A 72,089-nucleotide genomic window follows, 5' to 3' on the forward strand; every position below is an offset into this window, starting at 1 on the left:
CCCCTGGATAGGAGTATAGAATGTTGTAGGGGTTTAACCGGTATGCTGAGTTCTTGTACAAGGGCTTCAGAGATGAAATTCCCTGCCGTGGCGAAATCCACTAATGCCCGGAGATCTTTCATTTGTGAGACTACTTGAAGAGTAACTGGTAATAATGGATCAATTGAATAAGAGGACTTAGATAAAACCCCCAGCCAGAGCCCTCCCTGCATGGTTAGGGTTTCTCATTTCCCAAAAGCTGGGGACAAGAACTCAGGAACTATCCAGATTCTGCGCAGTAAAGGCAGAGTTGATTACGCAGACAACGACTTCTTTCAGCTGGAGTCAGGTGAGACCTAATAACTTGCATGGGCTCCTCTTGAGATGAAGACGAAGGGCTGCTGACAGGACGAGTAGAAGGAGGACGGGCCCACGGGTGGTCTTTTTCAGCCACCAGCTCACTTGCCTTTCACTATGCCGTAAGTTGATTCTAATACACAGTGAGATCAGATCGACTAAAGTCTCTGGTAGATCACTAGAAGCCAATTCGTCTTTGATTTTATCTGACAGACCATGTAAGAAGGCGGCTCTGAGGGCTGCATCATCCCACTGGATCTCGGAAGCAGTGGTCTGAATCTGTACAATGTACTGACCCACGGAATGGGAACCTTGACGGAGTTGCAAAATGTCAGAAGACGCTGAAATAGACCTGCCTGGCTCGTCGAATATCCTTTTGAAAGTTTTAATGAATTCCTAATAATTAGACATCAGGGGATCTGCCTGCTCCCACAAGGGTGATACCCTATCTAGAGCTGACCCAGGGGCTGATTCAGACCCGCACGCAAGCGCTATGCGCTCACAAGCGGGTCGATGTTTGCCCCCTGTTTGCCCCCCGTCGCTTCGGGTCTCGCACCAAAACGGGGTGGCCGTCAATTGTGATTGACAGCTTGCCCCGTTTTGGAGGCGGGCAGGGGGGGTGGCTACACAAATGGAGGTGTTCCCGAAGGAATGCCTGCCGTTTGTGGGAGGCACCACTGACATCACCAGTGAGGTCAGTGGTGAGCTTCCTGCTCTATTTAGAGCAGGAAGCTCACTGGGGCTTGCGGGAACGAGACCCTACCACAAGGGTCTCGTCGCAAGCCCTGATGGTCACGATGGTCACGACCATCACCTGGCCACTCGCAAAAGCTGTGGGTGGCCACCCATAGCTTAGCGAGTAGCCAGGAGGCCGGCTGCATTTAAAAAAAACCTCCCTGATTCAGAGCGAGCGCTCTGAAAGAGCGTCCGGCTCTGAATCAGGGCCCCAGTGAGCAGAAAAATAATGTATGCGATCTTTGGGAAGGGAAATTATGAGGAAGGCACTTGTACTGAATTTCACAAAGATTAATAAACCCTCGGTAGTTTTTAGGGTTGCCATCAAAACGGTTTGGATGAACTAACTGGAGACGAGACTGATGTAGAGCATAAGCTCCCAAAGGAGGTACAGGAGGTACTTGTGATGTTGCTTGAGCCATTGTTGAAAGAACTGAATGAATAGAACTTAACTGGCCAGTGAGTTCCAGAAGATGTTGCCCCATGAGTTCTTGAATGGCTTCTAGGGATTCCATACGAGAAAGCAGATTATGTAAAACTCCATCACCCTGAGACCCAGCGGCCTCTATTTGGCCTGTGCAAACTGTCAGGCCCTGGTGTTGATTGACCTCGTTTGTGGGTGTAGTGGCCGGTGGGCTTGGGTGAGTTTATGGTAATAGACAAGGAGGCAATATGTAAGTCTTCCTCATAGGCTACTCTCAGATGTTGAAAAGAACTTACTCTGAGGCACGGAGTCTAACCCACTTGATGGTATTCACCAGCGACCCCTCCAAGCGGGATATGGGTTTCGCTGCACCAAGTGAACAGGTCGCGGCCCCCAAAGTAGGTATCTGAGAGAAGTGAGAAGACAAGGGACAGAACTAGGAATGTACTGGAGAATATCTGCTATGATGAATCAGACACTGATTAGCGATGGGGATAACCCTGAAGATCCAGATTCTGTTTGTCACTAGTAGCTGTACTGGGAGTCTAGATGCTGAATAGCGATGGGTAACAGCTCCAGTGATCCTGACGCTGTATAGCAAAGGATAGGTAACTAGGTATCCAGATGCTGAATAGCAATGGGTATCAGCTCCGGTGATCCTTATGCTGTATAGCAAAAGATAGGTAACTAGGTATCCAGATGCAGAATAGCGATGGGTAAGCTCTGATGATCCTGACGCTGTATAGCTAAGGATAAGTAGCTGGAATATCCAGATGCTGAAAAGCGATGGGTAACACAAGGAATGATTTCTGATAGAGAACACTAAAGAATATTGTGGAGCCTAGGACGCAGTCTCAGCAAATAGTCACTAGAGAAGCAAAGTTGCAATTTCTTGTTCAGGAAGCCAGAATTAAATACCCTTAGGTAGCTGATCATTAGATGCAGAGATCAGCTGAGTGACCTCAAGACTTCCATTGGAGGGGCCTGATCAGATGACACAGACCAACATGGCTGCGCCATTGAACGTGATAGCTACACGGAGATGCAGAATAAAAAACGTACTGTTCCTGCTCAACGTTGGGGTCTCAGTCTGTCCGGCAGCCGGGGTCTCAGCCGGTGTCCCTGCGATGCTTCTACTTGCCTCGACCACATCCTCAATAGTCTCAGCGACACGATCCTCAATGACAGGCTGCGAATCTGTGTCGCTGATTTCAGTGATTTCATCAAAAAGCATTGGTGGCGTCAGTCGGCTGGACTGGCTGTCTTCTGGTGTCAAACTCCATGATGACACACAGCTGGATGATGAGATGGTAATCAGATTAACCAGTGCAGAATTGCCAAATACCTCACTACACTCCATTCTTGCAGTTCCACTCTTTCAGCAGTTGTGGTCGTGAACCTTGTTATAGGTCTTTATTAGAGCCTTCAGTTTGTTGACAACCTGTAGTTGCATCCGCGTTATGCCTTTGGATGCCAGTATCTTGGCAATGTTGGTATACATTGTGGCATCCTTAACTGTCCCAGTAATTTGCCTGCAGATCTCCTCCTCCCCTCTAACTGCTAGAAGCTCTCTAATTTCTGAGCGGGTCTGAATGAGGGCCCGTGTCTGATCTAGGAAAAACCAGGTTGACCCTTTCAGACAGAAAATCAACTCAGCTCGTGTCAGAAAATGATTGGATCGTTTTGTCTGTATGAAAGGGGTATAAGTAAAATATATGGCAATATATCACAGCCTCTAATTATACCATACCTCTTATTGACCGCTACTGTACATTACTTTCCTACGCACTTAACAGCTTTGTGAAATTAGCACCTTTGCTGCCGGTTGCTTACATAAGAACACAATTGATAATTGTGGAGGAATCCAAGTGAAAAAAATTAGACCAAAATGTTTATTCTTGTTAGTAAGTAATATAGGGGCTATAACTGAGAGTGTATTTGTAACAATTTCTTATTAGTGCTACAGTATTCCCCGGTAGGCCAAAATAGATTTTGGAGTACGCTAATATAGTATTATTTTTATACAATTTGTTTGCTCTAACACGAGCAGACATATCAGCTTCACTTACAGATCATTTTTATATTTTTAAAACTAGAGTTTTCTTTATTTTTTTAAACACGGTGCTAATTTGGGACACCTTAGACAAGGTTTGCAGGAGGATGTGGTGATCATCCTGTATGTGCTGCACAGACTTCAGTTATACAATGTGCTGCTGTGATCATGTCCCAAAGAAACAGTTTCATGGTGTCTCTCTGGAGTACTAGGCTGCCAACAGGGTTGGACCGGCCCACAGGGGTACAGGGGAAATCCCTGGTGGGCCCCACTGCCTGAAGGCCCCACCACTTGCTCTAATGTCAGGTTCCAGACTGTTCACTTGAATTATACATTGTTACTCTATTAGAGGGTCTGTGTAAACTTCTGTGGGGGCTGGCCTCATCCCCTGTGGTAATTGACCACACCCCAAAGCATGGGCCCCTAACTGCTCTTCATGCTCCAGTCTGACACTGGCTGCCAATGACAACCCATCTTGATGCTTTATATCTGTAGCATATGCCCACGGTTTATGTCATATTGATGTATTTGTATGTTAAAATCCCCTGTTCCCTCTCCTGTCCCATCTCTCCACTTGCAGACTTGCTTAGGTGTTAGAATCATGCCTGCTTAAGTGCATATGTGTGCAGGTCCATAGCTACGGTAGTGCGGCTGGTGCCATCGCACAGGGCACCACAGGTCAGGGGGTGCTGTTTGGGCCTGTCAAATTTCTGATTATTATCATTCTTGCTTGTAGCTTCCTCTTATTTTATCCCCAGCATCTCCTGGCCTCTCCTATCTCTTCCCTGGCCCTTCCCCATGAGACCATGGCCCTTTTTTGGGTGCCTTATGGTCCTCATTCAGACCCGGACGCAAGTGGCCGTTCGTACGTTCGGCGTACGTACCGAAATATGTTAATTTAAGCGCTCGCTCGTAATTTCGAACGCAGCTAAACTTCCTCCCCAAAGTCTACCGACCCCTCCTCTAGCTAACGAGCGTGCCAAATAGCGAGCGTACATCCCCAATGTGGCTTGCAGGGAACGCACGCACAAGTACAAACCGGAAGTGGGCCTGTCAGATTCCGATTGCCTGCTCGTTTGTTCTGCCTACCTCCCTCAATCGTATCATGGCAATCAATATATCAATGAGCTTAATTGCTCATCACAAGTTTTTTTTAATTTTATTTTGACATTCAATAAACTTTACTCTTGTCCGTGTTTGTGTTTACCCGCAGAATATGTACGGCTTAAACATTTGCTTTTATTTGTCAAAATACATGTTTGAGGCAATTATCCATTTGTTTTCTGTGTTTTTACCCACGCATATTTTACTGGGTTCATTTCTTTATTTAAATTAGCTTACGCATGTCACTGCATCAAGCCTATCATAACTCTCAATAGATTTGTGGCCCTGTCGAACACATGACTCATACACTAACCAATAGAATTGGTCCTGTTAATTACCCAAATACATTAGCCAATCAAAATTATTTTCTGGTCTTTATTAAAATTGTTTTATTAAAAATACACCATTGCCATCATGAGAGCCTCGGCATTCACCAAGCGCGAGCTCATGGTATTAACCGAGGTGATGGACAGGTGGATCACCAGCCAGCCTCCCCCCATCACCAATCGGGAAAAGCGTTCCGCATATGCGGAGGTACGTGGCCGCCTGCGTTCCTTCGGCTCACGCCGCCAGATCGGCCAGCTGGAGCGCAGGTGGTCCGACCTGCAACGGCGGACGCCCCGCTTGCTGGCATGCTTTCGCATGTAGATAGCGGAAAGTAAGTTTATTTGACTTTGCTTTTCATGTTTATCTTTGTGGCCCTAACTGCATGTGCATGTTTTCTTGTATGGCCTGTTTATTCTTTGTACTCATATCTGCATGTGCATGTTTTCATGTATGGCCTGTTTATTCTTTGTACTCATATCTGCATGTGCATGTTTTCATGTATGGCCTGTTTATTCTTTGTACTCATATCTGCATGTGCATGTTTTCATGTATGGCCTGTTTATTCTTTGTACTCATATCTGCATGTGCATGTTTTCATGTATGGCCTGTTTATTCTTTGTACTCATATCTGCATGTGCATGTTTTCATTTTTTGGGGTTCAACAATTAGCGTTTAACAAGGTGATGTTCTAAACTAACCTCAATTTGTTTTCCATCATTTAGGGGCAGAGTGAAGACTACGGCGTCATCGCCGTCAAAGGCGGTGCTCTCGGCCCCTCTCCCCAACCCCCAGCCAAACATCCTCTCCCCAAAATACCCTAAATTCCCCCTCCTCCCCAGCCTGCCCAAACCCTGTTGCACATCCCTCTGTGCTACTTCCCCTCCATCCCAATTCCCCCTCCCCTCCAACCACCCCTCTCGTGACTACCCCCTCGCCGGAATCGGTCATCACCCCTCCCACCTCGTTGGGGAATTTGCCCATTTGCCCACCTCCGAGGAGGACGAGGGAGTTGGTTCTGGGCCAGCCATCATTCTGAACGGTATGTTTCCCTTTTATCCTTTTTTGTGGTTTAAAATGTTTTGATCTAATCCTGTGTCTGTGCCTTTTCCTTTTTTTGGTTTGTCAAAAGTTTTGTTATAGCTCTGTTTGTCTTTACCTTTTACTGCTGATTTCCCCATACACATATCCCACACGGCAAAACAGTCAAACTTGTCTGTCTTTTTTTTTTTTTTTTTTGGTGTCCATTTTTGGGGCCTTTGGTTTTTTTGGTTAAATGTGCTTTTGGTCACACTATTGTCATTTTTGGATAGCTCTGTTTTGCTTGTTTTTTCTGGGTGATTCTTAAATTATGTATTAAGCCCCACAATTTTCTAACCCACAGAGGACCAGAGGCGTTTGGCGGACCTAGCCGGGTGCGTCCAAGTGATGCGGGGCCACGTGATCGGCCTGCTGGTGGTCCTTGATCGTATGGCAGGGATCCTGCGTCCATAATTATTTAATTTTATAGCCAAATTATTTTTCGTAATTAAAAAGTTAAATTTTGAGTTCAGTCTCATTCCTTGTCTCCAAATCTTAGATTGTTTACACTTACATAAGTAGACTCTTGCAGCAAGTATTTGCAACTAATGTCACTAAGATTGTGTGTTGTTGATTTTTAGAAAACAGGCACATGAAACAGCTAACAGTAACAATCGGCTTGGGGCATTTTTTGGTTTTACATTTTTTCAATTAGTACATTTTACATGTTCCAATTTTGGGGGCAACCTGCTTAGACCGAGATTCCAAAGCATACTGATTCTACATAATACCTTTTGGTGTTGGTTTTGACCCAGAAAGCATATTTAAATATTGTGCAAATTGCGACATTACAGGATTAACCCTTAAGCAATTTTAACGTGGGTGAACCTGGTTACACTTGCTTGTAATGTTCAAGAAAATTTTCGAAATTACAAACTCAAAAAATGTATTCACCACATAACTAAAAAAACAAAGTGTTGGCTCACAAACAATACACACAGTGATAACAAAATGTACAAACCATCAAACACCATATGAAAAAAGTAAAGAAAAATCAAGAACTGGTTGACGAATGAGCATGCCAACAAGATTCCACAAATGTGGTGTTGCAATATTGGGTCCAGAATATATATCCAATGTGTCCCCGTGAAGGTTTGTTTTGGGTAGCAGGAAGTAGTCATCGTTTCAGTCCAAAAGATTATGAAATCAAACAGAAGATGGGAAATAATAAACAAATTAATTAGATGGTCTCCAAAAATCCTTACCACATTGTGTCAAAGAACTTCTTTTGAGCCAATAATTACTTAAAATATCTGGCCACCACATCATCGCGTATGGCCCCCCCACATACTGACCTCCGACCAACCTCGGGGGGGCCATCCTCAGGCAAGGCATCCTCTGGCTGCATTGGGACACCACTCCTTATGGCGATGTTGTGAAATATCCCACACAGGACCACAATTTTCGAAACCATATCCGGCAAATACATGAGCTCGCCACCAGAGTGGTGGAGGCATCTGAATCGGCCTTTTAAAAGGCCGATAGAGCGCTCCACCACTTGCCTGGTGGCTGTAAGTGCAGAATTAAAATCACTTTGTGGCCCTGGTGTGGGAGCCAAATAAGGAGTGAGCAGCCAGGGCATGCAAGGGTAGCCACTGTTTCCTGTGAAAAAGAAGTGACAACATCAGGATCACTGTGTATCAAGCTTAACATTGTTATGTACTAAAGGTCTCCACTTACCCAGAAGCCACGCATCACCAGCTTGTAGGTTGTCTAATTTTTGCCATATCCCTGATTGCCGGATGACGAATGAGTCATGTGCACTCCCGGGTAATTTTGCATTCAGGGACAGGATCTGGAGGGAGGCATCACATACCACCATAACATTCAGGGAGTGATCGTGTTTGCGGTTCCTAAAAATGGCAGTGGTATGTGAGTACCATCCACAACCCCTATGATGTGTGGGAAGCCAGCTATTTGGTAAAAATTGGCCTTGGCCACACTAAGGGCACCCATTTCCAAAGGCATTTGAATAAAATGATGGAGGTGCTTGAAAAGGGCCTCCATCACTGCCCACAGGATCCTGGAAAAGGAGGATTGGGAGATTCCCGCAACTATTCCCACCGTGGTTTGAAATGATCCTGAGGCACAGAAATGTAACACCGCCATAAATTGCGTAAGTGGTGGTATTGCTGTAGGACTGTCAATTTGCCGCTCAAGATCACTCTCTATTAATGAGAGAGTGTCTATGATGATTTGGGGCGGAAGACGGTAGCGTCTTAACACCTCATCATCGGGCATTCCAAAAAGGGTGACACGTGTTCGATATATCTGGGGCCTTGCACGCCTACGATGCCTATGCCTGGGACGAGATTGAGGTTGGTCGGCTTCCGGGAGCATGGCCACAACAATCCGACCAAGATCAACCTGAAATGGCAAGAATTGAATGTAAGGTTTTTTGGCCCCCCAAAAATTGAAAAAATACTTATCTTTACGATACAATCCAATGATGCTTACATGCCAGGGTATTGTCATGATTTAACAAAGCCTAAAAAAAAAAAAAGAACAATGCAAAAATTTAGGGTGGCCATTTAGGATTCTAAATTGGGTACAATACAAAACATAAAAGGGGATAAACACACATTTCGCCAAAGAGCAAAACGACAGTGCGCAAACTACCACAATTTGGGCCCCAAATTTTAAAAAAATTGCTAACGGTAAATCTCAACCAATTTAACTACAGAAAATAACCAGCCAAAAATGCGCTAATTAGTTCGCAATTACAATACAGAAAATAACCAGCCAAAAATGCGCTAATTAGTTCAGACATTTAGGAATCACAAAACCAAAGGTAAAAATTGTAAGGTGAAACAAAGTTGCGTTAAAAATTACATGAACATTTAATAAACAAGTGAAAATCCAAACTTACCAATACAGGATATATAAGTCACCGGATAAAAAGGTCGTTGGGGCAGAGCCAAAAGAAACCTACCAAAGGATAATTGTTAAAAAATTAGAGAACAAAATTTTACAAAAACAAGGATACACAAATTGAACAAAAGGAAGACGGACAAAAACTTACCAAAAAAAGACACGACAAATAAAAGAACCACACCAAAAAAAGCGAACGGAAAGATAAACTCCCAAAAAAACCACAGAAAAAAACGCCAAACACTGCCAAATACAATTCCCGCCAACAATCCACTCCGACCAACGTAACCTCCAACAACCAACACCCGCCACCTCGACTCGAGATGGCCGAAGCCATAAATAGTGTTTATTTTAAATTAAGGAGGGATCATAGGAACGCAGAATCAATGATGCGGACGAAAAATAAGGACGCATGTATAAATACGTCACGACCCAAAAAAAACGGTCTGGTGTATTTCTTGTTTTGCTCAAAGAAATGGCTACAGACCAGGCAAACAATGGCAAAGAGGCGGCCGGTAAGTTTTTCAGGCATTTCCAAACAAGGATTATTTTGAAACATAATATAGTGAAAGTTTGCAAGATAAAATTTCTCAACGTTTAAAAAAATAGGTGAGGAGGATGACATGGAAGAGGCTGCTGGGCCCAGTATTCCGGGCAAAGCAGGGAAAAAGAAAAGGCAGCCACAATTCACAAGAAAGGAGATGGAGGTTTTGGTTCAGAAGTGTGTGGACATCCTGCCACAGGCAGACAGGAATATGGGCGTAAGCCAGAAGTGGAAAATGTGGGAGGAGATAGCCAGTGCTGTCAATAGGGTGGGTGATTATGTCCGTCTAGCCCGGGATGTCAAACGGCGGTAAGTAAAAACTTGACCCACCTAAAACCAAAAAAATACAAAATGCAGGAATAATGGTTACTTTTTCACCCACAGATGGCAAGACTTCAAATATCGCCTGAAACAAAAAATGGCGGACAGGGCTAGGCATGCAAGGGGGACAGGTGGGGGTCCCACCCCTGTGTCATTGGAGTTGAATGATTTGGAAGTGCTGGCACAGGGGTGTGTGCAGGCTGTGGAGGTGTTTGGCGTGTCCAACATGGATACGGACATGCCAGACTTTGCGGCTCCTCATGTTGTCCCAGGTAAATGTTGTGATGTAACCAACTCTGAAATGTTATTGTGACAATATGTAGATGGTAATGTTCCTCTTTTCTCTTTTTTCTCACAGAGACACAGGCGGATGAGTCTGCTCCAGAGGGGAGCCTTGGCCGGCGAATTTCTGCTGGCTCTGCAGGGGAGGAACCAGTACATCCGGCTGAGGACCCTGCAGAAGCCAGTCCTGGGCAATCCCCCTCGCAGGCAGTGGCACTCCTCACAGAACTCAATTTTAAATTGGATTCCCATACGGAGATTCTGCAGAGGATGGACGCCAGTCTGCTACGGGTGGCTGAGGCCCTGGAGCAAAATGCGGCGGCCAACGTGACCATTGGTCAGGCCCTGGCTGAAAATTCCAGGGCCAACATCCGAATCGCCAATGGCCTGGAGCAGCTCGTTTGTCAGCACATGGTGGAGCCGACCTCCCTTCCTGCCGGAACATCTGGATCCTCCACCTCTGGCACAACAACAGCCATTCCTCCAAATGTGCCTAGCCCTGTGCCTAGTCCAGAGGCCACAACATCTGCCTCTGGACAGGCCAGCCAGAGGACATCCCGGAGCCGGTCTGGCGCCCACCCTACCCCAGCCAAACGGGGAAAGAAACGATGACAGCACTGGCTACTTTGCCCACACACCTTCTGTGATTGCCCCATATTCCTTTCTGGCCAAAACTTCCCTCTTTTTTCTTGTGAATTGTTTTTTTTTTTTTATTCGATTGTGTGCCAAAAATATCATTTCTTTCGAAAAAATGTGTCCAATATTAGTGGGTAACAAGGACCCCAAAAATGTACATGACAATGCACATGATTTGTGTAAAAATGTGTTTGGCAAATAAAACATACAAATTGTTCACAACTGTATTGTGACATTAATTGACAATTGTTTTATAGTTAATTCTGGCACACAAGGTAAAAATGAATTCGGAGTTTGGGACTTGCAAAAAATCAAGGGTTAAAACAAACTGTTACTTTAAAAAACACTTTGGAATAAATGTATTTAAAAAAAACAAAAAAAGGCAAAAGGTTACAATACACACAAAGATGAATACAATCTTGTTACAAAATGCAAAAATACTAACCAAATTGTAAAATACATTACTACCAAAAAACGCTAATTGATTGTGTAATCCAGAAATTAGCAGCCGAGATTTTCAGCTGCGTACGGTTTTGTGCTATTACACAGTGAAACCCCCCCCAAAAAACAAGCTGGTTTTCAATCCAAAGTTGATTGTTTATCTGATAAGCCATGATAAATCGATGAAACATCGTGGAGGCCCGGGCAAAAGGACAAGGCCATCGCCATTGTGGTCGAGTAATCCAGACCCTAAGCTGTGCGAGCAGTTTGAACGGAAAGAGGATCAGCCAGTGACGTATGAGTTGGTACGAACACATTGGACGTTCGCATGAGCTAATTTATGTACGCCCCAAAAACGCCTCGCCACGCCTGCGTTTTTCCATCTCCACCCCATCACCGCCCAAAAACGGCCTGTTCTGTCAATCACATTTGACATGTCACTTCCTGTTCGCAATTTGCCGAACGAGTGAAAAAAAGCTCGGAATCTGCCGTACGCACATGCGCAGTGTTACACCGACGCATGCGCGGTTTCTCAACATCGGAACGCAACGAGCGTACTGCTGTTAACGAGCGGCTCTGAATGAGGGCCTATGTCCCTTTTAAAAATGAGAGGGGCGCCAATGCTCTTTCTGGCACAGGGCATCAAAAAGTCTAGTTACGGCTCTGTGTACGTGCATCCATTTTCAGAGCTTTCACGCATGAAACACTACGCAAACTGGCACAGTGCTCACATTGCATCAACTCATTTTATTTAAGATTGTAAGAGCATTTCATGTGTTTATTTATATCTGTGTGCTAGACCAATTTTTGCTTTCAAGATCAATTAATCAAAGTCTATTTTACCTCATTTACATGCTAACTTGACAGAATATTTACAAGTAGGTGCTGTACCGGCTTCTTGTATAATATCTTGACAGGTCAATTCAGGCCACTGCACATTATAGCAGCTGTAATGTTATACAGAATTTAGAAATCTATTTATAAATATGATTGCAAATAAGGCCAATTAACCTATTTTATCTGCGAAATACCAAATATATATGTATTTTATACATAAGTATACTCCGATAATGCAGAATTTTAGTAATGCAGAATTGGAATTGATATATAACATGGAAACAAACACAGATGTATTGTCAGGTTATCAAAAATATAAGAAACACTATTCTAAAGAGCTTATAGTCGGAGAAGGAGATTTATCAAAGCTTGGAGAGAGATAAAGTGGAGTAAAGTACTAACCAATCAGTTTCTAACTGTCATTTGATAGGCTGTGTTTGAAAAATGACAGGAGCTAATTGGTTGGTACTCTCTCCACTTTGTCTCTCACCAAGCTTTAATAAATCTCCCTCTAAATCTGGAAAAACAGATTTCACAGAAATGAGGTGAGAATTTATTGCATACATTAACCTGGACCATGACGTTCAAATTGCAGGAGGGAGAATGAAATGTGGATATTGAAAGGTAATGGCCTTACGGTACAGCATAAGTATGGGGTTTTAGGTGTGGTAAAGCTGTGTTAGTATACGTGTATAATGCCGCGTATCCACTACACGATTCGCTCCAAGAGTGATATCATGTGGTGTGTCCCCGGGTGAGCACACAAACTGAACGATATATCATTCAGTGCTTGGCACCCTCCCTCATCCCAGAACAATATCGTCAGGTTGGACAGCAGGTTCGGACGATGAGCGACGTTGTCAACGACCAGTGGGAGCAGGCATCGCTGGTCGTTGACGGCATATCCACTGGACGATATAATGAATGATTGGAAGATAACGATATCGTTATCGTTCATTCGTTCATTATATCGTTTAGTGGATACGCGGCTTAAAGCAAGCCAGGCACAGAAGAGTGTATAGGCTGTTAGGCAAACCAAAGCATAAGACATAAATGAATGAGACACAATGACACCCATCCAGTGTTTTTAAATGCCTCTTGTGGTGGCTCCAACTGGATCGCTGGTTACTGACATGTAGGAGAAGCAGTTAGCAGCTGCTCCTTCATGTCAGTATTACATCAGGAGTGTGGCCATGGATTGAGATCTGGACTTTGACCTGGCAATTGTAGCACATTAACCTTTCTGTAGATAAACCATTGTCCTGCTGAAAGGGGAATTTTTGCCCAAGGTAAGCGGGATGCCGACGGTCGAAATACCAGCGCCGAAATCCTGACATGTTGGGATCCCGGCTCCAGAACCCCAACCATCAGCATCCTGAAAGTAATTATTGGTTGTTAGAGGTTAGGTTTAGGGGTTAGGCACTAGTGGGAGGGTTAGGCACTAAGGGGGGGGAGGGTTAGGTTTAAAGTGCGGGGAGGGGGAGGTTAGGTTTAGGCACTAGGGGGGGAGGTTAGGCTTCACATTGGATGGAGGGTTAAGGTTAGGATAGGGACAGGGGGAGGACTAGGGTACTTACCTTAAGGGAGTCGGGATTCTCACTTTCGGGATGCCATTGTCGGTATTCTGACTGGTGGCATCCCGACCACCGGGATCCCATACCCAACCAGTCTTGTAGTATCTCCCTGTAATTTGCACCCTCTATTGGTCCATCAATTTTAACAAGATGCCCACTGTATGAATGGCGTTTGATGAGGAATGTGCAGTGGTACATTTGTGCCTCACATAGCATTTGGGGCCAAAAAGCTACATTTTTGACTTATCTGACCACAAAACCTCTACATTTTAGCTGGGACACATGCTTTGGTTTTCCATCAGTAACGGCTTCCTTTTAGTCCCCCCCCACAACCCCATACAGGCCAGTTTCATGCAGAGTAGCTCCTTCGAAGTGATAGTTGGCTACCCTCACAAGTCTTCTTCTTGGTCTGATGCTGAGTTTTTAGTGACTGCATTGTTTAGGCAGTGCCCGGTGAGCTTCCATTTCCACACAATCTGATATTATTTTGTAGCCTTTTCATATCTTGGGCAGGTCTATAACTTTGTCTTTAATTTTCTGAATGCTGTTTGGTTTTCATTTTCACAGCTTTCCTTCAGATGACCAATGTAACTTTTTTTTTTTTTAAACTGGAGACAAATTATAAATGAGTTAGAACATTTACTCTAAGAGCCTACTACTTTGCAAATCTATCTGGAACAATTTGTGTAAGTATCATTTATAATACAGGCAAATGTGTCGCCGTTTTATGGGATTGAAAACTTTTGCAAGCCACTGTATTTACAGTATCTATGTATGTGTGTGTGTATATACAGTATATTATAGCATCCAGGGGCGTCTTTAGAGAGGAGGGGGCCCGTGTGCATTCCCCGTCACGGGCCAACTCCTCTCACCCCGGCGGCCGGCAGCCGACTGCACGGCTGGCCGGCCACTGCAGAATCAGTAGAATCTGGCCCTAGATTCTGCCCAGAGTCTGCTGCACATGCGCAGATCGCCGGGGAAATGGCACTGCCACCATTTTCCCAGCGATTTCCTCACAGCGCATGCGCAAAATGCCCGAAAAATGTCCCCGGCCGCCATTTTCTGGCATTTTCAGTGGCGCTGAGGGACCCGACATGGGACCTCGGAGAGGTAAGCTTTAGATGATATGGGTGCAGGGTGTGCGGTGTGGGACCCCCTGGACACGGGGGCCATTGTGCACCGCACACCCTGCACCCATTGTAGATACGCCTCTGATAGCATCACTTGTGTTTTATATAGTAGTAATAGACACTAGTATGTGTGTTAGTAGTGTCATCACATGTTCAGAAATCTCTCTGAAGATATGATACAGTGTGACTATACTGATTTAAGCAGGGCCGGATTATAGGGAGGGCGAAGGGGGCGGTCGTCCTGGGGCCCCCACACATAAGGGGCCCCCACACACTGCCCAGTCACCGCTGCTACTAACACCATTTAGCTGTCTCCGGCGCCTGCGCTGCTATTGTCCGTCGGCGGCTCAGCTGTTCCCAATCCCTAACAGCAGCCGCCGAGGAGCTTCCTACAGTCAGAGTCTCGCAAGATTTGACGTCATCATCTCGCAAGACTCTGACTGTAGGAAGCTCCTCGGTGGCCGCAGTCAGTGACAGACAGAGGGAGCCGAGGTTCCAACATAAAGAAGAGTTGAGTCGACTTGACTCAGGTCCTCATGGTTACCTCTTGGTGCACCTCAGCGGTACAGGTACTGTAGCCCTTAGTGTGTGTGTGTGTGTGTGTGTATATATATTTATACGTGTGTGATATATATATATATATATATATATATACACACACATACACACATACAGTATATATGGCTATATATACATTATATATAGCTATATATACAGTGTGTATATACACATACATAATGTATATATATATATATATATACACAAACACATGTGTGTGTACATACACAGTATATATAGCTATATATAATGTATACAGTCAGGTCCATAAATATTGGGACATTGACAGAATTTTCAGATATTGGCCTCTATTCACCACCACAATGGTTTTGAAATGAAACAAACAAGATGTACTTTAACTGCAGACTTTCCGATTTAATTTGAGGGTAATTACATCCAAATCGGGTGAACGGTGTAGGAATTACAACAGTTTCAATATGTGCCTCCCACTTTTTAAGGGGCCAAAAGTAATGGGACTATCAACTCAAAAGCTATTTCATGGACAGGTGTGGGCTATTCCCTCGTTATTTTATTATCAATTGATCAGATAAAAGGTCTGGAGTTGTTTCTAGGTGTGACATTTGCATTTGGAATCAGTTGCTGTCAACTCTCAATATGAGATCCAAAGAGCTGTCACTATCAGTGAAGCAAGCCATCATTAGGCTGAAAAATCAAAACAAACCCATCAGAGAGATAGCAAAAACATTAGGTGTGGCCAAATCAACTGTTTGGAACATTCTTAAAAAGAAAGAATGCACCGTAGAGCTCAGCAACACCAAAAGACCCGTAAGACCACGGAAAACAACTGTGGTGGATGACAAAAGAATTATTTCCCTGGTGAATAAAAACCCCTTCACAACAGTTGGCCAAATCAAGAACACTCTCCAGGAGGTAGATGTATATGTGTCAAAGTCAACAATCAAGAGAAGACTTCACAAGAGTGAATATAGAGGGTTCACCACAAGATGCAAACCATTGGTGAGCCTCAAAAACTGGAAGACCAGATTAGAGTTTGCCAAACAACATCTAAAAAAGCCATTACAGTTCTGGAACAACATCCTATGGACAGATGAGACAAAGATCAACTTGTACCAGAGTGATGGGAATAGAACAGTATGGAGAAGGAAAGGAACTGCTCATGATCCAAAACATACCACCTCATCATTGAAGCATGGTGGTGGTAGTGTCATGGCGTGGGCATGTATGGCTGCCAATGGAACTGGTTCCCTTGTATTTATTGATGATGTGACTGCTGACAAAAGCAGCAGAATGAATTCTGAAGTGTTTCGGGCAATATTATATGCTCATATTCAGTCAAATGCTTCAGAACTCATTGGACAGCGCTTCACAGTGCAGATGGACAATGATCCGAAGCATACTGCAAAAGCAACCAAAGAGTTTTTTAAGGCTAAAAAGTGGAATGTTATGCAATGGCCAAGTCAATCCCCTGACCTGAATCCGATTGAGCATGCATTTCACTTGATGAAGACAAAACTGAAGGGAAAATGCACCAAGAACAAGCAGGAACTGAAGACATTTGCAGTAGAGGCCTGGCAGAGCATCACCAGGGATGAAACCCAGCATCTGGTGATGTCTATGCGTTCCAGACTTCAGGCTGTAATTGTCTGCGAAGGATTTGCAACAAAGTAATAAAAAGTGAAAGTTAGATTTAGGATTGTTTAGTTTGTCCCATTACTTTTGGCCCCTTAAAAAGTGGGAGGCACATATAGAAACCGTTGTAATTCCTACACCGTTCACCTGATTTGGATGTAATTACCCTCAAATTAAATCTGAAAGTCTGCAGTTAAATCACATCTTGTTTGTTTCATTTCAAAGCCATTGTGGTGGTGAATAGAGGCCAAAATATGAAAATTCTGTCAATGTCCCAATATTTAGGGACCTGACTGTATATAGCCATATATACTGTATTTATATATATATATTTATATATATATATATATATATGTTTATTACATTTGCTTTAAAATTTAAAGTTACTACTGGAATATCAAGGTCTTATATATAGATATATATATATATATATATATATATATATATAGTGTGTGCTTATATATAATGTGTATAGTGTGCATATATATATATATATACACACACAGTATATGTATATATTAGGGGTGAGCGGGTTCGGATTTCTGAAATCCGAACCCCCCCGAGCCCCCCCGATCCGAGTCCGATCCGAATCAGGCTCGACTTTTCCCGCCTGACTCGGATCTGAAATCGAGGCAAAACGTCATCATCCCGCCTTCCGAGTCTCGCGGGTTTTGGATACTATATAAGGTACCCACGTCGGCGCCATTTTCTCACTCGGCTGTGGACAGTGAAGAGGGAGGGTGGGAGTTAGGGCTGTGTAGTGTAGTGTAGTGTAGTGCTGCTGTTGTCCACTACTTCAAAGTCCATAGGGGCTGGCTGTGTTGTGCTGTGCTGCTGTTGTTAATAGGGGCTGTGTCCACTACTTCAAAGTCCATAGGGGCTGGCTGGACTGTGTTGTGCAGTCAGTTCTCCATAGGGGCTGTGTCCACTCCAAAGTCCTGTGCAGTGTCCCAGTCCTAAAGAGGTGCTGTAGTGTTGTCCAGGGGGTGCTCTGTCCATCAGGGGTGCTCCCCCCAAGTGCTAAAAAAATAATATATTTTCTGTGTTTGTGAATTGTGTGCGCAGTAGCCGCACGTGCATCAACAAAGTAGTGCCAAGCGTGCGCCTGTGTCATAAGTAAAGGGCCGGCTGGCTTGACCGTTAAAGGGTGCTGTAACCCCCGAAAGTACACTCCAGTCCAAACCAAAAAAAAATTATTTTCTGTGTTTGTGAATTGTGTGCGCAGTAGCCGCACGTGCATCAACAAAGTAGTGCCAAGCGTGCGCCTGTGTCATAAGTAAAGGGCCGGCTGGCTTGACCGTTAAGGGTGCTGTAACCCCCGAAAGTACACTCCAGTCCAAACCAAAAAAAAAATTATTTTCTGTGTTTGTGAATTGTGTGCGCAGTAGCCGCACGTGCATCAACAAAGTAGTGCCAAACGTGCGCCTGTGTCATAAGTAAAGGGCCGGCTGGCTTGACCGTTAAAGGGTGCTGTAACCCCCAAAGTACACTCCAGTCCAAACCAAAAAAAAAATTATTTTCTGTGTTTGTGAATTGTGTGCGCAGTAGCCGCACGTGCATCAACAAAGTAGTGCCAAGCGTGCGCCTGTGTCATAAGTAAAGGGCCGGCTGGCTTGACCGTTAAAGGGTGCTGTAACCCCCAAAGTACACTCCAGTCCAAACCGAAAAAAAATAATTTTCTGTGTTTGTGAATTGTGTGCGCAGTAGCCGCACGTGCATCAACAAAGTAGTGCCAAGTGTGCGCCTGTGTCATAAGTAAAGGGCCGGCTGGCTTGACCGTTAAAGGGTGCTGTAACCCCCGAAAGTACACTCCAGTCCAAACCAAAAAAAAAATTATTTTCTGTGTTTGTGAATTGTGTGCGCAGTAGCCGCACGTGCATCAACAAAGTAGTGCCAAGCGTGCGCCTGTGTCAAAAGTAAAGGGCCAGCTGGCTTGACCGTTAAAGGGTGCTGTAACCCCCGAAAGTACACTCCAGTCCAAACCGAAAAAAAATTATTTTCTGTGTTTGTGAATTGTGTGCGCAGTAGCCGCACGTGCATCAACAAAGTAGTGCCAAGTGTGCGCCTGTGTCATAAGTAAAGGGCCGGCTGGCTTGACCATTAAAGGGTGCTGTAACCCCCGAAAGTACACTCCAGTCCAAACCAAAAAAAAAATTATTTTCTGTGTTTGTGAATTGTGTGCGCAGTAGCCGCACGTGCATCAACAAAGTAGTGCCAAGCGTGCGCCTGTGTCATAAGTAAAGGGCCGGCTGGCTTGACCGTTAAAGGGTTCTGTAACCCCCAAAGTACACTCCAAACCAAAAAAATATATATTTTCTGTGTTTGTGACTTGTGTGCACTGTGGCTGCACGTGCATCAACAAAGGAGCAGCGCCAAGCGTGCGCCTGTGTCCCATAAGTAAAGAGCCGGCTGGCTCATTTCTTAAAGGGTGGTGTAACCCACAAAGTGCACTACTCTCCAGCAAAAATAAAAAAATATTTTCTGTGTTTGTGTGCGCTTTAGCCGCACGTATATATATCAATATAACATAAATGGAGGACCAAACTTTCTCTGATAAAAATAAAATAGGGAAAGATCAAGAACCACTTCCTACTAGTGCTGTTGCTGCTGCTGGGAGTTGTTCATCATCCCAGAGAGGAAGTAGGAACATCACTACTTTTACTAAACAATTGACCCTCCAACAGTCCCTAGCGATGAGGATGAAGTACGACAGCAGTCATCCTGAAGCAAAACGTATAACTGAGGCCTTGACTGCTATGTTGGTGTTAGACGTGCGTCCGGTATCCGACATTAGTGCAGTGGGATTTAGACAATTGATGGAGGTAGTGTGTCCTCGGTTCCAAATCCCGTCTAGATTCCACCTGCATCCTCAAAGCAGCAGCGACAAGCGTGCGTCTGTCTGTTAAAGGGTGGTGACACCCTCAAAGTGTGCTACACAAACAATTAAAATATTGTTCTTTTTTTTTCTGTCTTTGTGAAATGTGTGGGCTGTAGCCGCACCTGCATCCTTAAAGCAGCAGCGACAAGCGTGCGTCTGTCTGTTAAAGGGTGGTGTAACTCTCAAAGTGCTCCAAAAAATAAAAAACTATTTTTTTTATGTGTTTGTGACTTGTGTGCGATGTAGCCGCACTTGCATCCTCAAAGCAGCAGCGACAAGCGTGCGTCTGTCTGTTAAAGGGTGGTGACACCCTCAAAGTGTGCTACACAAACAATAAAAATATTCTTCTTTTTTCTGTCTTTGTGAATTGTGTGGGCTGTAGCCGCACCTGCATCCTTAAAGCAGCAGCGACAAGCGTGCGTCTGTCTGTTAAAGGGTGGTGACACCCTCAAAGTGTGCTACACAAACAATTAAAATATTGTTCTTTGTTTTTCGGTCTTTGTGAAATGTGTGGGCTGTAGCCGCACCTGCATCCTTAAAGCAGCAGCGACAAGCGTGCGTCTGTCTGTTAAAGGGTGGTGACACCCTCAAAGTGTGCTACACAAAGAATAAAAATATTCTTCTTCTTTTTTCTGTCTTTGTGAATTGTGTGGGCTGTAGCCGCACTTGCATCCTCAAAGCAGCAGCGACAAGCGTGCGTCTGTCTGTTAGAGGGTGGTGTAACCCTCAAAGTGTGCTCCACAAACAATAAAAATATTCTTTTTTTTTTTCTGTCTTTGTGAATTGTGTGGGCTGTAGCCGCACTTGAATCCTCAAAGCAGCAGCGACAAGCGTGCATCTGTCTGTTAAAGGATTACATCGGTGACAGCATTCAAGTAGGCATGTCAGACAGTCCGTACCTGTACTGGCAGGAAAAAGAAGCAATTTGGAGGTCCCTGTACAAACTGGCTCTATTTTACCTGAGTTGCCCCCCCTCCAGTGTGTACTCCGAAAGAGTGTTTAGTGCAGCCGGGAACCTTGTTAGCGAAAGGCGTAGGAGGTTGCTTCCACAAAATGTGGAGAAGATGATGTTCATAAAATGAATGATCAACTCTTCCAGGGAGACCAGCCTCCAGAACGTACAGAGGGACCTGTGGTTCCAGCAGGGACGAATTAATACTCTGTGAGGATGAGGATGTACATAACACTGAAGAGGGTGAGGAATCTGTGGATGAGGAGGATGAGGACGACTTCTTGCCTCCGTAGAGCCAGTTTGTGCAGGGACAGATTAATTGCCAGCTTGTTTTGTGGGGGCCCAAACGAACCAATCATTTCAGCCACAGTTGTGTGGCAGACCCTGGCGCTGAAATGATTGGTTTGTTAAAGTGTGCATGTCCTGTTTATACAACATAAGGGTGGGTGGGAGGGCCCAAGGACAATTCCATCTTGCACCTCTTTTTTTTCTTTGCATTATGTACAGTTTGGGGCCTAGTTTTTCAATGCCATCCTGTCTGCCACTGCAGTTTCACGCCTAGATGGGTCACGTGTTTGTGCCGCCCACTCGTGTCGCTTAGCATAGTCATCCAGCTACCTCGGTGCAACCTTTTGGACATAAAAACACTATTGTGAGGTGTGAGGTATTCAGAATAGACTGGAAATGAGTGGAAATTAAGGTTATTGAGGTTAATAATAGCATAGGAGCAGAAAAATCTACAAATTCTGTGATTTTAGCTGTTTTTATGCTTTTTTTCAAAAAAATACAGATCCAAAACACAAAACCCAGAACCCAAAACACGGAAGGGTGGTTTTGGCAAAACCAATCCAGATCCAAAACACGAAGAAAGATCCAGATCCAAAACCAAAACACAAAACACGAAAAGTGGCCGGTGCACACCCCTAGTATATATACACACTAACACCTATATATGAGTGTGTGTATAGTTATATATACAGATATACTGTGTGTATATATATATATATATATATATATATATATATATGTTACCTAGAGGCCCCCACAAGTTTGTTGCCCAGGGGCCCCCACAGACTTTAATCCTGCCCTGGATTTAAGTCATCCTGCTCTAGACATAGACTGGCCACAGGGTTCCTTAATTCCTGGACCCAAACAATGCATCATACATCTTCCAGAATTTGACAATTATGTGGAAGGGCTAATGGGTACTTTGACCTTGAAAATTACACAGATTATTCTTTTGATTTTCTTACGGAGTTTGTTTAAACATAAGTACCATTATTTCTCCTTTCACACGTGTACAGCTTTTTGTGATTGATTTTATAACCAGTCACGTGGTAATCCCATCCAGCTGTCATTTTACACAGGTTTGCAGTCCAGTAAGTTTTATGGATACCAATATTTCTTCAGGATGAGCCATATCACATACTACATAAATTGTCATTTGTGTAATACCAGAAAATATGTTGTAGACTATCCTATTATGCAAGTAACATTCCTTCAAAAGAGAAATGGTTGCCCTAGTGAATAGTAGAAAACTTAAAAAAAACTTTACTTTTAACTGTAAAGTTACATTCTTACAGAAAATACATGCTTCACATTTCATGACATTTTTTTGAAACTAGGTAATTGTGATAAGTAACAGAAAATGTTTTATGTGTCCGCTTTGACTCCTGTGCAGGAAGCTAAGATGTTCCCTGAAATTAAATGTTTTTTTCATCTACATTTCCACTCTAAAGGATCATCAAGCACAGACGTGTAACAATATTATCTGCGGCTGTTCTCTTAGCTGCACTGCCCCTGACCTTGTTTGCTGCCTGCACTGACCTCAGCCTTGATGCCAGCCTAGTCTGTTAGCTGCACATTCTGACCTTGTTCTGCATAAGAAGCCTGTTTGTGTTCTCCTGACAGTACTTGAACATTTATCTAACCACCTGCTGACCCTTTTTGGTCACGGCTATATGGCCTGTAGTATCTTTTGTAGTGCCACAAATCCTGCTAGCCACCGTAATGAATCCTGTTTATTGCCACCTATCTAAGTACTCCCCAAAGGCACCTAAGTCTCCAATATTATCTTACACCAATGTCAAGACTGGTACTGTATAAGCTCCTATTACTAAGTGACAAATCCTAAGGACAACCGAGTACTAGTGAACATGTCATGCTCTATGGGAAAGGAGATTGCTACAGGTGAAAGCCACATATGGCCAAATGTAGGATACTTATTCCAGTTTCTGATATTTGACACCAAATAATTGCATTCAAAATGAGGAATCTGTTTTTACATCTGGGATTGTCCAAGGAAACGCCCCATTTAGTAAAAAATGCAGATGTAAAATGTGTTAAGAAAAACACAATTACTCGAATAGGCAAAGTTGTCCATTGTCTATTTGGTTTGAATAAAATAAAAAATAAACTCTCTGGAATACAGTAGGTATAATTCTCATGTACAAATAAAAATAAAAAAAACTTGCTAAAATACAGTCAGAAATGATATAATATAGGCACAGTCAATTAAGAAAGCATCAGCTTCAGAGGTGAATTCTCATTTAGCTAACATCTAGCTTGTGTTAGCAAACATCACCAGAACATGGAAGCCGGACGGGGACTGCCGTGTCTGTGTTATTTAAGGTAAGCACTGTTTGATTGTATTTATCCTTGAAAAAAGATGAAGTAAACAACTGAAATGTCAGAATACCTGTCTGGTTTCTTGTACATCAGAAAGGGCCTCATTTATCAATGAGTTTTATCATTCAAAAACGGTGATAAAACTCGTTGTGTGTAATGTAAATGGTGCTCCAGCCAATCAGCTCCCAACTGTCATTTTTCAAACAGATGACAGTTGGGAGTTGATTGGCTGGAGCACCATTATCATACACAATGAGTTTTATCACTCGTTGCGAATGATAAAACTCATTGATATATGAGGCCCTAAGTTCTTGTAGTGCCACTGTATCATTGTGTACGAAGGGGGTCTGACTGGGTCCCAAGGGAGTGCACCCATGCTGTCCTATGATATATTATTAAGTGGAGTGCCAGCCATCACCACATTTGTATACATTTGGAGCTTTTGAATAAGTTTCTGGGCAAGACAACCATTGCGGACATTACGATAACGATACCATCACTTCAGGATGAATGGGCATGTGTAAGTTACTTTTATGTTTGTTCCAAGGAGAGGTGTAGTATTACAACTGATGGCATCATTGATTATCATTTTATGATATTTGACTGCTGCTAGACAACCCGATATATCAGAGTCCTACATGTTGTTGATTGATTTTTCTTTAAACTTTTGTCCTATTGGTGGAAATATGCAGCTATTCTGTACATGCCGTGGAACATTGATAAGTGCTCGGCTGTATTTTTAGAAAAAGTATTTTTATTCTTTTCAATTTGTCTACATTTTTTTTGTACTTGGTTTAATATATATGGAGTAATTAACATAAGGGTGAACATTTTTGAGCAACTCTGCCCATATCTGTTAGGACAGCAAGTGTAATATATATACTACAGTCTTCCCATTTCCAAATATTCTGAAATACGGAGTATTCCAAAATACGGATTTTTTTTTAGCATGACTGAGATAGTAAAAATCTTTGCTTTATGATGGTTCAATGTACACAAACTTTGTTTAAGACACAAAATTATAAAAAAAATTGTATAAAATTACCTTCAGGCTTTGTGTATAAGGTGTATATGAACCATAAATTTCTTGTATATACACAAAATTTATTTGATGCACAAAATTATTAAAAATGTTGTATAAAATGACCTGCAGGATGTGTGTATAAGATGTATAAGAAACATAAATGCATTCTGTTTATAGACTTGGGTCCCATTCACAAGATCTCATTATGGTATGCAAATATTCCAAAATGCGGAAAAATCCAATATCCAAAATACTTATGGTCCCAAGCATTTTGGATATGGGAGACTCAGCCTCTATTTGTAGGCAAAAATGTCAACAACGATTGATGTGGATACAGAGAATTAATTTGAGGCAGTTGTCCTCCCTGTAGGTGAAATGCTAACACTCTCTGATTCATATGCAGAATCAGTTCTGTTTAAAAATACCTTTAAAAAGGTGGTAGGCTCAGAGACTACAGAAGTTATCTACCATACCCTGCGTTATCAGATTACTACAGGGATAAAAAAATCCTAAAATGGTTCAGAATTAGGAATATCCCCACTATTGGCCGTAATAACAACACATTCTGTTGCCAAAGACCCTCAATAAATACTCATTGGACCTGATCCTTCTAGTGATAGAAAAATCATCTAAAGAACTGACCAGCGTGCATCAGAAAATCTCATATTTAGAGACTACATCTAGACAAAATGTTCAATGACACCACAACAAATTGTCTAGAAAAACTTAACACACAAGTTGATTCTTATTAAATATAAGAAACATAAATTAGCCACTGCGGATAGAGATTAGATTTACTTATTCAGACTGTAGTAGGGCTGTTTGTAATTCATTATAAAAAATTCTGGGTCTTACGTAAAACTGATGCTAATTTACCATTTAAGGACACCAATATCCTAAATTGTTTTAACATAGGTAGAAATTTGATGCATTGGTTCATAATGATATCACTAATTATGACAGCACACAGACAGATCTTTTTTGTCTAAATCAGTAGGCTGTTATAGGTGTACTGGGCATACTACCTGTAGTCATCTGGAAGAAGGCACCTATATAACACATCCACATTCAGGTAAAACAATCTATATAAGACATGTTCTCACCTGTTCTAGCTGGTTTGTGATTTATGTCATTAAGTGCCCGTGTGGCCTTGCTTATGTAGGCATGACTGTCTGCAGCTTTAATGAGAGGGCTGCTCAGCATACTGTAGCCATAAATTTGCCACTTCAGGGCAAAGAAATAGATAAGCCTGCAGCAAGACATTTTAAAAACATTAGATAGTCTCTTGCTACTTTAAAATATAAGCTTGTGGACGACATCACTCCACTTGTGAAAGGAAAAAAATTGTTGCAATTATGGATATTTAAGTTAAATATGGTGTCACGAGGGGTTTAGTTTTGCTGCTTTACTTTAATCTATTTTTATGTTTGCCTGATGTCTGGTATTTACGGTGCTGCCTATATTCTATTGAATGCGTATGTATCGTGATGCTATTTGAATCTATTGTGATTGTGTAATCTTACCGCTGAGCTGCCGCACTGAGAGGTGATCACCATCTGTTTTTGTTTCACTATAGTTGTTTGGTATATACTGTATATATATATATATATATATATATAAATATATACACACATATGGGTTGGGTATGATATCCCGGCTGTGGGGTGCCGCTGTTCAGAATACCGACAGCGGCAGCCCGACAGCCAGAATACGCAAGGTACGTTTTTTCCCTACCTTAACCCTAACCCCTACCATAACCCTTCCTCCCTGTTGCCTAAACCTAACCCCCCCTTCCTAGTGCCTAAACCTAACCTCCCCCTCCCAGCACCCTAAACCTAAGAACCACTCCCCGGTGCCTAAACCTAACCTCCCTCCCTAGTGCCTAAACCTAACCTCCCCCTCCCCGCACCCTAATCCTAACCCTCCCTCCCGGTGCCTAACCCTACCCCTAGTGCCTAACCCTAACCCTCCCCCTAATGCCTAAACCTAACCCGCTACCTAATGCTACACTCCCTGTGCACCCCAATACATACCATTTGGGATGCTGGCGGTTGGGATACTGGTGCAGGGATCCCGACCTGTTGGGATTTTGGCGCCGGTATTTAGACCGTTGGCATCCCGCACGCTGGGATGCCGACTACATCCCTATACAGATATATATATATATATATAAATGTTTGGCTTGGCATATATATATATATATATATATATATTATATATTATATATACAGCCATGGCCAAAAGTTTTGAGAATGACATAAGTATTGATTTTCATAAAGTATGTTGCTTCAGCTTTTATGAGTTGCAAAGTCCCTCTTTGCCATGACAATGAACTTAGGACCTGATTTAGGTTGGTTCGTAAGGCTGCGTTCGCAAGCACGCCGCTCGCTGCGATAATATGCTAATGAATGCAATCGCACGGCAACCGCAGCTCTCTACCAAGACGCCCACCACTGTATAAAGCCGCCCACTTCCCATAACATGCATCCGCAAGTCAACAAAAAAATCCATAATATCGGAACCATCCACACAGTTGTGTTTGACATCATCCTACCGCAAAAACTGCTCAACTTCCTGTCGCCATCTAGACCTCTGCCAGCATTTTCTATCGCAGAGGCTTAATTATGCACGCCCCTGTAACGGCGTTTATATGCCCAGGCACGTCTACGTCTACGTTTCTCTGACCACCCCCCGTCACCACCCTCAAATGGTCACTTCCTGTCAATTACCATGTAAAGTCTCTGTGTGCTCACTGCGATCGCTTCCCGATCGCAGTGGCTGGTTTGCGCACAGCGAATGCAGCCTTGCAAGCCAACCTGAATCAGACACTTAATCCCAAAAACAACATTTCCACTGCATTTAAGCCCTGCCACAAAAGGTCCAGCTGACATCATGTCTGTGATTCTCTTGTTAACACAGGTGAGAGTGTTGACAAGGACAAGGCTGGAGATCGCTCTCTCATGCTGATTGAGTTAGAAAAACAGGCTGGAAGCTTTAAAAAGGGGGTGGGGCTTGAAATAATTGTTCTTCCTCTGTTAACCATAGTTACCTACAAGGAAACACGAGGTCATCATTGCTTTGCACAAAAAGGGTTTCACAAGCAAGGATATTGCTGCTTGTAAGATTGCACCTAAATCAACCATTTATCGGATCATCAAGAACTTCAAGGAGAGAGGTTCAATAGTTGGGAAGAAGGCTTCAGGGCACCCATGAATGTCCAGCAAGCGCCAAGACTGTCTCCTAAAGTTGAGTTATCTGCAGGATCAGGGCACCACCAGTGCAGAGCTTGCTCAGGAATGGCAGCAGGCAGGTGTGAGTGCATCTTCATGCACAATGAGGCAAAGACTTTTGGAGGATGGCCTGGTGTCAAGAAGGGCAGCAAAGAAGCCACTTTTTTCAAGGAAAAACATCAGGGACAGACTGACATTCTGCAAAACATACAGGGATTAAACTGCTGAGGACTGGGGTAAAGTTATTTCTCTGATGAATCCCCTTTCAGATTGTTTGGGGCATCTGGATAAATGCTTGTCTGGAGAAGGAAAGGTGAGCGCTACCATCAGTCCTGTGTCATGCCAACAGTAAAGCATCCTGAGACCATTCATGTGTGGGGTTGCTTCTCAGCCATGAATAAAGAATGGTACCAAAACATCCTCCAAGAGCAACTTCTCCCAACCATCCAAGAACAGTTTGGTGATAAACAATGCCTTTTCCAGCATGATGGAGCACCTTGCCATAAGGCAAAAGTGATAACTAAGTGGCTCGGGGAACAAAACATTGAAATTTTGGGTCCATGGCCAGGAAACTCCCCAGACCTTAATCCCATTGAGAACTGTGGTCAATCCTCAAGAGGCGGGTGGGCAAACAAAAACCCACAAATTCTTACAAACTCCAAGCATTGATTAGGTAAGAATGGGTGGCCATCAGTCAATATGTGGCCCAGAAGTTGATTGACAGCGTGCCAGGGCGAATTAGAGAGGTCTTGAAAAAGAAGGGTCAACACTGCAAATATTGACTCTCTGCATAAACAATGTAATTGTCAATAAAAGCCTTTGACACTTATGAAATGCTTGTAATCTTACTTCAGTATACCATAGTAATATCGGACAAAAAGGTCTAAAAACACTGAAGCTGCAAACTTTGTGAAAACCAATTCTTGTCATTCTCAAAACTTTTAGCCATGGCTGTACATATGCGGCATCTATTCAATGCAGAGAGAGACTGAGGGCATACTCAGCAGCTCCCGGAGCACTGGACATGCCCCCTGCATGACAAAAATGGGAGGTGCGGCTCCAGGGCATGCCTTTTACCTCAAAGCCACGCCCCTTGCTTAGAGGCCACACTCCCTTTTGAACGGGCAGGCCTTTGGCGCTCGCAAAAGTCCCGATCTTCATTTACCAATGGTTGAAAGGTATGCAACTGTCATTTTTTAAAAGACAGTCTGTAAAATAAAAATTAGAAGCTGATTGGTTGGTACTTTGGGCCTGATTCAGAGCTGGACGTTCTGAACGAGCGCGCGCTCTGAATCAGGGCTTTTTTTTTGGTGCGTCCTCCTGGACGCTCGCATAGCTGTGGCTTACCACCCACAGCTTATGCGAGCGTCCATGATGATCGACGAGACCCTTGCGGTAGGGTCTCACTGCCGCAAGCCCTGAAGTGATTTTGGCTCTATCAGAGCCCAAATCACTCCCACTGACATCACTAGTGATGTCAGTGGGGCCGGACCCAGACGGTAGGCGTTCCCATGGGAACGCCTCCGTCTGGGCAGCCACGCCCCGGCACGCCCACCAAAAGGGGGCGTGCTGTCACTCACCATCGACAGCACGCCCCCTTTGGTGCGAGACCCCGAGCGACGGCTTCTCCGTCGCTCGCCGGGTCTCGGGCATGCGCACGACGGAGCAGCCCCCGTCGTGCACATGCGCATTTGGCTACCATCGACCCGCTTGCGAGCATCCTGTGCTCGCAAGCGGGTATGAATGAGACCCTTTATCTCTCTTCACTTTATCTCTGTCCAAAGTTTGATAAATCCCCCTTCAAGTTTCACAAAAAGGAATTTGAAGTTCAAGTTGAGAGTCAATTGCAGGAGAACTTATCAATTAACATTTGCCAATGATTTTGTGTATACCTGTGAATGAGGTTTCAAATATTTAAATAAAGTTGCGGGGTGAGCAGTTGTTAAAAATACATCAATAATCATTTTGGAATAAACATCTGGTAGACAGACTTTATTATAAGCACCTTGTCCTAAGGCGCCTCACTTTTTAGTAAAGCAAAAATGAAGGGGCATATTCAATTGTGTGCGAGAATAGCAAAAATCCCGCACCTACGCGGTTTTTCCTGCAGGTGTGGGTTTTTGCAATTCTATTAGGTGCATGTTTTTTTAAAAAACACGCACCTGGAGTTTTTTTTTCATGCACCTCCTGAGCAAGCGTAATTTTTCTTAAATTCGATGATTTAAGGAAAAAACACCGGGACTTGCTCTGACACCCCCGCGGCCCCCCCCCTTGAGGACTAATTAAGCAATTGGAAGTATCAAATTAGCTTAATTAGTCCTTAATTACTCACCTTCCTCAGCGCTGTCTTCTGCATCTTCTTCTGCATCCAGCATCGGGAGCCGGCTCTTCTGCAGCAGGGCAAGTATGTTGAGTGTGCGTGTGCATGAGTGTGTGTGTGTGACCCTCGGTGCGGTGTGTGTGGCCCCCCGGAATGGGCGCTGGGAGAACTACATCTCCCAGCAGCCCTTGTTCCTCCCAACAGCCCCCGGGACTCCCAGCATACAAAAGAGCAGTATGAGACCATGGGGTCTATTTACTAAGACTCTGCGTTAATGCCACTCCTGCTTCGCCTGCGAAGCAGGAGCTGGCTAACGCAGCAGTTACTAAAAATAGACCAGCCTAGGAGGGTGATCGTTAAGTTTGCGGTAACAGCTTAGACTCCCTTCCCCTGACAGACCTGTTACTCACCATCTCCGGGCACAGTCTGGCAGCAGCGGCTGCAGCAGTGACTTTTTTTTTTCAACAAGCTTTATTTAAAAACGGACAACCTGACACAGCTCAAGTCCTGCTTCTCCAGTGAGGAGAAGCAGATACCGGCAGCTACAGGCGATATCAGCGCTGGAGAAGTCAGCAGATGGTAAGTGACATCTCTTAGTAATACCTGGGACACTTAGCGCTGCCATAGGTGTTTATGGCAGCGCTAAATGCCCCAGGTGCAGTGCGATATTGTAGCCTCCACTTAGCGCTGACAGGCTGCAGGCCGAGAAAATCCCTTTAGTACATACTGAGAAGTGGTATGTACAGGGATTTTCTCTGCCTTTAGCATTTTTCCCCCCTTTTCTCCCTTTAGTAACTAGACCCCCATAAGAGGCCCCGGATGACTGGCATATCTGGCAAGCACCTGGAAATGGCTTGAAATAACTTCTGTAAATGTTATTTATTTTTGATCGGTTATTTTATTTATATTGCGCACATATTCTGCGGTGCTTTACAGAGCATATTTGGCCATTCACCTCAGTTGCTGTCCCAATGAAGCTTACAATCTATGTGCCTGATTCAGAGCTGCTCGCTCACGCTGTGCGTTCGCAAGTGGCCCGATGTTCTGTGTACGCGCCTGCTTCGTTCTGAGCGTGCGCGAACTACACACTGCGATCGCATCCCTCTCGCTCACCCAGCAAAGGCAGCCCAGGTTAATGAGTGACAGGAGAGGCCGTTTGTGGGTGGTAACAGGGGCAGGACACTAATAACGGGGGGTTGGAGATGCGAACGCAGGCGTGCCTGAGTGTTTCAACGCCATTTTAGAGGTGTGCATAATTAAACTGTAAATGTTATTTATTTTTGATCGGTTATTTTATTTATATTGCGCACATATTCTGCGGTGCTTTACAGAGCATATTTGGCCATTCACCTCAGTTGCTGTCCCAATGAAGCTTACAATCTATGTGCCTGATTCAGAGCTGCTCGCTCACGCTGTGCATTCGCAAGTGGCCCGATGTTCTGTGTACGCGCCTGCTTCGTTCTGAGCGTGCGCGAACTACACACTGCGATCGCATCCCTCTCGCTCACCCAGCAAAGGCAGCCCAGGTTAATGAGTGACAGGAGAGGCCGTTTGTGGGTGGTAACAGGGGCAGGACACTAATAACGGGGGTTGGAGATGCGAACGCAGGCGTGCCTGAGTGTTTCAACGCCATTTTAGAGGTGTGCATAATTAACAGGCAGCGTCATAGTACATGTCACTTGCCTTTTTTTTATACTGATTTCCTCGCAACGCTTGCGGTAGGGTGAAGCTACCTCAAGCGTGCCTGAGTGTTTCAACGCCATTTTAGAGGTGTGCATAATTAAACTGTAAATGTTATTTATTTTTGATCGGTTATTTTATTTATATTGCGCACATATTCTGCGGTGCTTTACAGAGCATATTTGGCCATTCACCTCAGTTGCTGTCCCAATGAAGCTTACAATCTATGTGCCTGATTCAGAGCTGCTCGCTCACGCTGTGCGTTCGCAAGTGGCCCGATGTTCTGTGTACGCGCCTGCTTCGTTCTGAGCGTGCGCGAACTACACACTGCGATCGCATCCCTCTCGCTCACCCAGCAAAGGCAGCCCAGGTTAATGAGTGACAGGAGAGGCCGTTTGTGGGTGGTAACAGGGGCAGGACACTAATAACGGGGGGTTGGAGATGCGAACGCAGGCGTGCCTGAGTGTTTCAACGCCATTTTAGAGGTGTGCATAATTAACAGGCAGCGTCATAGTACATGTCACTTGCCTTTTTTTTATACTGATTTCCTCGCAACGCTTGCGGTAGGGTGAAGCTACCTCAAGCACTGCGTTCACATCCGTTGGTGATCGATGTACCAATGTTTTAATAGACTTCCATGGAGATGACGTGTGCTGGTGGGTGGCTCTGGCTGTGTGATTGGGTGTACACATACACAAAGTAGCCGCTCGCTAAGACAGGTGGGCATGCTTATGCCTTGGTGAGCGTATGCTTCCCATGGCGTCACTTTGAGAAATTTGCATACGCATCCAGCGAGCGTACGCAGATAGCGAACGGGTCTGAATCAGGCCCCTATATTCCCTACTACATGTACACACACACAAACTAGTGTTCATTTTTGTTAGAAGCCACTAACCTACCTGTATATTTTTGGATTGTGGAAGGAAACTAGAGTAACCGGAGGAAACTCACACAAGCACAAGGAGAATATACAAACTCTACCCGGTTAAGGGCCATGGTGGAAATTGAACCCAGGATCTCAGTGCTGTGAGGCTGTTATGCTAACCATTACACTATCTGTTCAATGAAATAAAAATACAAATGAGTATGTAACTCAAGTAACAATCATTTCTAGTTTCAGATATCTTGAGCACTCTGGACCTCAGTGTAGAGTGGCAGGCATTAATTCTGTAGTTGCATCTATTCTACACTTGTGAGAGAAGTGGGATAACTAGGCTGTAATGGGGTGTTCTAACATAGGCAGAGTTCAGAGAAGTTGTGTTGATGCATCAGCAGCCTATGCAGGTGTATCTTTGGCTCCAAGTATATGTTTGTGCAACGGTGGTGACTATCAAACTAAGCATATGGTTATTGAGTGTCTGGTCACTAAGATGGGCGAATATACGGTTTATTCCCATGCGGAAACAATTGAGGACGATTTGCATTAATCCTATCATCAGCTCTATTGTTCTTATAGTACACCTGTCATTAGCTGTTTCACATGACCTATTCCTCGCACCATTCCTGATAACCAAGCAGCTTGTCCTCCTTTCCCATGTCTGTCCTTCCCTTCTGTCTGTGCACTACCACTCTGTCGTTAAACAATGCCTAACATAAGGAAGATTGGGCCTGATTCAGACCCACTCGCGAGCGGCTGTCCGGTCGCAAGTGGGTCGATGGTCTGCACTGAGCATGCGCACGACGGAGGGAGCATCGACCAATCACGACCATCGCGGCCATCAAAATGCACGCTCGTATAGCCTGTGGGTGGTGACCCACAGCTATACGAGCGTCCAGGAGGACGCTCCATGAAAATGGAGCCCGGCCCTCATGCAGAGCGTGCGCTCTGCTCAGAGCGTACGGCTCTGAATGAGGGCCATAGTCTGTCCACTTCCAACTCCTTGTTTCATCTGTATGTTCAAAAGAACCACATCATACCTTGCAGGCTGCACTAATACTGAAAGCGTGGAGTGTTTTTCCTAACGAAATGAGATTCAGTTCTGGTTTCAGTAAGTAAATTCCTCTTTTTTCCTATCCACAGACTAGAAGGTTACCTAGTTTATTTACAGTTTTTGGTATTAAGATGAGGAAGAAGATAAAATACACAGCTGGTGATGTAGTAAACAAGAAAAGTCTCACAAAGATACACCAGAGGGAACAGTCATCAACATAAAAGGAACAAGCACCCACACTATTGATTACATGCTGCTCACAGAATACCAGGCACTTCTGCCAACTTATCTCCCACTCAGACATGGAGATGCAGACAGCATGTTGTACTGTGCATCATCAGTTTTGATGAATAATGCACTGATAAACACTGCAGCCAATAATCTGTAGTAGCTGAGAAGCCAGATGTCATTTGGACGTTTGATAGTTTTAACCCTAGGTCTTGATATTACATAGAATATGTCAGTTCATATCATCTCAAGAAAATCTACATTGTGTTATGTGCCGCTTATAGTAGGAAAAGTCCTCATAACAATTTGAATAATAAATAAAAAATTACTTCAACTGTTTCATTAAACAATATTAGAACAGCGTAGTTGGCAATTTCACCTGTAGATCCTACCTAGATCTTTATTTTCTGTAGATGTCGCTATCAAATTCTTTTCTTTTACTATACAACAAAATGTTACTAAGAATATCCATGTGTGTAGGTAAATTATATTGGTCACTGAATATTCCTGGCGCCATGCTGCTCAGTGGCAATAAATAAACCCTGCCTTTTGTTATACAACATATATGCTCATGGGCAGCATGGTCTTGGGTTTGATTCCCACCAAGACCCTGCTTGTGTAGAGTTCTTATGTTATCTATGTGTTTGTATGGACTTCCCCCGGGTACTCCAGTTTCCTCCCACACTCTAAAAACTTAATGGAAACTTAATGGTAAGTTAATTGGATTCTGAAGAAAAAAAAATATGAACCCTAGTGTGTATATATTAGGGATGAGCGGGTTCGGTTCCCTAAGGACCGAACCCACCCGAACTTTGGGGATACGAGCCAGATACGAGTCAGCTTGGGTTTTCCCGCCTGACTAGGATCTGAAAACGAGGCAAAACGTCATCATCCCGCTGTTGGATTCTCGCGGGTTTTGGATTCTATAAAGGTCCTGCGATCGCCACCATTTTTCATTCCGGCTGTGGAGTGTGAAGAGGGAGGGAGCTGGGACCATGGGCACCAAGAGAGGGGGGGAGCGGGTACAGTTTAACCAGGCCCCGGCTTGCTAGAGGGGCCCGAGTCTGGTGTTGCCCCCCCCCACTCCCTCACAGCAGCTCAGAACACAGCTTATGCTGTTCTGCAGTGCAAGACGGAGCTGTCTCCTATAGCTGTGGGGGGAGCGATCACACTGATTGCGCTCCCCCCCGCTTAGCACTGGGCTAGGGGGCTTACAGCTCTGTAAAAGTGATTTCTTTCAAGGGGGCGTGGCCATGCCTCCCGTGATTAGGCCATGCCCCCCTTACCTGGGCCCGGCCGGGCTCTCTACGACCCTGGCTGGGACCTGTGCTGTTGCTGACACTGTGCATAGAAGCTGGCTACTGTTGTCACTCAGGGGCTGGCTGCTTAATGTCCATATAGGGGCTGGCTGTTGTCCTGTCCATAAGGGCTGGCTGTTGTCTATAGAGGGGCTGGCTGGTTGTTGTCCTGTCCATAAGGGCTGGCTGTTGTCTATAGAGGGGCTGGCTGTTGTCCTGTCCATAGGGGCTGGCTGTAGTCTGGCTGGCTGTAGTCCATAGGGGTGGGCTGGCTGTTGTCCATAGAGGCTGGCTGTTCTGCTCTGTCCTCCAGGGGTACTCTTCACCCCAATGTGAAAAAAACAAAACAATTTTTTGTCCGGGCGTGTTAGCCTGCCACACCTGTCTTCAGCGTAGGTGCACACGGGTGCTGTGCTACTGTCTGTCAAGGAGCTGCTGCCTCTTTCAGGGGTTCACCCCCAGTGTGAAAAAGAAAAAAATTATATTTTTTTTATGCGTGTTAGCCACACTTGTCATCAGCGTAGGGGTGCTGTACTGCTGTCTGTCAAGGGGTTGCTGCCTCTTTCAGGGGTTCACCCCCAGTGTGAAAAAAACAATAAAATTTTTGGTGTGTGCGTGTTAGCCTGCCACACCACCAGTGAAAAAATAAAAACAAATTTTTTTGTGTTCGTGTAAAGCTGCATACCCACGTAAAGATTTTCTGTCCAACCATCCAACTAGTTGATTGGTTGGAATGAAAATCTGGTAAGGTATGAAAGCAAATAACAATCAGCAATTTGCTCCCGAACGCCGGAAATTGGACAAAAACTGTTGTTTGAACAAATTGTTTAGATCAAACATTTAACAAACTTGTCTGACGACCATTTTAATCTGTTTTCTGGAATTTAGGAGCAAATTGCTGATCATCATATATTCCCATACGTTACCAGATTTTCATTCCAACCAATCAACTAGTTGGATGGTTGGACAGAAAAGCTTTAGCCTGCCACAACACCAGTGAAAAAATAAAAACTATTTTTTCTTACCACTTTAAGAAACATTGAGCCTGATTTAGACCCGCTCGCTAAGATGCATACTTTCGCTGCTGCAGATGGTATGCATTATGCACAGGGGCGGATTGGGATGCTAGGACGCCCGGCCGTTTCCAGCTGGGCCGGACACTTTTTATGCTTTTTAGGGGCCGGCAGCCGCCTTTCCCTCACCCACCCCACTGCCGGCCCAGCTGCCGCGATCGGAGCTCAGCTCTGATCGGGCAGTGTTGCAACTCCTGCGCATTGCCAGTGTGGAAGGCTGTGCTGGGATCACGTGTTTGATCCCAGCATCAGCCGAGGGGCAGGGGCAGGCAGGAGGGATGTGTCCTCTGCGGGACACATCCGTTGCCGGCGCTGGGACAGTAATGTCCCTAGCGTCGGTGCAGATACCGCGGGCACCTGGTGAAGGGACCGCCTGGTCCCTTTCACCAGTGCCGGCGGTACTGTGGCGCCGGGAGAAGCTTGGCTCCGGGCGCAAGCTCAGCGGAGCTTGGCGCCCGGCAGCCAAGAAGCGGCGGGTAGCTGGCGCTGGGAGAGAGTACTTGCTCCCAGCGCCGGTCAGGCGTTGGGCGCGGCGGGCGTTTGGCTCTGGCCGCGAGCCAAATCTGGCTCGCGGGCCAGCAGCCAATCAGAGGCGGACGCGACGAGCCAATCGCGGCTCGCCGCGTCATAGCCCCGCCCACTCGCGCCGTCTTGTATTAGACGGCGCAGAGCAGGAAAAGTTAGTTCGGCGGCGGAGAGGGAGGAGAGAAGACCTCCCGAAGAGTGGAAGATCGGCGCGGCAACAGGGGCGGCGGCCGCGGAAGAGGCCAGAAGACGCCGCTGTCAAGAGAGAAGACAGGCGGCGCCGGCTGGAGGAAGAGAAGAAGAGGCGGCGCCGCTGGCCAGGATGGGCCAGCGGCAGAAGAATGCGGCTGAGGACCGGAGAGGACTGCGGGGGTGGGAAGTGAAAGAGCGTCACGAAGCTCCCCCCCGCAGCCTCTTCCAACGTAGCAGGTAGGCCCTCCGTGAGGCCCACCATATACCCCCTCCCTAGACCGCCAGGATTGTCGGGCGTTAGGCCCGTGGAGCGTTGTCGGGCACTAGGCCCGTGGGTAATTAGGCGGGCACAAGGCCCGGGGCACTATAGTGGGCATTAGGCCCTATAAAAGGATTGGCCCGTAATAAGGTGTGAGTGGCCTGGGTACTAGGCCCAGGCCACTAAATGATCGAGTAGGCGGGCACTAGGCCCGTGGCCATAAACCAGGCGTAGGCCTGTACCCATACAGGAGGGCACTAGGCCCTATATTTGAGCCCCAATAAAAGTGGTCTGGACATTAGGCCCAGGCCACTACCAGAGCCCACCGGTAGGCAGGCCACTAGGCCTGAGCTGCAAAATAGAGCGGGACTCTGGGCAGTAGGCCCAAGTCCCTTGAGTACCCCACCGTAGGCAGGCATAAGCCCTGAGCCGCTGGTAAGACCCTGGGCGTTAGGTCCAGGGCCCTGAGCCCATTAGGTAGCCCCCGCATAGATGATTAGAGGTGTGAGCAGTGGTGGAGAGCTGTACGGCTTCCACCCATGAGGTAGTGGTTTCCCCAGTCACCGAGAAGAGGAGCTGGCCAGCTCTGGATAGGTAGCAGACATTTAAAGGGACAGCACTGTGTTTTGCTCTTGTGTATTTAGTCTGTGTTTGGTGTTCCGTGCAGGGCAAATGTTTAGTTTTGTTATATCTGTCGCACTACACACACTGTAGGTTGAGGGTGATGCCGTTTTAGTATGTGTAGTTGCTTGACATAGGTTTAGGCCCTGCACGGCTGTGTTGTGTATCTCCTTACAGGGACCTGTAGGCGAGTGAGCGGACGAAGAGCAAGAGTGGACACGGTGAGAAATATCTGTGTGTACTGTCTCTCCCTGTTTGTTTGTCACTACCTATCTCCTTCCTTCTGGGCGGACGGTGAACCTTGCAACCCGGTGCAAGGACGGATCTTCACCTGGTGCGTGAGTACCGATAGGTGAAAATTCGAGATTTGAGGCCAAAAGTGCCAATGATGATCTTCACTTAAAACCTGAATTTATCCCCCGGTTCAGTAGGGCGCGTCGGTCGACGTGAGGAAGGACGGTACTCACCTCGTCTCCTTCCCCCTAGGTCATCGTTCCGTGTTCTATTCGGAGGTTCCAGGACCGTCTGCTCAACACACGGCCTGAAGGTGAGAGGGTGCGACGCAAGGTAAGTAACAGACGTACACCTGCACGGCAGCAGGCATTGCACCGCACCCGCCCCTCACATTTGGCGTAGTCGGCAGGATCACGGACACGATGTGGACCACCGGCAAGAGGACCCCCCTACGGACAGCTCCGGAGTGGAACCATCCCCGGGCGTATGAGGACAAGAGTGACTGGATTACGGTGTCGGGAGAAGACATCATGAAGATGGTGCAGCGGTCGGTACAGCGCGGCAAGGAAGAGCGCCGGGAGAAGGGGCGCAAGAAATCAGCTGTGACCCCCTGCAAGATGTGTCAGCGGCTGGGACATGTTGCCAGCGAATGTCCCTGGAGAGAGTTTAGGGCGACAGAAGAGGAAGAAATGTCCCCATTGGAGATCACACAGATGGCCCAGCAAGCGGTCCAGAGATGTGGTCAGAAGAACTCGGTGAAGAGGAGACTCTGGTGTATGCTCTGCGGAACCTATGGGCATGAGCATAATAGCTGTCCACGTGATGAAGAGTGGCACCAGGAGAATGAAGAATTCCGGTGTGAAGGATGTGGAGATCCAGAGCATGAGCTTCGAGATTGTCCGTGGGATGAAAACCGGATGATCTTGGATGGCCGAGCCCAGAAGTGGATAGAAGAAGCCAGGGAAGTGGAGCAGAAGAGCCTGCTGGAAGTACGTTCGCAGGTGCCCATTGTTCCTGAGCAGGAGCCGAAGGGTAGAGACCCCTTTGTGATGAAGATGGCAACAGCACCCCCGTGCTGGAAGTGTCGGCGGCAGGGACACTTGGCCCATGAGTGTCCCTGGGAAGAGGCAGTGACACTGTTATGCTCCGAAGAGGTCCCAGTGAAGAAGGATCCTTGCCCGCAGAGGACGGATGTGGATGACTGGGAGGTGAAGATGCCACGCTATAAGGAAGAGCGTGAAGACCCAGTGGCAAAGAAGTCTAGGATCTCCCCATGCTGGAAGAGTCCGAGACCTGGATACCCGGAGATGTCAGCGGAAGAGGTGGAGTACGCTGAAGAAGGAAAGTGTCGCTTGCTGCAGGAGTCTGTGGAGAAGAGTCCAGACTCATGGAAAATGTCGGCGGAGACCCGGGAGGAAGAGGATGCCCCGGAGGAATCGACTATTGGGTGGTGGTTAGTGCCACACCCTGAATTCAGTGAAGATGCCCCAGACAAGTTGGAAGAAGAGTGGGTGGCTGCGGCACCCTTAGAAGAAAATTCCCCATGGTGGCCCATCGTGAGTGGCACTTCCGAGTTGCCACTCCCACAGAGGATCCGCAGAGTGAAGTCAGGAGGTACGAAGATGGAGAGCCCGGAGCCAGTGGAGAAGGAATGTGGGGTCATAGTCGGTCCCGGCTGGGCCCTTGAACAGATCCTCGCTGGAGGGACCATAGAATACCCTGACCCGCGGACGATGGAGATGGAAGAAGACTTTGTAGGGACTACAAAGGAAAAAGGGGGGGGAAATGTGGAAGGCTGTGCTGGGATCACGTGTTTGATCCCAGCATCAGCCGAGGGGCAGGGGCAGGCAGGAGGGATGTGTCCTCTGCGGGACACATCCGTTGCTGGCGCTGGGACAGTAATGTCCCTAGCGTCGGTGCAGATACCGCGGGCACCTGGTGAAGGGACCGCCTGGTCCCTTTCACCAGTGCCGGCAGTACTGTGGCGCCGGGAGAAGCTTGGCTCCGGGTGCAAGCTCAGCGGAGCTTGGCGCCCGGCAGCCAAGAAGCGGCGGGTAGCCGGCGCTGGGAGAGAGTACTTGCTCCCAGCGCCGGTCAGGCGTTGGGCGTGGCGGGCGTTTGGCTCTGGCCGCGAGCCAAATCTGGCTCGCGGGCCAGCAGCCAATCAGAGGCGGACGCGACGAGCCAATCGCGGCTCGCCGCGTCATAGCCCCGCCCACTCGCGTCGTCTTGTATTAGACGGCGCAGAGCGGGAAAAGTTAGTTCGGCGGCGGAGAGGGAGGAGAGAAGACCTCCCGAAGAGTGGAAGATCGGCGCGGCAACAGGGGCGGCGGCCGCGGAAGAGGCCAGAAGACGCCGCTGTCAAGAGAGAAGACAGGCGGCGCCGGCTGGAGGAAGAGAAGAAGAGGCGGCGCCGCTGGCCAGGACGGGCCAGCGGCAGAAGAATGCGGCTGAGGACCGGAGAGGACTGCGGGGGTGGGAAGTGAAAGAGCGTCACGAAGCTCCCCCCCGCAGCCTCTTCCAACGTAGCAGGTAGGCCCTCCGTGAGGCCCACCATATACCCCCTCCCTAGACCGCCAGGATTGTCGGGCGTTAGGCCCGTGGAGCGTTGTCGGGCACTAGGCCCGTGGGTAATTAGGCGGGCACAAGGCCCGGGGCACTATAGTGGGCATTAGGTCCTATAAAAGGATTGGCCCGTAATAAGGTGTGAGTGGCCTGGGTACTAGGCCCAGGCCACTAAATGATCGAGTAGGCGGGCACTAGGCCCGTGGCCATAAACCAGGCGTAGGCCTGTACCCATACAGAAGGGCACTAGGCCCTATATTTGAGCCCCAATAAAAGTGGTCTGGACATTAGGCCCAGGCCACTACCACAGCCCACCGGTAGGCAGGCCACTAGGCCTGAGCTGCAAAATAGAGCGGGACTCTGGGCAGTAGGTCCAAGTCCCTTGAGTACCCCACCGTAGGCAGGCATAAGCCCTGAGCCGCTGGTAAGACCCTGGGCGTTAGGTCCAGGGCCCTGAGCCCATTAGGTAGCCCCCGCATAGATGATTAGAGGTGTGAGCAGTGGTGGAGAGCTGTACGGCTTCCACCCATGAGGTAGTGGTTTCCCCAGTCACCGAGAAGAGGAGCTGGCCAGCTCTGGATAGGTAGCAGACATTTAAAGGGACAGCACTGTGTTTTGCTCTTGTGTATTTAGTCTGTGTTTGGTGTTCCGTGCAGGGCAAATGTTTAGTTTTGTTATATCTGTCGCACTACACACACTGTAGGTTGAGGGTGATGCCGTTTTAGTATGTGTAGTTGCTTGACATAGGTTTAGGCCCTGCACGGCTGTGTTGTGTATCTCCTTACAGGGACCTGTAGGCGAGTGAGCGGACGAAGAGCAAGAGTGGACACGGTGAGAAATATCTGTGTGTACTGTCTCTCCCTGTTTGTTTGTCACTACCTATCTCCTTCCTTCTGGGCGGACGGTGAACCTTGCAACCCGGTGCAAGGACGGATCTTCACCTGGTGCGTGAGTACCGATAGGTGAAAATTCGGGATCTGAGGCCAAAAGTGCCAATGATGATCTTCACTTAAAACCTGAATTTATCCCCTGGTTCAGTAGGGCGCGTCGGTCGACGTGAGGAAGGACGGTACTCACCTCGTCTCCTTCCCCCTAGGTCATCGTTCCGTGTTCTATTCGGAGGTTCCAGGACCGTCTGCTCAACACACGGCCTGAAGGTGAGAGGGTGCGACGCAAGGTAAGTAACAGACGTACACCTGCACGGCAGCAGGCATTGCACCGCACCCGCCCCTCACACCAGCAGCCACCATTCTCTTAACCACCCCTCTGCTGGCACAGCGCTCTGCCACAATCGGAGCTCAGCTCCGATCGGGCAGTGTTTCTGACCCTAAACAAATATGGCCGACGGGGGAGCTCCCCCATAATCCTTTGCAGAGCCAGCGTCAGTCACTACTGACGGCTCCGCCTTCAGGCTGTCAGCAGCCCGCCTCGGCGCCTCCACCTCCAGGACCATATACTCACTGCATGTGCATGGGCAGCAGTGGAGGCTGCCTATGTGAAACAGCAGAGCAGACATGGATGAGTACACAGAGGCACAGCAGTGGCCAGCACAGAGGAGCCAGCAGCCTACTGTGACAGTCAGTAAGTACTGCCAACATATATTAGCCTGCCTGAATATATATATAAATATAAATATATATATATATATATATATATATATATCAGTGTGTATATATATATATATACACACACTGATATATATATATATATAATATATATATATATATATATAATTGCGATGATGAGTGTGTTATAAGAGTGACACATAGGAGTGTTGCTGAAAGCAGGTGCGTGCAGAGACGCTGAATCACTCACATTGGAGGCCATTGGCCATACTTAGAAGGATAATCTAGCAGATGGTGCGCCTAATGGCAGTGGCGTAACTAGGGCAGGGCGAGCAGGATGCGTGCCCTGGGCGCCGTGGGACCACTGGCACGGGGGGGCTCCACCGGCCACGGTACCGGCCCACCCTAGTTAGCCAGTGTAGTGCCGACCGCAGTCAGTGCGGTCAGCGCTAAACAATTCCACAGGACCGGAGCTAGGCTTCCAGCGCCGGTCCTGTGCTGCACAGCTGAGCCCGTTCCCTCCCCCTGAGTGCTTGCCCAATAGTGCCAGGAGGCGGGCTCAGGCTGTGCATAACACACGCATCGCCGCCAGCGCTGGCGGCGTTGCGTGTGTTAAACAGCAGCCAATGAGAATCAGATAGACAGCACCGGCTTCCGTCCGGCACCTGCAGTGGGTAATGGGACAGACGTCATGACATCATGACGTCTCTCCCATAATGCTGAGCGCACCAGCCCGGGAGGACTGGCGGGCGGCGACGGGAGCGGTGTCGCGGTCCGGAGCAGCAGCATGGAGTCAGGTAAGTATATTTGTATATACATATTTTTAAACCTGTCAGCACTACTGGGGGCACAACGGGGGAGGGGGGTGGCTACTTCTAGGGGGACCTCTACTGGGGGTGGCTACTACTGGGGGCACCATTACTGGGAGGACCTCTACTGCTGGGGGCTACTATTGGGGGCACTTAATCGGGAGGGGGAACCTCTACTGGGGACTACTACTTGGGGGGAACTAGTACTGGGGGCATTATAAAAGGGGCCTACTACTAGGGGCACTGCACTGGGGGTACCACTACTGGGGGCAATAATAGGAAGGATCACTACAGGGGGGCACTGGATAGGGGGATCACTACTGAGGGCCTGCATCAGGGGGACCACTACTGGGGGCACTGCATGGAGGGGACTACTGCTGGGAATACTATGTAAGGGGCTCACTGCTAGGGGCACTGCACTGGGGGGACCACTACAGGGGGCACTAGATAGGGGGGGATCACTACTGGGTGCCTGCATAAGGGGGACCACTACTGGGAAAACTGCATGGGGGGGACTACAGCTGGGGGAACTATATAAAGGGCACTACATGGGGGGGACTACTACTGGTGGCACTATATAAAGGGCACTGCATAAGGGAATACCACTACTGGGTGCACTGCATTGTAGGGACTGCTACTGGGGGCACTGCATAAAGGGGGAACACTACATGGGGCACTGCATTTGGGGGGACCACTACTGGGGGCACTGAATAAGGAGAACTAATTGGGGCTGTATAAGGGGGACCACTACTGGGGATACTGTATAAGGGGCACTACTATGGGCCTGCATAAGAGGGACCACAACTGCATACTGGGGGTACTGTATAACGGGCACTACTGGGGTTAAGGTGCATATGGATAGGAATGTTCAGTGTGAAAATAAAGGGTGTGTCATGTTGACACACCCCATTTTTAAGTGACCACGCCCATTTTTCCCCACGCACATATCAGGGGGTGGGGGGGCTCCCTTTTCAAATTTGCCCTGGGCTCCAAATACCCTAGTTACGCCACTGTCTAATGGTAATGTCTAAATGCAAAAGTGGGTGTCTCAGTCCTTGCACATTTGGACGCACGGCTGTGCATCATGCAAGGGGTTAGTAGCAGTCGCGACTGCGTCCAACTTAGAATCAGAATGAGGGAGTATCCCATTCCCTCAGCAGACCCCGCCCCCATCAGGGCTGCATTCGAAAATTTCCCGGGCTGGTTTTCAATCCCAATCCGCCCCTGATTGTGCACATGCGTATGCATCGCAGTGCGCATGTGCATACCTTAGCCAAAGTTCACAATGCATTCGCTCGCTGCACAAAGACAGCCCAGCAGAGTGATTGACAGGGGAAGCCGTTCGTAGGTGGTAACAGGGGCTGGCCATTAAAAACGGGGGAGTGGAGGTGCAAACGCATGTGTGCCTGAGTATCTCAACGGCGTTTTAGAGGTGTGCATAATTATAAGACAGCATCATAGTACACGTCACCTGGCTTGCTTTTACACTGAAGTGCTTGCAGTGCTTGCGGCAGGGTATGGTAAACCTCGAGCACTGCGATAGCATCCGATGTACCGATTTTTGCATACACTTCCTGAACATGACGTGCACAAGTGGGCATCTTAAAACAGGCTGGTGGGTGTCTGCATACACTATGTGATCGCTCTCTAAGAAATACTGGGCGTGCTAATGCATTGCTGTGCGGTAGCACTGCCTACGCAATTTGCATACACATCGTGCGAGCGATCGCATCTAGCGACCGGCTCTGAATCAGGCCCATAGGCCATTATCTTTCAAATCACTGGGCAAATGGCCACAGGAAAAGATGTCTGTTGGGTTCTGAAAGACTATCAGTATAAGAGAGGTGCTGGGTGACATTATAAACATGGCTCATCAACCTGTAGTGCTTCTCATCCATACAATAGATGTTTTAAAAAGAATAGACCAGCTCTGGAAAGAGGGCAGCTCAGAAGTGTTACAGGAAAGAAGCCTGACACTTGTTAGAGTAGAAAGGATAGTGCCATGACTAGGGTGCTATTTTAAGAACACTGTGGCTGCTTAAGGATATTTGCTTAAGGCTTTATATACCGGTATGCAGTCGGAATGCCGACAGTCTAAATGCCTACCGTCGGCATCCCGACTATCTAATCCCGGCAAGGGTCTAATGACAGGCGTCGAAATCCCGACGCCTATCATTTTACCTACGCCGGGAGCCCGACGCCAGGCATCCCGATCAAAGGTAAGCCATGCGCTGAGCGCGGACAGCTGTGGGAGGGTTAGGTTAGGGGCTTGTGGGGGGGGACTTAGAGTTAGGCACCCCCCGGGAGGGTTAGGGTTAGGCTAAGGGAAGGGGGGGGGTTAGGGTTAGGTACCCACAGGGGGAGGTTTAGGGTTAGGCACCCCCCCACGGGAGACTTAGGTTTAGGCTGTGGGGAAGGGGGGGTTAGGTTTAGGCACTTACGGGGGGGTTAGGGTTAGGCACTGGGGGGGAGGTTAGGGTTAGGCACCCCTAATGGAGGGTTAGGGTTAGGGGGGGGTTAGGTTAGTGAATAGGAAAATACTTACCTGTCGGGATTAGAACCGCCGGTATTCCAGCGTCAGGATTAGAACATGCGTTCGGTGGTATTTGATACCAATCCCTATATACCAGTTAATGCGCATTGGTTGCGCAAAGAAAGAGAGAGAGTACTTTTGTATGCAGCTGTGGAGCATAGGAATGCTGTGTGAGATAAATTAGCAAATAACGTGGCGCTATAGAAAATGGCAGGTCCGATTCACACTTCTACCATCCCAAATGTGAGAGTGTCACTCTAGGGCAGTCATTTTCAACCTTTTTGAACTCGGGGCACACTGAACAAGATTGTAAAATTGCCAAGGCACATAATATATCCCCCATGGAGGAAAACACACACATTGGTCCCCACGGGGGAAAGAAAACACATACATTGGCCTCCACATAAAACAAAAATAAAACACATCGGCCCCCATTTAAAAAAAAACAATCACACTATCACCCACAGAAGGCAAAATAATACACATGGCCCCAACATAAAAACACAATTACACTGGAACCCCCAGAAACCAAAATAAAACACACTGGCCACAAATGAAAAAATATCACACTATCCCCCTCAGAAAGCAAAATATGATACATTGCCCCCACATAAAAACATAATTACACTAGCCCCCACAGACCGCAAAATAATACATATTGACCCCCTACCTGGAGCTCCCTGCCCCTTGGTAGCGTCTAGACGCCCTTTTACTGGGCAGATCCTGACACCTTCAGTCCCTCAGCTGCGGTTGGTGCAGACTTGCTGCAGCCTGTCACATTCACTGCTCATCAGCAGCGAGCAGTACTGTGCAGACGGGACAGCGACGTGGCGTGCATGTCCTATGATGTCACACCACTGCGTCTCCATTGGTGCAACCCGGGCAGCGGTTGAGCGCCACCTGGAAGAGCTCAGCGCACACTTAGAAACCACTCACGGCACACTAGAGTGCCGCGGCACAGCAGTTGAAAATTGCTGCTCTAAGGTGTGATGCCACAAAAAGTGGTGAGCTTATTTTTAGAATAGGCTTTTAAATGCGAGTAAGATAATAAGTCTATAGGCAAGATATAGAAAAGTTAATTATGCGATTAAACCTACAAAAACTGCTACTGATTTGGGCTGACCATATGAAGTAAAAATGAATCCATAAAGACCAAATACTACTGGTAGATAACCGTAACAACCACAGGAGCACTTATAAAAATGCCAAGAAAAAGTGACTAACTACTGGAAAGTCTTAACTGTCTTCTGAATAACTGACTAATTTCTCCAAACTCAAACTTGGTGATAGGATATATCCCACCACATTCTGGCCTGTTATAAAATCCCTCATATATCCTTGATTAACAGACCCTGTTACTCCTCCGCCAGTGCTGAATCTTTGTCCCTGGGTTCACTTTCTACAAAACTACACATATAAAGCTAGATATTGCTACATTTATATTTTATTTGAATGTGATGTCCAAGAAATATAACAAAAAACCATATATAAACTAGGGGTGAGCGGGTTCGGATTTCTGAAATCCGAACCCCCCCGAGCCCCCCCGATCCGAGTCCGATCCGAGTCAGGCTCGACTTTTCCCGCCTGACTCGGATCTGACATCGAGGCAAAACGTCATCATCCCGCCTTCCGAGTCTCGCGGGTTTTGGATCCTATATAAGGTACCCGCGTCGGCGCCATTTTCTCACTCGGCTGTGGACAGTGAAGAGGGAGGGTGGGAGTTAGTGCTGTGTAGTGTAGTGTAGTGTAGTGCTGCTGTTGTCCACTACTTCAAAGTCCATAGGGGCTGGCTGTGTTGTGCTGTGCTGCTGTTGTTAATAGGGGCTGTGTCCACTACTTCAAAGTCCATAGGGGCTGGCTGGACTGTGTTGTGCAGTCAGTTCTCCATAGGGGCTGTGTCCACTCCAAAGTCCTGTGCAGTGTCCCAGTCCTAAAGGGGTGCTGTAGTGTTGTCCAGGGGGTGCTCTGTCCATCAGGGGTGCTCCCCCCAAGTGCTAAAAAAATAATATATTTTCTGTGTTTGTGAATTGTGTGCGCAGTAGCCGCACGTGCATCAACAAAGTAGTGCCAAGCGTGCGCCTGTGTCATAAGTAAAGGGCCGGCTGGCTTGACCGTTAAAGGGTGCTGTAACCCCCGAAAGTACACTCCAGTCCAAACCAAAAAAAAATTATTTTCTGTGTTTGTGAATTGTGTGCGCAGTAGCCGCACGTGCATCAACAAAGTAGTGCCAAGCGTGCGCCTGTGTCATAAGTAAAGGGCCGGCTGGCTTGATCGTTAAGGGTGCTGTAACCCCCGAAAGTACACTCCAGTCCAAACCCCCAAAAAAATTATTTTCTGTGTTTGTGAATTGTGTGCGCAGTAGCCGCACGTGCATCAACAAAGTAGTGCCAAACGTGCGCCTGTGTCATAAGTAAAGGGCCGGCTGGCTTGACCGTTAAGGGTGCTGTAACCCCCGAAAGTACACTCCAGTCCAAACCAAAAAAAAAATTATTTTCTGTGTTTGTGAATTGTGTGCGCAGTAGCCGCACGTGCATCAACAAAGTAGTGCCAAACGTGCGCCTGTGTTATAAGTAAAGGGCCGGCTGGCTTGACCGTTAAGGGTGCTGTAACCCCCGAAAGTACACTCCAGTCCAAACCCCAAAAAAAATTATTTTCTGTGTTTGTGAATTGTGTGCGCAGTAGCCGCACGTGCATCAACAAAGTAGTGCCAAGCGTGCGCCTGTGTCATAAGTAAAGGGCCGGCTGGCTTGACCGTTAAGGGTGCTGTAACCCCCGAAAGTACACTCCAGTCCAAACCAAAAAAAAAATTATTTTCTGTGTTTGTGAATTGTGTGCGCAGTAGCCGCACGTGCATCAACAAAGTAGTGCCAAGCGTGCGCCTGTGTCATAAGTAAAGGGCCGGCTGGCTTGACCGTTAAGGGTGCTGTAACCCCCGAAAGTACACTCCAGTCCAAACCTAAAAAAAAATTATTTTCTGTGTTTGTGAATTGTGTGCGCAGTAGCCGCACGTGCATCAACAAAGTAGTGCCAAGAGTGCGCCTGTGTCATAAGTAAAGGGCCGGCTGGCTTGACCGTTAAAGGGTGCTGTAACCCCCGAAAGTACACTCCAGTCCAAACCAAAAAAAAATTATTTTCTGTGTTTGTGAATTGTGTGCGCAGTAGCCGCACGTGCATCAACAAAGTAGTGCCAAGCGTGCGCCTGTGTCATAAGTAAAGGGCCGGCTGGCTTGACCGTTAAAGGGTGCTGTAACCCCCGAAAGTACACTCCAGTCCAAACCAAAAAAAAATTATTTTCTGTGTTTGTGAATTGTGTGCGCAGTAGCCGCACGTGCATCAACAAAGTAGTGCCAAGCGTGCGCCTGTGTCATAAGTAAAGGGCCGGCTGGCTTGACCGTTAAGGGTGCTGTAACCCCCGAAAGTACACTCCAGTCCAAACCAAAAAAAAATTATTTTCTGTGTTTGTGAATTGTGTGCGCAGTAGCCGCACGTGCATCAACAAAGTAGTGCCAAGCGTGCGCCTGTGTCATAAGTAAAGGGCCGGCTGGCTTGACCGTTAAAGGGTGCTGTAACCCCCGAAAGTACACTCCAGTCCAAACCAAAAAAAAATTATTTTCTGTGTTTGTGAATTGTGTGCGCAGTAGCCGCACGTGCATCAACAAAGTAGTGCCAAGCGTGCGCCTGTGTCATAAGTAAAGGGCCGGCTGGCTTGACCGTTAAAGGGTGCTGTAACCCCCGAAAGTACACTCCAGTCCAAACCAAAAAAAAATTATTTTCTGTGTTTGTGAATTGTGTGCGCAGTAGCCGCACGTGCATCAACAAAGTAGTGCCAAGCGTGCGCCTGTGTCATAAGTAAAGGGCCGGCTGGCTTGACCGTTAAAGGGTGCTGTAACCCCCGAAAGTACACTCCAGTCCAAACCAAAAAAAAATTATTTTCTGTGTTTGTGAATTGTGTGCGCAGTAGCCGCACGTGCATCAACAAAGTAGTGCCAAGCGTGCGCCTGTGTCATAAGTAAAGGGCCGGCTGGCTTGACCGTTAAAGGGTGCTGTAACCCCCGAAAGTACACTCCAGTCCAAACCAAAAAAAAATTATTTTCTGTGTTTGTGAATTGTGTGCGCAGTAGCCGCACGTGCATCAACAAAGTAGTGCCAAGCGTGCGCCTGTGTCATAAGTAAAGGGCCGGCTGGCTTGACCGTTAAAGGGTGCTGTAACCCCCAAAGTACACTCCAGTCCAAACCAAAAAAAAATTATTTTCTGTGTTTGTGAATTGTGTGCGCAGTAGCCGCACGTGCATCAACAAAGTAGTGCCAAGAGTGCGCCTGTGTCATAAGTAAAGGGCCGGCTGGCTTGACCGTTAAAGGGTGCTGTAACCCACAAAGTACACTCCAGTCCAAACCAAAAAAAAAATTATTTTCTGTGTTTAGCCGCACGTATATATCAAATCGATATAACATAAATGGAGGACCAAACTTTCTCCGATAAAAATAAAATAGAGAAAGATCAAGAACCACTTCCTCCTAGTGCTGAAGCTGCTGCCACTAGTCATGACATAGACGATAACATGCCATCAACGTCGTCTGCCAAGGCCGATGCCCAATGTCATAGTAGAGGGCACATACAATCCCAAATGGCAAAGTTCAGGAAAATGACCTTGAAAAAGACATTTAAATCAGCTGAAGAGAAACGTAAACTTGCCAATATGCCATTTACGACACGGAGTGGCAAGGAACGGCTAAGGTCGATCCCTAGTATGTTCATGACTAGTGGTTCAGCTTCACATGACGATGGAAGCACTCCTCCCACTAAAAAAATCAAAAGAGTTAAGCTGGCAAAAGCACAGCGAAGAACTGTGCTTTCTAAGAAGATATCACAAATCCCCAAGGAGAGTCCAAGTGTGGTGGTGGTTGCGATGCCTGACCTTCCCAGCACTGGACGGGAAGAGGTGGCTCTTTCCACCATTTGCACGCCCCCTGCAAGTGCTGAAAGGAGCACCCACAGTCCACTTGCTGATATGCAAATTGAAGATGTCACTGTTGAAGTACAACAGGATGAGGATACTGGTGTAGCTGGCGCTGAGGAGGAAGTTGGCGAGGAGGATTCTGATGGTGATGTGGTTTGTTTAAATCAGGCTCCGGGGGAGACAGTTGTTGTCCGTGGGATGAAAAAGCCCATCACGGTCATGCCTGGGCAGAAGACCAAACATTCCACCTCTTTGGTCTGGCAATATTTCTATCCAAATCCGGACAACAACTGTCTTGCCATATGTACCATATGTAAAGGTGAAATAAGTAGGGGTAGGGACGTCAACCACCTAGGAACATCCTCCCTTATACGGCACCTGCAGCGCGTTCATAAAAAGTTACTGTCAAGTTCAGAAACTTTGGCTCAGACCGTAAGCAGTCCAGGGACACCTAAATCCCGTTGTCCTGTTGTATCCAAGCGCCTGCAAACCACACCGTCAACTCCCTCCTCGTCAATTTCCTCCTTAGTCAGGATCGGAAGTAGTCCTGCAGGCCATATCACTGGCATGACTGACTCTCCTATCCGGGATTCCTCCGGAGGATCCTGCATTGCTACGCCTACTGCTGCCGCTGCTGCTGTTGCTGCTGCTGCTGGGAGTCGTTCATCATCCCAGAGAGGAAGTAGGAACACCACTACTTTTACTAAACAATTGACCCTCCAACAGTCCTTAGCGAGGAGGATGAAGTACGACAGCAGTCATCCTGAAGCAAAACGTATAACTGAGGCCTTGACTGCTATGTTGGTGTTAGACGTGCGTCCGGTATCCGCCATTAGTGCAGTGGGATTTAGACAATTGATGGAGGTAGTGTGTCCCCGGTTCCAAATCCCGTCTAGATTCCACTTCACTAGGCAGGCGATACCGAGACTGTACAGAAACGTCAGAAAAAGTGTCCTCAGTGTCCTGAAAAATGCCGTTGTACACAATGTCCACTTAACCACGGACATGTGGACAAGTGGAACAGGGCAGACTAAGGACTATATGACTGTGACAGCCCACTGGGTAGATGTATCACCTTACGCAGCAACAGCAGCAGCGTCACCAGTAGCAGCATCTCAGAAACGCCAGCTCGTTACAAGGCAGGCTACGCTGTGTATCACCGGTTTCAGTAAGAGGCACACCGCCGACAACCTCTTAGAGAAACTGAGGGAAATCATCGCCCAGTGGCTTACCCCACTTAGACTCTCCTGGGGATTTGTGATATCTGACAACGCCACCAATATTGTGCGGGCATTACATCTGGGCAAATTCCAGCACGTCCCATGTTTTGCTCACACAATAAACTTGGTGGTGCAGAATTTTCTGAAAAGCGACAGGGGCGTGCAGGAGACGCTTTGGGTGGCCCGAAAAATTTCTGGCCACTTTCGCCATTCAGTGACTGCGTGCCGAAGACTGGAGCGCCAGCAAACACTCTTGAACCTGCCCCGCCATCACCTGAAGCAAGAGGTTGTGACGCGGTGGAACTCAACCCTCTATATGCTTCAGAGGATGGAGGAGCAGCAAAAGGCCATACAAGCCTATACATCCACCTATGACATAGGCAAAGGAGGGGGTATGCACCTGACTCAAGCGCAGTGGAGAATGATTTCCGTGTTGTGCAAGGTTCTTCAGCCCTTCGAACTTGCCACACGTGAAGTCAGTTCAGACACTGCCAGCTTGAGTCAGGTCATTCCCCTCATCAGGCTTTTGCAGAAGCAGCTGGAGAAAGTGAAGGAGGAGCTAAGACGGAGCGATTCCGCTCGGCATGTGGGACTTGTGGATGAAGCCCTTCATTCGCTTTGCCAGGATTCCAGGGTGGTCAATCTGTTGAAATCAGACCACTACATTTTGGCCACCGTGCTCGATCCTAGGTTTAAAGCCTATGTGGTGTCTCTCTTTCCGGCCGACACAAGCCTGCAGAGGTGCAAAGACCTGCTGGTGAACACACTGTCAGCTGAAGCGGAACGTGACACGTCAACGGCTCCTTCTTCATTTTCTCCCGCAACTGGGGCTGCCAGGAAAAAACTTAGGTATCCTAAGCAACCCGCTGGCGGTGATGCAGGGCAGGCAGGACCAAGTTTGGACATCTGGTCCGGACTGAAGGACCTGGCAACAATTTTTGACATGTCTACTGTCACTGCATATGATACTGTCACCATTGACAGAATGGTGGAGGATTACATCGGTGACAGCATCCAAGTAGGCATGTCAGACAGTCCATACCTGTACTGGCAGGAAAAAGAGGCAATTTGGAGGCCCCTGTACAAACTGGCTCTATTTTACCTGAGTTGCCCCCCCTCCAGTGTGTACTCCGAAAGAGTGTTTAGTGCAGCCGGGAACCTTGTCAGCGAAAGGCGTAGGAGGTTGCTTCCACAGAATGTGGAGAAGATGATGTTCATCAAAATGAATTATCAGCTCTTCCAGGGAGACCAGCCTCCAGAACGTACAGAGGGACCTGTGGTGGTGGATTCAAGTGGGGACGAGTTAATACTTTGTGAGGATGAGGATGTACACACTGAAGAGGGTGAGGAATCGGTGGATGAGGAGGATGAGGATGACATCTTGCCTCCGTAGAGCCAGTTTGTGCAGGGACACATTAATTGCCAGCTTGTTTTGTGGGGGCCCAAACGAACCAATCATTTCAGCCACAGTTGTGTGGCAGACCCTGGCGCTGAAATGATTGATTTGTTAAAGTGTGCATGTCCTGTTTATACAACATAAGGGTGGGTGGGAGGGCCCAAGGACAATTCCATCTTGCACCTCTTTTTTTCTTTGCATTATGTACAGTTTGGGGCCTAGTTTTTCTAACTGCCATCCTGTCTGCCACTGCAGTGTCACTCCTAGATGGGTCACGTGTTTGTGCCGCCCACTCGTGTCGCTTAGCATAGTCATCCAGCTACCTCGGTGCAACCTTTTGGACATAAAAACACTATTGTGAGGTGTGAGGTGTTCAGAATAGACTGGAAATGAATGGAAATTAAGGTTATTGAGGTTAATAATAGCATAGGAGCAGAAAAACCTACAAATTCTGTGATTTTAGCTGTTTTTATGCTTTTTTTCAAAAAAATACAGATCCAAAACACAAAACCCAGAACCCAAAACACGGAAGGGTGGTTTTGGCAAAACCAATCCAGATCCAAAACACGAAGAAAGATCCAGATCCAAAACCAAAACACGAAAAGTGGCCGGTGCACACCCCTAATATAAACGTTACAAAATAAAATCCACTGCAGAGAACATTTTGGACAAGGGCTGAGTTAAGTTTCTTACTATGCAATGTCAAATAAACACAAGGATGTTTTTCTACAAGTGAGCTATCGAGAAAAAAAAAAAGTAATACAATGTGGGCTGCTGTAGCAGTGGCTGGGCTAATTAACAATCCAATCATCTATCAATGTCCCCTTCTCCTCAGTCATGCAGGTTTTGAAATTCAGTGCCCTCAGTTCTTGCTCATTCATGCATGCAGCATTGATCTCAACAAAGCAACCAGTAACTCTTGAAGCAACGGGTACAACGGGATCACAATACATATTACCACATTCGCTACAATTGCTAGATGTGCAGAATTAGACATTATTTCCTCACAAGAGAATAAAAGTAATATATGTTTATGGTATTACTAAGTTGTTAGTCTTCCATGCACTTATTGCTATGTTTTTACGGGTGACGTTTTACACTTAGGTTTGAAATTCACTTACAATCAGTCTTGACATCTGTGATGTCTATGTGTAGTAACTTTTTAAATACAAACACAGATAAATGTCTGGGGTGCTGATAACCAACTATAAAATCACAATTTATTACATGTAATATACTGTATACACTAGAGCAGTGGTTCCCAAACTGTGCGCCGTGGAACCCTGGGGTGCTTCGGGACACTTGCAGGGGTGCCTCAGGTTGGTGGACCAGCACCAAATCTAATTATTTATGGCCAATGTAATGTAAATATGTGGACAAACAGAAGCTCAAACCTGTCCAACACCACATAACTGAGTCTATGGATGACAGGTAAACACAATTTACTTCACTTTTCTACTTTACTAAATTTTTCCTGAATTTCTCAATAACAAACATTTGGCTTAGGAGTGCCGTGAAAATAATGCTGTTACTCTAGGGTGCCATGATTCAAAAAAGTTTGGGAACCTCTGCACTAGGGTGTTTTTTTTGTCAGAATCCATTAACCTCCCAGTATGTTTTTGTTTTGGATTGTGGAAGGAAACCAGAGTACCTGGAGGAAACCCACTCAAACACGGGGAGAACATACAAACTCAACAAGGATTGGTGGGGATCAAATACAGAACCTCAGTGCTGTAAAGCAGCAAAACTAATCATTGGGCCACCATGATAGCATTTCTGTTTAACTGCTGGACTCACTGAGCTTATCAGTGTCCTGGACTTCATGTACAAGCAGCAGAGGCTGCCTATTCCTGTACCCCAGGAAGAGGGCAGCAAATGATCCTACATCTCCTCCATTGCCCTGTATGACTTGGATTACTTGAGTAACCCCACTCTCCTATATATACCTCTGACATTATTACATAATTTCACCACACTTCCCTATAGGGTTTGGTATGAATTGTCAACAGTTAAACTGTCAACAGTCAAAATGTGGCCAGTGTAATGTTGACTGCATGAAGCCGACACTGTAGTAATGTAGCTTAAAGCATGTTAACCATGTTTGCATCATAACTGTAAACACAATCCTTTACCGTAATGTGTAGAGTTAACATGCTTTAAGTCACATTACTACCATGTCGGAGTATGCAGTTGACATTACACTGGCAAGTGCGCAAGTGTATTACCAACTGTCACATGATTTTACAGATCCACAGGTGATCTGCAAAACATAAAGTATATGGGTTCCTGAGGGACGAGTTTAAGAATCACTGATCTAGGTCACTGATTCTCAAACTGGGTCCTCAGTACCCCTAACAGTTTGTAGTTTCCAAGTCACCTGTGGATCTTGAAAATACGGCAGTTGGTCATACTCCTGTGCACCTGCTAGGTGGTCTGGAAAATGCGGCAGATGGTCATACTCCTGTGCACCTGCTGGGTGGTCTGGAAAATGTGGCAGTTGGTCATACTCCTGTGCACCTGCTGGGTGGTCTGGAAGATGTTAACTGTTAGGGGTCCTGAGGACCGGAGTAGAGAAATGCTGATTTACAGTAAGTGGAGATGGTCGTTCAGAGATGGCACTGTACAGTATGTAATGGAAAATAGCGAAATTCCCATATTTAATAGGATTGACAACAGAGGTTCAAGCGGAGTAGAAAAGTATTAAATTGCCCAGAAATTGCACTTCACAGACCACCAAGCTGGGGGTGATTTAAAAGTCTGATATGTCTATTATGTTATCATAAACAGCACTTCACATGTCAGTAGGTCATTAAAAAATCTGTGGTGCCCATGTTAAGAAAGTTCCACAGTCTGTGTTTCAATAGGAGGGATCCATAGTAAGCCACCCGCCATGCTGTGAGTCATTTAAAAGTCCACCAAATCTAGTGTGTTTAACATATTTAGGGCAGGATGTACCTAGCCTTGGAGAGAGATAAAGTGGAGAAGTTGCCCAAAGCACCCAATCCGCTTCTAACTGTCATTTTACAGGCTGCGCTAGATAAATGACAGAAGCTGATTGGTTGCTTTGGGCAACTTCACTGTCTCTCTCTCCAAGGCTTGATACATCTCTCCCTAGACACCACAGACCTAAGAAGGTATTTAGCCAATTTAGATTAAAAATACTTTGTATACAGTACCTGTATATGAAATGCAGACAAGATGTTATAGGCACAGTACATTGCATCTCCACACTTTACAACAAAAGTATACACAAATGTATATAATAAATGAACTGGTGGCACAATGTATTTTTTACCTACCTTGGGCCTGATTCAGAGGTGCATACAGACGTGGCTGCATCTTTTGCTACAACCATGTCTCCCCCTTTATGCTAATGCCAAAACCGATTATCTTCCTACTGAGAAGGCCACAGGCAGCGCTGCTAATCCGTCTCTGTGACCTATGGCAGGTGCAATTTCCTTGTCTGAACATGGAGTCCTGTCTCAGCGCTACTGCGTCTTTAGACTCGGACATGCAATACTTCCAACACTGGCCAACTCATGCAGTTAAGCTGGCCACACACTAGACCAACTTACATCCAACCAGCCAACTAGTTGATTGGGTGGAATGAAAATCTGGTAAGGTATGAAGGCAAATGGCAATCAGCAATTTGCTCCCAAACGATGCAAAATGGACAAAAACTGTTGTTAGAACAAATTGTTTAGATCAAACATTTAACAAACTTGTCTGATGACCACTTTCATCTGTTTTCTGGCATTTAGGAGCAAATTGCTGATCATCAGTTACTCCCATTCCTTACCAGATTTTTATTCCAACCAATCAACTAGTTGGATGGTTGGATGAAAGTTGGTCTAGTGTGTGGCCAGCTTTAGTGTGCATCTATAAACCAGATTACTTGTCTAACCAAAAGTTGCTTGGCTTCTGCATATCCAGCAGCTTGGATGTGCTGGACTCCAAACTGCTGCTGAGTTGTTTAGAGGTGCTATCACTCTGTGCCTGTATGACATCTGTTATAATATGTCTTGCCATTGATTCTAGTTTTAGACACTAACAACTCTCTCTGAATAGCTGCCTGCCCTGACCACTTCTTTGGACCCTGACTGCTCTATGAACTGCTATCAGCCTTGTACCAGAGTGGTTCGGTTACTTCCCGGAAGCTGCTTGAGTACTGCACAGACATTGGACCACCTCGTCTTTCCTTTTCACTGTCAGCATTGTTTCAATGGTGTATACCATATATACAGTACTAGAGTAAAGCCGCGTATCCACTTGCCGATTAAAATGAGCGATTAAATGATAACGATATCATTAGCATTTAATCGCTCTTTAATCATGCATACATCGGGCAGTTTAATATCGGAAACGACCAGTGATGCGCGCTCCCGCTGGTCGTTTCCAACATCAGTCATCGCCCGAACATGCCGGTCTATCCGACGATAACGACAGATTGGGCATGTTCGGGATGAGGGAGGGTGCCTACACTGAGTGACATAATGTTCATTGTGGGCACCTACAGGATGAGGAACGACTGAACGATTACGATGTCGTAATCGTTCAAACGTTCCTCGGTCGGCGAATGGATACGCATCTTTAGTTTTGGAATTGGCCTTTACTAGTGTGTGCATAAGACCAGATGAGGACTGATGGGCGCCTATCACTCTATGAGAAAGGCGGCTGCTAATGGTGAAGATCACAACTAGCTGGTTCTAGTGATTCATTCTGGGAATCATAGGACTGGCTAATCGGTGCACAGCCTTGCTTTTAAGCCTAATTTTAATGTACAGTTGCACTTCATTCATGTGGCATGAGTGGTTGTTATTTATACAGAAACTAAACAGCAGAATGGCCACTTTTCTATGTTATATAACAGCCAATGAAATCTGTGTAACACGCCGCAATATGAAGTCCATACATTTATCTCTGCATTCATCTCTACTGACCTTATTGAATCTTCAGAGCTTGCCTGTATTACAGAGACTTTGCTAGATGAAATTGCAGAACCTAACTTGGAAGCTGCAGTTCCAACAAATTACTCTGTCATTCACAACCCAAGATTTAACTGCAGGGGAGGGGGAGTGGCAAGCTGCTTTAAAAAAAGCACTTAAAATTAGGGTCTACTCAATGGAAATTACGCACTCATTTGAGTGCATTGCTGCTCAGAGTTCTACAGAATTGGGATTCACAGTACTTCTCATTTGCCGCCCCCCTGGAGATGGAAAGTTATTTCTACTAGAATTTGCAGATATTGTTGCTGGACTAGTTCTGGAGCATCAAAGATAACTGATCCTTGGGGATTTCAATGCATGGGTTTATAATGAGCTCTCTCACCTTGGCCAAGATCTCCTGTGCACAATGAATGCTCTGAGCCTCACACAAGTCATTCCTTCGGCTACTCATATAAGTGGTCGCACTCATGATCTTGTCTCCCAGATTGGATTGGAAATCTCTGACCTAAATATAAACCCAGTCATGTTGTCAGACCACCACTCAATTCTCTTTTCAGTCACAACCCCTCAAAATAGGACTTTACCCATGGAGTTGACAAGGTATTATCAAAGGGGATGCATGACCCCCTGGGCTCTTGCAGCAAACCTGGATCTTTCTGCAGTGATGGGGGCCTGTGAAGATCCTTGTTCCCTTGTCCATTACTATAACAGGTATGTGACAGGTCCAATGGATATTATCACCCCTGTGTGTATATGACCTCGCATACCACACCGTCAAGCCCCTTGGTTTGACAATCATGTTAGTGAGTTCAAGAAAAGAGGGTGCAGACTTGAAAGATGATGGAGGAAGACGAACCTGATATTGGAGAATATCAATCAACATTCACCCGTAAGAAAACAGAATTATTTTCAAATGCGATCAAGGCAGCAAACAATAGGCCAGCTCAGCTTATCTGTACAGTGGAGATGCTTTGCAAATCAGCATGCCTGCAGCTTCATGAATCCCTCTCCCACTCAAGATGCAATGAGTTTGCAAAATTCTTTGCAGATAAAGTATCCTCCATCCGGGCTGGAATCCCACAGTGCCATCAAAGGAGTGCCAAACTACCAAGACTGCCAAGGTAAGCCACCTGTCTCCCTGGAACAGCTTTGACATAATGAATGTAAAAGACATTGCTAAAATTATCAGAATGTTGCGACCCACCACCAGTTATCTGGACCCTGCCTCAACCAAGCTTATCATAGGGTGTTTAGACATGATTAGCCCTGTAATTGCAGAACCACTAAAGGAAGCAATTGTTAGACCACTTCTTAAAAAACATAATTTAGACCCCGACTGCATGACCAACTATAGACCAGTATGAAACCTTTCAGTTTTGTGGCTCCAACCTTATGGAACTCACTTCCCCGCACAGTTCAAGAGGCCTCCACTCTAGAGTCCTTCAAAAATAGACTGAAGACTTACCTCTTCTCCCAAGTATTTCACTAATTGTCCCTTGTTTAAGCTTATTTTGTATTTTGAACTGTAAAGGTAAATGTAAAAGACCTTTGAGTCCTTTAGGAGAAAAGCGCTACATAAATAAAATTATTATTATTATCTCACTTGTTTCTGTAAACTCTTTTTGTAGTTCTTTAGTGAAATTGCAATGTCATTGTGTGCATCAGAATAATTTTTTTTCTGTTTTGGAATAAATATATCCTTGCTAGTCAGAAAAGACATTTGTACAAAAAGGACTGTTTAATTCATATGTTATTATTATTATTAGTAGTAGTATTATTATTGTTATTTTTATTATTATCATCATCATAGATTTGTAGGGAGCCACAGTGCTCTGCAGTGCTTGGTAGTAGAGAAGAACAGAAAACACATAAAGCAGGGATTAACCAGATAGACAAAATAAATGCAGACATGACTCTCTACCAAAGGGTAGAGAGTTTATATTCTAGTTGGATGAGGACACAGCGGAAGCAAGAGTAAGGGTCACTGTGGAGACCCTGACAGTTGTGGCATATCTGGCATATGCATACCTGCAGTGGCGGATTTTACCTAGGGGCTGCGGGACTGCAGCCTCCCCCACTAAAAATCCACCACTGCCAGTCCCCACCAGTGAGCTCTGCCCTGGCTCTGGCACCACCCACTCACCGGCGTAATCGTCAATAGCAGGGCAGGCACAGCAGGGAGCAGGAGACAGTATCCCTATGTAGACCTGCCCTGCGTGTTGGCACTGGCAACGTAGTGGCTTCCTGTTGGAAGCCCTACCTGCTAATCTCACACAGGGCTGTCAGTCTCCGAGGAGGAAACTCTTCCTCTTGAGGGACAGCCAGTCTGGAGTGTGATAAGCACAGTAAGCTCTCAGCAGGAAGCCTGACCTGTGCTGAACGCTGGCTGTAATGTACCTTTCTTATCAAATTACTAGTTCAACACAGGTGAATGCAATCATAAATTAAGTGGGAGGTCCAGGAACAGAGTGTTTTGTCCATCCTGGAATGGGTCATGTTGGGAGGTATGGGCATATGTTTAGTCAAATATAGTCAGTCAGATACATCTCAATATGTAACCAGCTCAAAAATAGTAGCATTGGCCCTAGGCATGTATCAGGCAAAACAAGTGTCTATTCCACAGGTTTTCAAACTCGGGGCCTGATTCAGAGCCGGACGCTCTTTCAGAGCGCTCGCTCTGAATCAGTGACCTCCCTCTCTTTTTTTAGAACGGCCTCCTGGCCGCTCGCATAGCTGTGGGTGACCACCCACAGCTATAGCGAGCGGCCAAAAAGACGGTTGCGATGGTCAAGACCATCGCGACCATCGGGCTTGCGACGAGACCCTTGTGGTAGGGTCTCGTCTGCCGCAAGCCCTGGAGTGCTTTTGGCTCTATCAGAGCCAAAAGCACTCCCACTTACATCACTTGTGATGTCAGTGGGGCCGGCCCCAGACGGTAGGTGTCCCCCCCCTAACCTCCCCCCCAAGTGCCTAACCATAATCCCCCCCCATAGTGCCTAAACCTAACCCCCCTTCCCTGCTGCCTAACTCTAAGTCCCCCGGGGGGTTGCCTAACCCTAACCTCCCCCCGGGAGCCCTAAACCTAACCCTCCCCTCCGCGGCTGTCCGCTCGTGGCGCCCGGCATCCCTTCGATCGGGATGCCGGGCGCCGGTCTCCCGGTGTCAGTAAAATGAGCGGCGTCTACATCTAGTCGCCGGTCATTTCACCCTCGCCGGGATATGACAGTCGGGAAGCCGGCTGTCGGTAAAATGGGCCTGATTCAGAGCCGCTGGTAAGCGGCCGCTCGTTCACTCCGAGCGATGTACGCACAACTGTGCATGCGCATGGGTTGTAATGCGCATGCGCCAACCAGTCAGTGCGATCGGAAATCGAGCGCTCGCCAAATAGCGAGTGCCTGCTAATTTGAGTGACAGGATGAGGCATTTGTGGGTGGTAAGAGGGGAAGGTGCTTGAAAACGGGGAGTGGAGATCCGAACGCAGGCGTGCCAAACGGTCAAAACGGGTGTTTTAAGGGTGTGCATAATTAACAAAGCAGCGTCATCGACCACGTCACTTGGTTGTCTCTTAGCCTGAACTGCTCGCATGGTTGCGGTAGGAAAATCCTACCACAAGCACTGCGAGCAGTTCAGATGCCTTTTGATGTACTCAATTAATCAAATAAATAGCGGAGGTGACGTATGATGCGAGCGGCCAGGGGGCGTCTTTACAAAATAGCGAGCGCATGTTTCGTTCGCTCGCTCAGACATAGAGGCGTCAACAGACCACAAAGAGCGAGCGTTCAATTTAAATAGCCGGCCCCTTTTTCTGAACGAGCGAGCGCAAATAGCGTCTGGCTCTGAATCAGGCCCAATGTCAGCCGGCTTCCCGATTGCATCCCGCCATGAGTATTATATCGCCATGAACTATGGCATCTTTAACCAGGGGTGCCGAGAGAGGGGAGAGTCGTTACTAATTACCTGGGCCCGGGTTTGCTGGAGTGGGCCCGGGTCCAACTCCACCCCCCACCCTCTTTCCTGACAGCAGTCCAGCAACCGCTGCAGTGGGAGATTACTCGCTGCCTGTGGGAGGAGGAGATCACAATGATTGCACATGCCCCCCCCCCTGAATTTGCACTGCAACTATGTTTTTTTATTCTACGCGTGCATCGCCAGGACTCCCGCGATTTGGCCATGCTCCCTACCCTCAAGCCCGGCCCTGTATTTGACAGATCTGGAAAGGGCTAACAAACCAAATGATAAGACTGAATGAAATTTTTTTTTATCTAGTTTTCAAAACTTGTTAAAAAATTTGTAAAACACAGAAAAATTATTTTAATATGCCATTTATATCTCCTCACTGACACATTGACATTGTTGTCATATTTCCAACCCATCATGTTGCATTAAAGCCCTTTCAGTGCCATAACCCTAGGATCTACACTACACTGATATCTGTATCACACTTAGGAGGCCATTGCCATAAATTGCATGTCAGCTAGAAAGGTCTCCCATAACGTTCAATGGCAGATTAGAAATTTAGTCAACCAGGAGGCCTCCTGTTGTCCTAGACACTAGATCCCAGTGAAACACAATGTTGCCCTTGTGACATGGAGGATGCTTTTGTGAGATCACTGCCAATGTTTTCCCCATGCAATAGATGTTTTGGGATATTTCTCATAGACCTGTCATAAGCCGCCGCACTGTGAATGCAGGTTGAGGTGAACGCCGGGCGGTTGTTCGCTGAACTCCTCCCCATCTAATATCTATCATCCCTGACTTGTTCTGGATTGGCTCCTGCAGCTATTTCCTCCTGGTGCGAACGCCGCTCCGATGCCGGTGATAGCGTTTCATGTGTTTCCTGTTCTGGCACTGTCTCCTGTTACCCAGTGGAGTTCCCAGTGATCCAGGCTGCTTTGTTATCCCTGCCATTTGTGTCATCTAGGTGGCACGGTCCGCATATTTACTACCTGCCATTTGTGTCATCTTGGCGGCACGGTCTGCATACCAGCTCTCTGCTGTTTGTGTCATCCAGGTGGCCGCACTCAGCGTCCACAGTGCACAAACCAGCGTCCTGAGTATGCAATCCTGTGTACTGCTGCTAGTGACGGCGACACTTAGCACATCTCAGCGTCATCTTGCCAAGTTCACCAGCCCTCAAGGCTGCTACTCAGCCCAAAGGCTGCTACACGGCCCAAAGGCTGCATCTAGCCAAGTTTACCAGCCCTCAAGGCTGCTACTTAGCCCAGAGGCTGCTACTTAGCCCAAAGGCTGCAACATGGCCCAAAGGCCGCATCCAGCCAAGTTCACCAGCCTCCAAGGCTACTACTCAGCCCAAAGTCTGCTACACAGCCCAAAGGCTTCTTCACAGCTTGTTCTTTGGACCATAGGGCTGTTTCTGGACTCAGTTTGTGAAAACAACCGTAACAAACCCTAACATTATCACCGGCCCAACATTATTTGAGAGTTGTTTTTGTGATCTTCTATTAAAAAGCCGGCCCAAAATCCTGCTTAGATTCTGGCCACGTAGATTCAAGTTCTCACTCAAAAGTGTGGAAGCTTTCCCTTCAGGTTGAGGAGACTCGAGGTGCTTCAGCCCCTGCTGTGCTTGAACCCAAGTTGAATCTGCCTGATCGGTTCTCCGGAAACCGTTAAGACTTTCTGAATTTCAAAGCGAGCTGTAAGCTCTATTTTAGGCTCTGACCCAGAGCCTTGGGCTCAGAGGTTCAGCAAGTAGGGATCATTATTTCCTTATTTCAGGGAGACCCACAGATCTGGGCCTTTTGGTCTTCCCTCCAGTAATATGGCACTACAGACTATGGACTCATTTTATGCTGCATTAGGTCTGCTCTACAATGACCCTGATAAAGCGGCTATGGCAGAGGCTAGTCTCTGGTCGTTAAAACAGGAGAATATGGCAGCCGGAGACTATTGTACGGAGTTCCGTAAATGGGCTGTCGATGCAGGCTGGAATGACCCGGTCTTACGAAACCAGTTTCGCTGGGGATTGTTGGATCAGATTAAGGATATCCTGGTCCAATATCCTTCTCCGGATTTAGATGATCTCATGAATTTAGCCATCCGCATTGACCGGTGACTCCGGGAGCGCAGAGTTGAAAAGAATTTACCTTCTCCATCTCCACGGTCTCCGCTATGGATGGCTCCATCTGAGCTGGAAGAGCCGATGCAACTGGGAGCATTTTGTCTACCGGCCAAAGAGAAATGTAGGCGACGTTCGTTGGGACTTTGCCTCTACTGTGGCGGTAAAGGACTTTTAGCCCAGCTTTGCCCAGTAAAGTCGGGAAAAGGCAAGGTGTATATGGGCTAGGGGAGGTACATCTAGGCCTTGCATCCATCTCCCCAGAAAATGCTGTCCTTACCACCACAGTGATCAATCTACCCAACGCTCAAGTTTCCGTCCCAGCCTTCGTAGATAGCGGAGCTGTGGATAATTTTATGGAACTGTCCTTTTTCGAGTCCTTGTTTCTGAAACCTGAGTCATTATCCAATCCCGTGTCGATTATTAGTCTGGAGGGAGCAAGCCTTTCCAAAGTTCCTGTTGTCTACCAGACTCCTCCTTTGCAATTGTCTGTTGGTGCGCTGCATCAGGAAGACTTGTCGTTCCTTCTTCTTCAGTGTCCGCTGACCCTGGTCATATTGGGGTTACCCTGGTTGAAAAAACATAACCCCCTTGTTATGTTCTGGGTTGTTTGTGGACCCGGGGTGGTAGCAGGAGCGATCACAGAAGCGGATTTGAATAAGAAACTAGATTTTTTAATAAGTGCTTGAGAAAACATAAAATATGGCAGTAAATAAAAGTCCAGGAATATATAAATGTGCACAAGAGTTCTGTGGTGGAAGTAATGGGTTAATGTCCAAGTAGAAACAATTAGAGCTGTCCAGGTGTGCAGGTAGTGAGACTGAAAATAATCAACCAGGTATGCAGGTAGTGATGCAGGAAAATAATAGCCTGGTATGCAGGTAATGAACTAAGGCAATGAGCAGGATGTCAGCAGGCTCAGGCACTCAGGTATGGGCAAGGGTGATGGAGGAAGCGGGGTAGTGCAGCGGAAGCTAGGAGCTGACAGGCAGACTGGCAGACAGCGAATACAGGAACAGGATAAGCATAGAGAACTCCCTCTCAGCTAGGCTGAGATACACGTTGCACTGGCAAAGAAGGAAGGCACTGACCCTTCCTAAATACCCCATGCCGTGCTGTTACTGGCCGGAGGGAACATGTGACTCACCAAGATTGGCCGGCCGCATCACATGGCCAGAAGGCAAGATGGCGGCGCCCATGCCAAACGGAATGGAGACACCGCCAGGCCTTACCCGCGCAGAGTGACAACAGGCCCGCACAACAACGCGCGCAGCCAAAGCCCCCCGCCAGACACCAGCTCCACCACCAGACAGCCCGTGCCACAACGACCTCACAGGTAACACCCGCCTAGCGCCATGCTGAAATACCCTGGCCGTGACACCCCTGTAAAACAATGGCAAGCCGGTGAAATCCTTGAGTGGGGATCAACTTGCTTTTCCCAGTGTCTGTCTCATCCTGTTCACTTTGCTGCTGCTGACTCATCCAAAGCCTCACCTATTCCTGCTCCATATCATGAATTAGCCGAGGTTTTTTCCAAGAAAAGAGCTGACGTTCTTCCGCCTCACTGTTCCTTTGATTGCGCCATCGATCTGTTACCTGGTGCCAGGCTTCCTAAAGGCAGATTATATGCATTGTCCATTCTGGAGGATAAGGCCATGCAGGAGTACATTCAGGAGGCTCTGGACAAGGGATTCATTCATCTTTCTAAGTCCCCAGTTGGAGGTGGGTTTTTCTTTGTCTGGAAGAAGGACAGGTCACTCCGACCCTGCATCAACTTCTGTGGACTAAATAAGATCACAGTCAAGAATGCGTATCCTTTGCCACTCATCTCTGTTCTTTTTGACCAACTGCGTGAGGCTTCCATCTTTTCTAAAATCGATCTTAGAGGCGCATATAACCTCATTTGCATCAGAGAAGGAGATGAGTGGAAGACGGCATTTTCCACCCATTCTGGACATATTGAATATCTTGTTATGCCGTTCGACCTCTCCAACGCCCTGACCGTCTTTCAGGATTTCATTAATGAGGTGTTACAGGATTTTCTGGGAGTCTTTGCAGTGGTCTATTTAGATTACATCCTCATCTATTCCAAATCCATGGAGGAACATCGTAGTCATGTGAGGGAAATCTTGCAAAGGTTACTGGATAACAATTTATATGCCAAGCTGGAGAAATGCTAGTTTGATCTGAAGGAAGTCTCATTCTTAAGCTATATCATCTCGTCGCAAGGTATCTCCATGGACCATGGCAAGGTGAAGGCCATCTTGGACTGGGAGCAGCCCACTATGTTGAAGGCCATCCAGCATTTTTTGGGCTTTGTGAATTACTAACGCAGATTCATCAAGGCCTTCTCCTCCATCATCTCGCCCATCGTAGAGTTGACTAAAATGGGAGCTGAGGTGGCTAATTGGTCAACTTCTGCCATTCAAGCCTTCAAGACTCTTAAGACGGCGTTTGTATCTGCTCCGGTCCTTCAACATCCTAACCTAGAGTTGCCATTTGTCATTGAGGTGGATGCTTCTGAGATTGGAGTGGGTGCTATCCTCTCTCAGAGGGATCTCAAAGATAGCAAGTTTCATCCATGTGCAATCTTTTCCTGGAAATTTGACTCTGTGGAGGGGAACTATGATGTCATCAACTGGGAGCTTCTAGACATTAAATGGGCCTTTGAGGGCTAGAAGCACTGGTTAGAGGGGGCTAATCATGTGGTGACGGTTCTCATGGACTATAAGAATCTGGCTTACATCAAAACAGTCAAGAGGTTGAACGCAAGGCAGGCTCGTTGGGCTCTGTTTTTCACCTGATTTAATTATATTATCTCCTTCCAGCCCGGGTCTAAGAACATAAAGGCGGATGCCCTTTCTCGGGGCTTCTCCTTCAACCAGCCTGAATTACTTCAAAAGAAACCATCATTCCGACTTCCAGGATTCATGTAGCCTTGACCAGAACCTTGGCTAATTCCCTCAGGACTTGTTTGCCTGTAGCTTCTCTTGAAGAACCGGCAGGTGTGTTCTTTGTCCCTGAGAAGTTTTGCAAGACAGTCTTGAAGGACTCTTCTAAAGCTGTGGGCCACCCAGGCATTGCTCAGACTTTGGAACTCCTGTCCCGTTCTGTTTGGTGGCAGTCCATGTCTTGGGATAATCTGGAGTTTGTCCTGGTGTGTGACGTCTGTTCCAGGAATAAGGCTCTCCGGACTACTCCTTCGGGTCTGCTATGTCCTCTGTCTAAGCCCTCTAAGCCTTGGACCCATATTGTGATGGACTTTGTTTGTTGATCTTCCATTGTCTTCCCGCTGTTCCATCATATGGACAATTGTTGACCGCTTTTCCAAAATGGTTCATTTTGTGCCTCTTACCAAATTACCGTCAGCTAAGGAATTGTCTGCATTATTTCTACAGCATATCTTCAAACTTCATGGGCTTCCATCAGACATTGTCTCAGATCGCGCGTCTCGGTTCTTTGCCCGTTTTTGGAGATGTTTCTGTACCAACTTGGGAATCAATGTGAGTCTATCTGCGCGTTATCATCCGCAATCCAATGGACAGACGGAACGGGCCAATCAGTCCTTGGAACAGTACCTCCACTGTTTTGTCTCAAAATATCAAAATGACTGGGTTCCTCTGTTGCCATATGCCAAATTTTCTTTCAACAATTCCTGCCATTCTGCTTCTTCTGTTTCTCCTTTTTTCTGTAATCTTGGAACTCATCCTAGAAGTAATTATTTTGATATCACATCAACTGGTGCTCCATCATCCTCATCTGTCTCAAGGTTTCGATCAGTCTGGTCGGAAGGAAGGTACAGCACACCATTCTCCAAATGACCAGTCATTCCAAGTGCTGGGCTGACAAACATCATAGCCCATCTAAATTCAAAGTGGGAGACTTGGTGTGGCTATCCTCCAGGAACATTAATCTTCATCAGAAATCACAAAAATTGGGTCCTAAATTAAATTCATTAGTCCATTCAGGATAATTTCACAGGTCAATCCAGTTGCATTTAGTTTACAGTTGCCCAGGACACTCAGGATTAATAATACTTTTCATTCATCACTCCTTAAGCCGGTGTTCTTCTCCTCCAGATTCTCTCCGAGACGTTCAGTCAGACCTCCACCAGTTCTCATCCAAGGTCACCAGGAGTTTGTGGTAGAAAAGATCCTTGATTCCAGTTTCTCACGGGGCAAACTTAAATTCTTAGTCCATTGGAAGGGCTATGGACCAGAGGAGTGCGCCTGGATTTCTGAAAAGGCCTTGCATGCTCCTATCCTGAAGAATAACTTTTTTGCAAACTTTCCTGGGTAACCAGGGTTTAAAAGTTCTTTAACCCCTCGTCAAGGGGGGGGGGGTATTGTCACAAGCCGCTCTATTGCGAATGCAGGTTGAGGTGAACACCGGGCGGTTGTTCGCTGATCTCCTCCCTATCTAATTTCTATCCTCCCTGGCTTGTTCTGGATTGGCTCCTATGGCTATTTCCTTCTGGTGTGAACGCTGCTCTGATGCCGGTGATAGTGTTTCACGTGTTTCCGGTTCTGGCATTGTCTCCTGTTACCCAGTCGAGTTCCCAGTGATCCAGTCAGCTTTGTTATCCCTGCCGTTTGTGTCATCTAGGCAGCACCATCCGTATATTTACTACCTGCCATTTGTGCCATCTTGGTGGCACGGTCTGCATACCAGCTCTCTGCCGTTTGTGTCATCCAGCTGGCACAGACCGCACTCAGGCCCTGATTCAGAGCCGGACGCTCTGACAGAACGCTCGCTCTGAATCAGGACCATCCTTCTTCATTTTTAGAGCGGCTTCCTGGCCGCTCGTATAGCTGTGGGTGACCACCCACAGCTATAGTGAGCGGCCAGGAAGATGGTCGCAATGGTCAAGGCCATCGCAACCATCGGGCTTGCGATGAGACCCTTATGGTAGGGTCTCGTTGCCGCAATCCCTGGAGTGCTTTTGGCTCTATCAGAGTGATGTCAGTGGGGCCGGCCCCAGACGGTAGGCGTTCCCATGGGAACACCTCCATCTGAGCAGCCACACCCCTGGCACGCCCACCAAAGGGGGCATGCTGTCACTCACCATTGACAGCACGCCCCCTTTGTAGCGAGACCCGGAGCGACGGCGCCCATCGCTATCCGGGTCTCGCGCATCCACACGACGGAGCAGCCTCCATCGTGCGCATGCGTACTGGGCCAACATCGACCCACTTGCGAGCACTCAGTGCTCGCAAGCGGGTCTGAAATAGGCCCTCAGTGTCCACAGTGCAGAACTCAGCATCCAGGGTACGCAGTTCTGTGTACTACAGCTAGTGTCATCCCGGCGGAACTTAGCGCATCTCAGCATCATCTTGCTACACAGCCCAGAGGCTGCTACTCAGCCCCAAAGGCTGCTACATGGCCCAGATGCCGCATCTAGTCAAGTTCGCCAGCCCCAAGGCTGCTACACAGCCCAGAGGCTGCTACTCAGCCCAAAGGCTGCTACATGGCCCAAAGGCCGCATCCAGCCAAGTTCACCAGCCTCCAAGGCTACTACTCAGCCCAGAGGCTGCTACACCACCCAAAACTGCTTCACAGCCCAAAAGCTGCATCTTGTTCTTTGGCCCATAGCGCACGACTTGTTAAGGATTCCAGCCCTGAGGGCTGTTGCTGGACTCAGTTTGTGAAAACAACTCTTACAAACCCTACCAAGACTTCAATGCTGACCTGCAAGGGTGGGTCCAGGTGGGTAGGTTGGCGGCATGGTGCTGCAAATTGCATCATTGCATCCCATGATGGTTCTTCTGCAATTCCTGCCAAAATGCAAATTACACCATCATTAGAGAAGTGGTTGGATATGCAAGTGCTAATATCATAGGAGCCAGGAGAACTTTCCCAAACACGTGAATCTCCTGGAAATTCTGGCAGTGTGGTCAAGTACGCAGTTAGCGATAGGCTAATCAGTTTCTCACTAGTGATCTCTCCAGTAGAGAAAAATTGCTTCGAGGGAGCTCATTAGACCTCCTGCATTACCCTGGATGTTATACAGTTGTATGTAATGCTTGGCATTACCTCCGATTGCAGCTACTGGTCTAGTTAGTCTGCTTCTCTGATGTTGGAATGTAGCTGGTGCACTAGACCAGTAAGTAGTAGGCAGAATTTAAAGAACAGCAAGGATATCAGCAAAGACACCCCCCCCCAGCACTCTTGTCAGCCTGCCTGCAACACTAGATAATGCCTTATGATGGAGTGATCTGTACCAATGACAGGCTAGTGAAGATGGCAAGGAGGTGCCTCAGATTGATAAATTGCAGGGAAAATGTGTTTTGTATCTAGGAGATATGCAGCGATAAATAAGAGACACAATGACTTAACAATAATAAATAGACCCCTTAATGTGTAAGCAAGTAAATAATATATTAATACATTAAACAGAAAATGACTGCACCACAATGTTAATTCTTGTTACAGTATCTTTACACTACTAAAAATGGCAAATAAGTTTCCATGTCATGTTGCCATATAACTGGACAATCATGGCACTAAGGCCCTGATTCAGAGCCGGACGCTCTGACCAGAGCGCTCGCTCTGAATCAGGGCCCACCTCCATAAATATGGAGCGTCCTCCTGGACGCTCGTATAGCTGTGGGTCACCACCCACAGCATATACGAGCGTGCAGGATGATGGTCGCGATGGTCTTGACCATCACGACCATCGCCACTGCGAGCAGTAGCCTGCGGTTGAGTTTTTCAACCGCAAGGCCAGGAGTGATTTTGGCTCTATCAGAGCCAAAATCACTCCCACTGACATCACTAGTGATGTCAGTGGGGCCAGCTTCTGACGGAAGGCGTTCCCTTGGGAACGCCTCCGTCTGGCAGGCACGCCCCCGGCACGCCTACCAAAGGGGGCGTGCTGTCAATCAACATCGACAGCATGCCCCCTTTGATCAGACACTACGAGCGAAGGAAAGTCCTTCGCTCGTCGCGTCTCGCGCATGTGCACGACGGAGCTCCCTCCGTCATGCGCATGTGCAGTGCAGACCATCGACCCACTTGCGAGCGGACATAATGTATATCACCATGTGCAATGGTATGAATTTTCGAACAATACAAACAGAAAGAATAGGAGAAAGATATTAACATTTATTTTTTATAATGCTAGAACCTCGCTCACTTTACTGGGGAACCTTAATGGACGATTTACCATGAATGGTGCCATCATAGTAATGGCCACCGCTACTCAATGCCACAAACTAAGGCAGTGAGCAGGGCCACAATGACACAATTCATGACACCAAGACCTCCACGCCTCCCACCAGGACCTCCTTTCTATGGAGGGAATAAATTATATATTGGGAAGTATGCTTTAAAAATGTAACATATGTTAACTTACATTTTATATCTTTGCACATGATGGTGTTTTAATTGACATTTTGCATTACTAGATGATTTTTAGTATAAATGTGTCATGATCCGCTGCAGTACTGCTGTCCCACCAGTGGTGCTGCTCTCTCCAGTGGTGCTACTCTTCTCTGTTTCACCAGTCTGGTTCTATATCCTGCAAGCCTGTGTCATTATCTGATACAGCAGCTATGGCCTACACCTGTGACTGCCATATTTCAATCTACTCCGTACTTTGAACGGGATGCAGTCAGGAAGCCGACGGTCTAAATGCCAACCGCCGGCTTCGCGACTGTGTAATCCCGACGGGGGTCTAATGATTATGATGATCTCATTTATACCTATGCCAGGAGCCTGACGCCCTGCATACCGAAGGTAAGCCGAGTGCTGGGCGCCGGGCGTGCACAGCCGCGGGGGGGCGGTTAAGTTAGGGGCTCCTGTGGGGGACTTAGGGTTAGTAACCCCCCCGGGAGGGTTAGGGTTAGGCTAGAGGAAGGGGGGGTTAGGGTTAGAAACCCCCGGGGGGAGGTTAGGGTTAGGCACCCCCTTGGGAGTGTTAGGTTTATGCTGCGGGAAGGGGGAGTTAGGTTTAGGCACTTACAAGGGGGGTTGGCACTAGAGGGGGAGGTTATGGTTAGACACCCCTAAGGGATGGTTAGGGTTATGAGGGGGAAAGGTTAGTGAGTGGGGTACTCACCTCTGTCGGGATCCTCACTGTCTGCTTT

Source organism: Taudactylus pleione, unplaced genomic scaffold (assembly GCF_031769625.1).
Source record: "Taudactylus pleione unplaced genomic scaffold, aTauple2 ptg000093l, whole genome shotgun sequence".
Lineage (NCBI taxonomy): Eukaryota > Metazoa > Chordata > Amphibia > Anura > Myobatrachidae > Taudactylus > Taudactylus pleione.